The 57,931-nt window shown below is 41.2% G+C and overlaps 1 protein-coding gene and 1 pseudogene across 4 annotated transcripts; one reads left to right on the top strand and one right to left on the bottom strand.

Moving 5' to 3' along the window:
• Positions 1-15,553: 15,553 nt before the first annotated feature.
• On the bottom strand, positions 15,554-16,029 carry LOC100600783 (annotated as a pseudogene).
• Positions 16,030-18,713: 2,684 nt separating this feature from the next.
• Positions 18,714-55,292, top strand: MDM2 (MDM2 proto-oncogene). 4 transcript variants are annotated; one of them, XM_030820014.1, is made up of 12 exons: positions 18,728-19,030; positions 19,559-19,629; positions 19,755-19,839; positions 23,950-24,024; positions 27,213-27,346; positions 30,732-30,781; positions 34,593-34,660; positions 34,785-34,881; positions 38,973-39,133; positions 46,943-47,098; positions 47,784-47,861; positions 50,389-55,292. In XM_030820014.1, exons 3-12 carry the CDS (start codon positions 19,759-19,761, stop codon positions 50,962-50,964), a joined length of 1,476 nt encoding a protein of 491 aa, XP_030675874.1. In that variant the 5' UTR covers positions 18,728-19,030; positions 19,559-19,629; positions 19,755-19,758; the 3' UTR covers positions 50,965-55,292. The 4 variants fall into 4 exon arrangements, with proteins under 4 accessions (XP_003259844.1, XP_030675874.1, XP_030675873.1 ...); XM_030820013.1 differs by having other exon boundaries at positions 18,728-19,041; XM_003259796.4 differs by lacking the exon at positions 19,559-19,629 and having other exon boundaries at positions 18,714-19,041.
• The last annotated feature ends 2,639 nt before the right edge of the window (positions 55,293-57,931 follow it).

Here is a 57,931-nt window from a genome sequence, read left to right as displayed (position 1 = left end):
CCTATAATCCTAGCACTTTGGGAGGCCAACGCGAGTGGATCATGAGGTCAGGAGATCGAGACCATCCTGGCTAACACGGTGAAAACCCGTCTCTACTAAAAATACAAAAAATTAGCCGGGCATGGTGGTGGGTGCCTGTGGTCCCAGCTACTCGGGAGGCTGAGGCAGGAGAATGGCGTGAACTCAGGAGGTGGAGCTTGCAGTCAGCCAAGTCACCACTGCACTCCAGCCTGGGCGACAGAGCAAGACTCTGTCTCAAAAAAATAATAATTAAAAAAAAATTTAAAAATTATGATTATTGTATTCCCCAGGGCAGAGCATCTAAGTTAATAGGCACTTAGCAAGTTTTTATTGAATGAGTGAATAAATGAATGAGATGTTTACAATCTGCCTTGAATATAATTAGCTCTACTTCAAACTGTCGGCATATATCCCTCAGCAGAAACAAATCATTTACATAGTAATACTATGGGGAAGAAAATGACTGTGATTCATAACATTTAAAATTTTAAACAAAACAACAGTAATGGTTTGGTCATCTATTCATTCAACAAATGTACTAAGTACCTTCTATGGACCAGATGCGAAAGCCCTGGAGATGGAATCATAGAATTAGAAATTAAGAAAACTGTATGGATTATGCCTATAATCCCAGCACTTTGGGAGGCTGAGGCAGGCGGATCACCTGAGGTCGGGAGTTCGAGACCAGCCTGACCAAAGTGGAGAAACCCCGTCTCTACTAAAAATACAGAACTAGCCAGGGGGGTGGGGGCGCGGTGGTGCATGCCTGTAATCCTAGCTACTCAGGAGGCTGAGGCACGAGAATTGCTTGAACCCAGGAGGCAGAGGTTGCAGTGAGCCGAGATCACACCATTGCACTCCAGCCTGGGCAACAAGAGCGAAACTTCGTCTCAAAAAGAAAAAAATAAAAAAAAACCTGTATGAATCAAGATGTTTAAACAATTAAAGAGGCCAGGCATGCACGCCTGTAATCTCAGCACTTTACGGGGCTAAGGCAGGACTGCTTGAGCCCAAAAGTTTGAGACCAGGCTGGGCAACATAGGGAGATCCTGTCTCTACCAAAAATTTAAATATTAGCCAGGTGTGGTGGCACTTACCTACAGTCCTAGCTACTTGGGAGACTGATGAAGGAGGATTGCTTGAGCCCAGTAGGTCGAGGCTGCAGTGAGCTGTGATCATGTCACTGCACTCCAGCCTGGGCAACACAGCAAGACTCTGTCTCAAAAAATTTTCTTAACAAGGCTGGGCGCAGTGGCTCACATCTGTAATCCCAGCATTTTGGGAAGCCAAGGTGGGCGGATCACCTGAGGAGTTCGAGACCACCCTGGTCAACATGGTGAAATTCACTAAAAACACAAAAATTAGCCAAGTGAAGTGGCAGGTGCCTGTAATCCCAGCTACTTGGGAGGCTGAGGCAGGAGACTCACTTGAACCCAGGAGATGGAGGTTGCAGTGAAACGAGATTGCGCCACTGCACTCCAGCCTGGGTGACAGACCGAGACTCCGTCTTAATAATAATAATAATAATGTTTAAAAAAAATTAAAGAGACTGATTTATACACCGGAATACCAGTTCCTTAATTTGGAAAGGTGGATCTACCTGAACAATGCATTTCCCCTCCATGAGCATCTCCTCCTTTGCATCAAGGTACCTGTGAAATTAGATAGGTTAGCAGGAAGTTTATTTATTTATTTATTTATTTATTTATTTTTTTGAGACAGAGTTTCACTCTTGTTGCCCAGGCTGGAGTGCAATGGTGCGATCTCGGCTCACTACAACCTCCACCTTCTGGTTTCAAGCGATTCTCCTGACTCAGCCTCCCAAGTAGCTGAGATTATAGGCACCCACGTAGCTGGGATTACAGGCACCCGCCACCACGCCCAGCTAATTTTTGTACTTTTAGTAGAGATGGGGTTTCACCATGTTGGCCAGGCTGGTCTCAAACTCCTGACCTCGTAGATCACACTGCCCACCTCAGCCTCCCAAAGTGCTGGGATTACAGGCATGAGCCACTGCGCCCGGCCTGGTTAGCAGGAAGTTTTTAAGGGCCATATAATGAGAGGTAAGGGAGAAGATTAATTTAGGAAGCTATTTCTTTCCAACTATGGAAAGGCCTAGAAATTTTTATGTATTTTTCCAGTGAATTGATTATTCCTATGCTAGACAATCATGATCAAATTCTTACTATTTAATTGCCCTACTCCCTGTTTTTTTGAGACAGGATCTGGCTCTCTCACCCAGGCTGGAATACAGTGATGAGGTCATAGCTCATTGCAGCCTCAGCCTCCCAGGCTCAAGTGATCCTCCCATCTCAGCCTCCTGAGTAGCTGGGACCACACACATGCACCGCCACACCTGGCTAATTTTTTTTATTTTTGTAGGGATGGCGTCTCCCTATGTTGCCCAGGCTGATCTTGAACTCCTGGGCTCCAGCAATCCTTCCACCTCAGCCTACCAAAGTGCTGGGATGACAGATGCAAGCCACTGCACCTGGCCTAATTCTCATTTTTATATATTAATACTTCCTGTATATAAATGTGCTATGGAGTGGGCTACAGTGGCTCCTGCCTGGCCTCAGTTACTTGGGAGGTTGAGGTGGGAGGATCGCTTGAGCCCAGGAGTTTAAGACCTGCCTGGGCAACATAGTGAGACCCCATCTCTACATCCAAATAAAATAAAATAAAATAAAATAAAAAGGTAAAAAAAAAAGAGAGAGAGAAAGAGAGAGCAATAATTTTTGTACCAGGAATGAAAAGGGAGCCCAAAAATCTAAGTAGTGAGCAGGTGCTGAAACCAAGGGACTCACGGAGCAAGCCAAACAGGATTAGACTTTATTACTGGGGAGTGGGCTTGAACCTCCGGGCTGCAGCATCAGAGGCTAACAGAATGGAGAGTAAAAAGGTGGACAAAAGACTTGGGGCTGGAAAGCAGCAGATGTGAGCAGAATTGACAGAACAGCACATGGCCAGGATATCCCTCCCCGCTAAAATACTAGGATACTGACTTAGAAAAGCAGAGGGTCAGGGAAATCTAAAAAAAAAAAAGACCGACATTTCTATTTAAGAGACATTGCCTAAATTGCTGATTAAATAAACAGATCCAACCAGATTTAAATAATATTGGACATTTAGTTAGTTTTCCTATTACACTGCAGGTACAGCCTTAGGAATACTTATAGGCAAAATTAAAGTGCCACTTTTCTATCTGCCTCTCTGAGTTGGAGTGAGTTAAATGTGCAACTCCCACATTGTATATAATAATCTCTTACAATCTTGTTCATAGTGCCACCTATGGTCACGACCAATTAGAGCTGGTAAGGCAGCTGCACTGTTTGCTGCAGCCAATGAGGGTAAATGTACTATGTTGCTAAGACTCTCAGCCAATGAGTACTCTCCTGAGCTATCCTCAGCCAGGCATGCACTGCAAGATGGGTCATTTGTGCTTCTTTGGCTTAACTTTCTGCCATTGACTTTGGGTTCTAGGGAACAGATTGACCCCAAACATCTGACATAACCTATGTAAGTGACAGTGTTGGCTTAGAATAAAGAAACAAAGACTATCATGGCATTTTTTTTATAAAGCAAGTGTTACAGTGACCTGTTTTGGGGACTGCCAGAGGTTAGTTGGCAGTTGCCTTCTAGATCTAGCCACAGGAGAAAAAATTAAAGAGCCATATGACTGTGAGGCAGATCCTCATCAGGGAGGAGGTGCAGTGTCTTTTTAACCACTTTGAAGACCAACAGCCAAGACATCTTGAGCTAGTTGTAGTGGACAGAGAGTTCCAAACACCTCAGCCACCAGGAAAAGGGAGTGGCCAGGAAGAGGCTGCAGGCTCAAGGGCAGGGATTCTCCCACCCATTCAAGGAACCTACTGAGCATCGAACCACTGCAACTTGCCTTGGGAGGAGGACTTGAATGCTACCGAAGAACTGCTCGACAGGCCTGCAAGGCAGGACTACTTTTGTGAGAATTTGAAGACCATGCCGACCTGTCATTTAAAGACACCCATCTCTGCCTAAGCTGTCAGATTTGCCAAGTTCTGGGTTGTCTCATAATTATTTACTCAGTACAAAATAATACCAGCCATGATCCTCAGTGGTAAGTAGCAGAAATCAACTGTATTTGTTTGCTAAGGCTGCGCTAACAAAGTGCTGTAAACCATGTGGCTCAGAACAACAGAGTTTATTATGTCCAGTTCTGGAGGCCAGGTCTGAAATTAAAATGTCGGCAGATCCATGGTTGCTCTGAAGCCTCTAGGGATGGATCTATTTCAGGTCGCTCTCCTTGCTTTTGGTATTTCCTTGGATTTGTGCAACATAACTCCAATCCCCACATACTGTTCTCCCACTGTGTGTGTCTCTGGATCCAAATTTCCCCCTTTTATATGGACAGCAGTCACATTGGATTAGGGGCCTACCCTGCTCCAGTATGACTTCATCTTAATTGCATCTGTAACAACCTAAATATGGTCACATTCTGAGATACGAGGGGTTAGGACTTCGACATAAGAATTTTGGGGTTCATGGTTCAACCCATAACACCGACCTTGTATGCTTTAGGGAGAAAATGTATTTAAATGATATTGGCTTAAAGAACCATTGGAAAGGCTGAAGTAGCAGCTCGGAAAATGAGCAGGTACAGGGGAGGCTGGATGCAGCTGTTTCCTCAAATCATGCCCCAAAGCAGCCCAGTGAGGACATCCTGACCTCTGCAGGACCCTGGGCACCACAGCTTGGACTATTCCAGTATCTCTGACCTGCTATGCTGCGACTCTCAACTACCTTCGGGCACCCCACCCAAGAATGGAGCTACTAGATCTTGGCTTTTATACCACTAGTTCCCAATTTTAAGTCTAGGTAACAGCCTCTGTCCTAACCACAAGGGAGGATAGGAAAGCAAGTACAGTCACGTGTCACTTAAAACAGGAATATGTTCTGAGAAATGTGTGCTTAGGTGATTTCATTGTTGTGTGAACATGACAGAGGTGTACTTACACAAACTGAGATGGTAGAGCCTACACATTTGGAATATGTGGTGTAGCCTATTGTTCTAGGCTACTATCTGTACAGCATGTTACTGTACTGAATACTGTAGGCAACTGTAACACAACAGTAAGTATCTGTGTGTGTAAACATATCTAAACATAGAAAAGGTACAGCAAAAATGCAGTATAAGAGATCAAACTGGCACACCTATATAAAGCACTTACCAGGAATGGAGCCTGCAGACTGGAAATTGCTCTCGGTGAGTCAGTGAGTGAGTGGTGAATCAATATGAAGGCCTAGAACATGACTGTACACTACTGTAGACTTTAGAAACACTGTACACTTAGGCTACACTAAATTTATTTAAAACATTTTTCATTCTTCAATAATAAATTAGCCTTAGCTTACTGTAACTTCTTTTTTTTTTTTTTTTGAGACAGGGTCTGGCTCTGTTGCCCAGGCTGGATGGAGTGCAGTGGTGCTATCTTGGCTCACTGCAAACCTCTGCCTCCTGGGCTCAAGCCAACCTCTCACCTCAGCCTCCTGAGTAGCTGGGATTACAGGCACATGCCACCACACCCAGCTAATTTTTGTATTTTTTGTAGAGGTGGGGTTTTGCCATATTGCCTAGGCTGGGCTTGATCTCCTAAACTCAAGCAATCTGCCTGCCTCCGCCTCCCAAAGTGCTAGGAATACAGGCGTGAGCCACCATGCCCGGCCAACTTTTTTACTTTATAAGCTTTAAAAATTTTTAAAAACTTTTTGTAATAACACTTAGCTTAAAACACGAACACACTGTACAGCTGTACAAAAATATTTTCTTTCTTTATATCCTTATTCTATAAGCTTTTTCTATTTATTTATTTATTTTTAAGACACAGTCTCGCTCTGTCGCCCAGGGTGGAGTGTATTGGCGTGATCTCCGTTCACTGCAACCTCTGCCTCCCGGGTTCAAGCAATTCTCCTGCCTCAGCCTCCCAAGTAGCTGGGATTACAGGTGTGTGCCACTACGCCCAGCTAATTTTTTTTAGTAGAGACGGGGTTTCGCCATGTTGGCCAGGCTGGTCTCAAACTCCTGACCTCAGGTGATTCACCCACCTTGGACTCCCAACATGCTCGGATTACAGGCGTGAGCCACCACACCTGGCCTATTTTTTTTTTTTTCTTTTTAAACATTTTTGTTAAAAACAAAAACACAAATGCACACCTAGGCCTATACAAGGTCAGGATCACCAGTATCACTGTCTTCCATCTCCACGTCTGGTCCCACTGGAACGTCCTCATGGGCAATTCCACTCATGGAGTTGCCATCTCCTATGATATCAAGGTCATCTTCTGGAATACCTTTTTTTTTTTTTGAAATAAGTAGAAAGAGTACACTCTAAAACAACAACAAATAGTATAGTAAATACATAAGCCGGTAAAGTGGCTTATTATCATTATCAAGTATGTGTACTGCACATAATTATATATTTTTTTAGATGGAGTCTCGCTCTGTCACCCAGGCTGGAGTGCAGTGGCGCGATTTCAGCTCACTGCAAGCTCCGCCTCCTGGGTTTACGCTATTCTCCTGCCTCAGCCTCCCAAGTAGCTGGGACTACAGGTGCCCGCCACCACGCCCAGCTAATTTTTTGTATTTTTAGTAAAGACGGGGTTTCACTGTGTTTACTAGACCAGGATGGTCTTGATCTCCTGACCATCGTGATCTGCCTGCCTGGGTCTCCCAAAGTGCTGGGATTACAGGTGTGAGCCACCGTGTCCAGCTGAATGTGCTATTTTTTTTATACAGCTGGCAGCACAATAGTTTTGTTTACAGCAGCATCACCACAAATGTATGAGTAATGCCTTTCGTTACAGTATCAAGACAGCTACAATGGCAACAGGTGATAGGAATTTTCAACTGCATTATAATCTTATGGGACCGCTGTCGTATATGTGGTCTACATTGACTGAACCGTTGTTATGTGGTGCATGACTGTATTTGGGCCATAAATATCTCTTCATATTGCTGGGAATAGGCCTCCATTAGGACTATGATCACCCACTCTAGCTTATTAGAATACATCCCTATTATTATTATTATTTTGAAACAGAGTCTCACTCTGTCACCCAGGCTGGAGTTCAGTGGTGTGATTTCGGCTCACTGCCACCTCTGCCTCCTGGGTTCAAGCAATTCTCGTGCCTCAGTCACCCACGTAGCTAGGATTACAGGCATAAGCCACCATGCCTGGCTGACATCCCTAATATTAAATAACATATAATAAGATTGAAAAGGACAACATAGGCTGGGCGCGGTGGCTCACACCTGTAATCCCAGCACTTTGGGAGGCTGAGGCGGGCGGATCACGAGGTCAGGAGATCGAGACCATCCTGGCTAACAAGGTGAAACCCCGCCTCTACTAAAAATACAGAAAATTAGCCGGGCGTGGTAGCGGGCGCCTGTGGTCCCGGCTACTCGGGAGGCTGAGGCAGGAGAATGGCATGAACCTGGGAGGCGGAGCTTGCAGTGAGCCAAGATCGGGCCACTGCACTCCAGCCTGGGCGACAGAGCGAGACTCTGTCTCAAAAAAAAAAAAAAAAAAAAAAAAAAAAAGGAAAGGACAACATAATTACAGATATAGTAGAGACATACATCAAAAGATCATATCTAAAAAATAGAAAGTTGTGATAAATAGTTTTCTAGAAAAATAGAAACAAAATTGACTTCAGGAGAAATAAATCTAAATAATAATAATTATTATTATAGTTATTATTGTTATTATTTTGAGACAGTCTCACTCTGTTGCCCAAGCTGGAGTGCAGTGGTGCAATCTCTGCTTACTGCAACCTCCGCCTCCTGGGTTCAAGAGATTCTCATGCTTGTAATCCCGAGTAGCTGGGATTACGGGCGCCCGCCACCATGCCTGGCTAATTTTTGTATTTTTAGTAGAGATGGGGTTTCACCATGTTGGCCAGGCTGGTCTTGAACTCCTGACCTCAGGTGATCCACCCACCTTGGCCTCCCAAAGTGCTGGGACAGGTGTGAGGCACTGCACCCGGCCCAGCGGCTAATTTTTTAAAAAATTGGTCATAGAGACAGGGTTTCACCATGTTGGCCAGGCTGGTCTCAAACTCCTGACCTCAAGTGATCTGCTTGCCTCGGCCTCCCCAAAGTGCTGGGATATAGGCGTGAACCATCGTGCCCGGCCCTAAACAATAATTATTTAAAAAATAAAAAATGGTAGTCAAAAATCTCTAATACCAAGACATCTTCAAGCCTAGTTTCATCAAACCTGCAATGAACAGATAATTCTAGTTTTATACAAACTGTTTTGGAGAATAGAAAAAGCTACTCAGCTCATTTTATAACACCATTAAAACCATGATCTCAAAACTGAACAAGAGTATATAAGAAAAGAACAATATAGACCAATCTCTAAAACCCACACAAAAAAGCCCTAATTTAAAAAGATCAGTATAAAGGGTTCCTTATTGGAGTTTTACTGCAACCAGATGTGTTTTGGTGACCATACCATGTAATACCCTTTTTCTTTGGGAAGCAGTCTCCCTCAATGACATCTAATCCGAATCCATAATCTTTCAGTTCTTTTAGTGAGTTAGTCAGTTTGTTTGTTTTTTTGAGACGGAGTTTCGCTCTTTTGCCCAGGCTGGAGTGCAGTGGCACGATCTTGGCTCATTGCAACCTCTGCCTCCCGGGTTCATGCCATTCTCCTGCCTCAGCCTCCTGAGTAGCTGGGATTACAGGCACCTGCCACCACGCCTGGCTAATTTTTGTATTTTTAGTAGAAACGGGGTTTCACCATGTTGGCCAGGCTGGTCTCGAACTCCTGACCTCAGATGATCCGCCCGCCTTGGCCTCTCAAAGTGCTGGGATTACCGGCATCAGCCACCGCACTTGGCAGTTCTTTTTTTTTTTTTTTCTTTGAGATGGAGTCTCGCTGTGTCGCCCAGGCTGGAGTGCAGTGGCACGATCTGGGCTTACTGCAAGCTCTGCCTCCCGGGTTTATGCCATTCTCCTGCCTCAGCCTCCGGAGTAGCTGGGACTACAGGCACCCACTACCACGCCTGGCTAATTTTTTTGTATTTTTTTAGTAGAGACGGGGTTTCACCGTGTTAGCCAGGATGGTCTCGATCTCCTGACCTCGTGATCCACGCGCCTCAGCCTCCCAAAGTGCTGGGATGACAGGTGTGAGCCACCACGCCCAGCCAGTTCTTTTAGTTTTTAAAGCAGTCTCATTTCAGTTATTAATACTGACTTCTTCATTTTGAAACTTCAAATAATATTTGGTTCAAAGCTTTCCTCCTCTTACCAGAGCAGGCTGGACCTGTGGCCCTGGTGACCTGGAATTGGAAATGGGGGTGTGGGACGTAGGGCATAGGTCTTCTTGTCACATCCCATTCTGTCTTCCTGATTATTACTTGTGGTACTCAGAATTCCAATGACTCCCAGTAACCTTGCCTATGGATGATCCTCTCCCCTTTAAGTTTGGGAGGAACCTGTGAATATGAGGAGATATTACTCCCATCATTCTGTTCCATTACATGGCAAAAGGGAGATGATCTGGGTTGGTCTCATCAAATCACATGAGCCTTTAAAGTCAGAGTTTTTTTCTGGCTGATAGCAGGAGAGTAAGTCAGGTTAGAAGCACAAGGGCGACTCAACACCCTGTTGCTGGCTTGAAGATGGAGGGGAGTGTGTGGCAAGGAGTGCAGGAAGCCTTCAGGAGCTGAGAGTGGTCCTCACTGCTAGCAAGAAAAAGGGGACTACCGTCCTACAACCACAAGGAACTGAATTTGGCTGACAATTTGAATAAGCTAGAAAGCAGGTTCTTCCCTAGATCCTCTAGCTAAGAGCCCAAGCTGGCCCACACCTTGATTTGTGCTTTATGACACCTGGAGCAGAGGAACCAGGTGAGCCTACCTGGATTTCTGATATATGGACTGTGAGCTAATAATTTGTGTTGCTTTAAGCTACTACATTTATGGTAATTTGTTACACAGCCATAGAAAACCACACATGACTCCTGCCATCCCAATATCAGTTGGGGTGGCAAGGAGGAAGGAGAGGAAAATTACATTTCTTTACATAATTGCCCTTCAAAATTAGTTGCCCTTTTATTAGCAGGACATAACTGTGGTTCATTGTATGAACAACCTCAACTAGATGATGGGAAACATTTCTGTCCCTTTCTGTTGGTTGTCCCAGTTTCTCTGATTATTACCAATTGACCATCAGTTCCCTCCATCTGGCAGGTGTCCAAATGATATTTCTCCAGAAAGACTCGTGGCATGTCCTGGTAGGAAGTTGAGTAGGGGTATATGAATGAAGCTCAACTTCTTTCTCCCTAGTCCAGCACATTCTACCAATAGATATTCTGTCTTTTGCTTCCAGGGTTCTATTACCCAGGTAGTGGCCATTTTAGGAGTTACCAGCAGAACCGCTTATACTCCTTCCATCTTCTCCAGGAACCACTTAATCTGGGGGAAACTCCAGCAACCTTTCCACCTCAAAGAGTGGGGATGCTGTTCAACTTCACTACCTTTCTTCTGCCAGCTGAGTGGCTCTGTAACTTTCAGACAAGATATGATCACAGATCTCAGATTTAGGTCAGCTGGGAGATTATAAACTCTTCGTTCCACCAAAAGATGACTTCTATTATTCCTGGTCCTTTCTTAAAACTCTCAAACGTGGCCGGGTGCAGTGGCCCATGCTTATAATCCCAGCACTTTGGGAGGCTGAGGCGGGTGGATCACCTGAGGTCAGGAGTTCACGACCAGCCTAGTCTAACATGGTGAAACATGTCTCTACTAAATACAAAAAATTAGCTGGGTCTGGTGGCACATGCCTGTAATCTGAGCTACTTGGGAGGCTAAGACTGGAGAATCACTTGTACCTGGGAGGCAGAGGTTGCAGTGAGCCGAGATCAAGCCATTGCACTCCAGCCTGGGCAATAAAAGCAAAACTCCGTCTCAAAAAACAAAACAAAACAAAACAAACAAAAAAAAACTCTCAATGGTAAAAGTTATCAAACCAGTTCAGCCTGTGTTGCCTCTGTGGGAACCAGAGTCTCAGGCCAAGAATTGGGCCTTATCTGAACTTAGCTTTAGAGAATTGAGCGTTCTTAACAGGGCAATATTCCTACTAAAATCTCTGAAATATTTGTTATCTTCTAAGAGCAGGAACTCAATTATGCTCCCGTATCATTGTGTAATATTTTTCCTCTTAAAAATTCCGTTCATAAATGTCCAAAAAAAGAGATCTATTGTAACTAAGTAGAATTTTATCTGAGTAAAACAAGGAAGGTTAATATTAGAAATTATCAATATAATCTCACCACATAGACAGAATAAAGGAGAAAAGCCACAGGGTCATTTCTAGATGCATAAAAAAGTAATATATAAAACTGAACACTCATTCATACTTTTTTATAACCTCAAAAAACCAGGAATAGAAGGAAACTTTTATGTAATAAAGAGCATCTACCTAAAATTTACAGCAAACATCACATTTTAAAAGCATTTTTACTAATGTCATGAATAAGATGAGGCTGCCCACTATCATTGCTACTATTCCATTCTAATGGTTGTAAGAAAATGAAAAAGAGGTTTAAGGAAGAGACAAGTTAGTGACTTTTGCAAACGATATTATTAACATAGAAAATCCAAGAGCATCTACTGAAAAACTAATAGTACTGTATAATAAAACAAAATGCAGCCTGTAATCCCAGCACTTTGGGAGGCCGAGGTAGGTGGATCATGAGGTCAGGAGTTCGAGACAAGCCTGGCCAACATGGTGAAACCCCATCTCTAGTAAAAATATAAAAATTAGCCAGGTATGGTGGCATGCACCTGTAGTGCCAGCTACTTAGGAGGCTAAGGCAGAAGAATCCTTTGAACCAGGGAGGCAGACACTGCAGTGAGCCGAGATTGTGCCACTGTACTCCCGTCTGGGTGACAGAGTGAGACTCCGTCTCAAAAAACAAAACAAAACAAAACAAAAAAAACCAGAAAGAACAAAAAGGCAGTATTGCTGGCTGGCTATAAGATCAAAACACAAAAATGAGTAATTGTTTCATATGTCAGCAATAACCAAATAGAAAATAAAATTTTAGGGCGGGGCATGGTGGCTCATGCCTGTAATCCCAGCACTTTGGGAGGCAAGGTGGGCGGATCATGAGGTCAGGAGATCGAGACCATCCTGGCTAACACAGTGAAACCCTGTCTCTACTAAAAATACAAAAAAATTAGCCGGGCGTGGTGGCAGGCGCCTGTAGTCCCAGCTACTGGGGAGGCTGAGGCAGGAGAATGGCAGGAACCCGGGAGGCGGAGCTTACAGTGAGCCGAGATCGCACCACTGCACTCCAGCCTGGGTGACAGAGCGAAACTCCATCTCAAAAAAAAAGAAAAGAAAATTTTAAAAGGTGTAATTTAAAAGCAGCAATAAAACTTATAAAGCACTTCAGAAAAAAGCCAGCCAAACATGCAACAGCTTTAAGGAGGAAACGATAAAGCATTATTAAAGGATGTTAAGAGAGACCTAAAAAATGGAGTGATATATCATGTTCTTATCTGGGAAGAATTCATACTGAAAAGAAGTCAAATTAGTCTAACAATCCAATGCAACGAAAAGCAAAATCCCAGGAGGATTCTTTTTGTGAATTACACAAACTGGTTCTAAAAGTTAACATCCAGGAAGAGCCAAAACAATACTGAAAAAGATAAGGAGAGCTTTTCCTGTTATATTGAAACTTACTCTAAGGTTTACTATTCTATTGCCCAGTAAGTCCTCTTATAGGTATGCAGCCTACTGTCCGTGTTGTTTATGGATTCATAAATTTAAAGTGAATGTATAAAACACAGACTTAGTGGACAGGCATCAAATTGATCATTATCAAGAGAAGGGAGGGGAATGGGATAAAGAATAACAGTGAAATTTTAATTTTTTAAGCAATGTTTCATTAAAAAAATATGTTTAGGCCAGGCTCAGTGGCTCACACCTGTAATCCTAGCATTTTGGGAGGCCAAGGCAGGTGGATTGCTTGAGGTCAGGAGTTTGAGACCAGCCTGGGCAACATGGTAAAACCCCATCTCTACTAAAAATACTAAAAATTAGCCAGGCATGGTGGTACAATCTTGGCTCACTGCACTCCAGTGTGGGCAACAGAGCAAGACTCTGTTTCAAAAATAAATAAATAAATAATGCAAAAAATATGTTTGATGCAGGAATGACATGTGAATTCTGGGTAGTGGTTTCTTTTTTTCTTTTTTTTTTCTTCAGAGCAGAAGAACTTGAGGTGGTGGTTTCTTTTGTTGAATATTAATTGTTCTGTGAATGTTTCTGCATGTTTCAGTCAAACAAAAAGTTGATTAATTTTCAAAGTAAAAACAAAAAGTCTTTGTATTCACTATTTGCTGGGATTTTGCTTTTTATTTTTTACTTTATTTATTTATTTATTTATTTATTTATTTATTTATTGAGATAGAGTCTCGCTCTCACTCTGTCTCCCAGGCTGGAGCGCAGTGGCATGATCTCTGCCTCCCAGGTTTAAGCAATTCTCCTGCCTCAGCTTCTGGAGTAGCTGGGATTACAGGTGTGCACCACCATACCCGGCTAATTTTTTGTATTTTTAGTAGAGACAGGGTTTCACAATGCTAGCCAGGCTGGTCTCGAACTCCTGGCCTCAGGTGATCCACCCGCCTCACCCTCCCAAAGTGCTGGGATTACAGGCGTGAGCCACCATGCTCGGCCTATTTTTTACTTTTTTATTTTCCAGGACAGAGTCTTGCTCTGCCGCCCAGGCTCGAGTGCAGTGGCGCGATCTCGGCTCACTGCAACATCTGCCTCCCAGGTTCAAGCGATTCTGCTACCGCAGCCTCCCAAGCAGCTGAGATTACAGGCTTGCACCACCATGCCTGCCCAATTTTTGTATTTTTAGCAGGGACGGGATTTCACATGCTGGTCTCCTGACCTTCAGTGATCTGCCTGTCTTGGCCTCCCAAAGTACTGGGATTACAGGCGTGAGCCACTGCGTCCGGCCCGGATTTTGCTTTTTAAATAACACTACTCAGTTCCAGATGTTTGGAAAGACATATGGAATTTGAACTACTTCTGTAATTTTAGATAGTCTCATAAATATTGTGAAACTCAGCATTCTAAACACGGTTTCTGAGCTAAATCTTGTTTAATTTTCACCATGCTTTAAAGATTAGTTGTGGCCAGGCACAGTGGCTCACGCCTGTAATCCCAGCACTTTGGGAGGGTGAGAAGGGTGGATCACCTGAGGCCAGGAGTTCGAGACCAGCCTGGCCAACATGGTGAAATCCTGTCTCTACTAAAAATACAAAAATTAGCCGGGTATGGTGGCACAAGCTTGTAATCCCAGCTACTCGGGAGGCTGAGGCAGGAGAATCACTTGAACCCGGGAGGTGGAGGCTGCAGTGAGCTGAGATCGTGCCACTGCACTCCAACCTGGGTGACAGAGTGAGACTCCGTCTCAAAAAAAAAAAAAAAAAAGAAAGACAAAAGATTAGTTATGACTAATAAATACAAGTACGAAGTGGCCCTTGGGTCAAGATAAGTCTATTGTAGACTTTTTTTTTTTCCTTGGGACATGGTCTCACTCTATCACATAGGCTGGAGTGCAGTGGCAGGATCACACCACAACCTATCCGGGCTCAAGCCATCCTCCCAGCTCTGGCTCCCAAGTAGCTAGGACTATAGGTGAGTGCCACCATGCCTGGCTAATTTTTTTGCAATTTGTAGAGACAGGGTTTCGCCATGTTGCTCAGGCTGGTCTCAAACTCTTGGCCTCAATAGATCCTCCAGCCTTGGCCTCCCACAGTGCTGGGATTACAGGTGTGAGCCTTGTTTGCAGAGTTTGTGTCCCAAAGAATATAAAGTCACTCAAAGTATCTCAGCCTCTTGGAACACCTCTTGGGTATCAAGAACAACGCTACTAAAAATAAGCAGTTTGCCTCTAGAGAAACTTCAAGTAAGCACAACAAAGGGCAAAGTGACACAAGATAACTGTGGAATGCAAGCAAACAGCAGCAGCTGGTCTGTATTTTTTTAAATGGCAAAGTCACAAACAATAGCAACTGCTTTTAGAGCAGACAGTTTGCTTTCTTTTTTTTCAAATGGAACTCACTTTTTAAGTGATGACATGCACTTGGGGGTGGGTAGGTGTGAGTTCATTTGTGTTTTGAAATTCCAAATTAATGAGCATGATAAACCGCTATTGCTGGCCCTGTCTGACTCTCTGAGTAATTGGTGGGTTCCCCCCAACCTTCTCCTAACCCCCACCCTTTCCCTTTTCATTGACTTGGGACAGTCCTTGTCGAAGTGCCAATCACAGTGGGAAGGAGAAGGAGGGAGGTCACAGTGCATGGGGTTCAAGGTCACAGTGGGCGGAGCAACGGGGATCACCAGGCAAGTAAGTCAGGTTCCCGCTGCTCAAGTCCAGCTGTCTGCCACGGCAGTGCAACCCTTGGCGGACGACCCAGGACGCGTTGACGCGGCAGCCGCGCCATCTCTTCTTGCCTGCATTTATCTGCGCTGTTTGAAGCCGTGTGACCCATCAGGACCCAGAGGCTGTCTGATCACATTATTGGGCTGTCTGCTGTCTTCAGGTTAGGAAATCCTGGTTGGCCTGAAGGGAAGATCAGAGGAACGCCTATGGAGGATGGGTTTCTCCTGCTTCTCCTCGGGGCCGGCGCTGCCCAGGATCCACTTCCCGGCCTCGGTGTACTCGGCCTCCCACTGTGCCAGGGACTTGACTGGAAGGGCGGGCCTGCTAGCGGACTTGGGGCTGCTGACCACACCGTTGCTGGTGGGCCTCTTGAGGATGCGGACCTGTGGAGGGGGTCCCGGGGGAAAATTATCGTCCTGAATCACAATGGGCGCTTTGGGAGATTTGGATTTCCTGCTCTTTTTCTGTGTGATCTTCAGTTTTTTTTCCAGACGTCTATTTCCCCACTGTCTGCCGCCTCCTCCCAGCTCTCAGCGACCCCCTCATATTCCATCTTATTCACCACTTTCCAGATCGCTTGCTTTCATATTTCCACATTTTCTCTGACTTTTGCAGTATTCAATATTATTACTTGATTCTGATTTTTCAGACATCACTATATGGTCCTTGGCTTTTTGGTCGTTCCTCTCATTCTTTTGCTGTTTCAAGCTCTGTTCCCAGCCTAAGCTTTTTACCACTGAATTCTGTTCTGTGACGCATCACTTAAAACTAACCCAACTTTTCATTCCCTCCAGACTTTTTTTGGTAAGCAGTATCATCATGCTTTAGGTGGACACTGAGTCATACTGCTGTGGTAATGCTGGTACACGTAGTTTTGAATACCAGGTTCTTGAGTGAATCCTTTTTGCTTCTCTCTCTCTCCCACCCCCGCTTCTCCCTTCTGCATTCATTTCTGACCCTTCTTTTCCGGTTCCATCAGAAAAGGACTAATCAGTTCTGATGATCAGTTCTGACTTTTTTGCTGCTCTAATAATTTTGTCAAGAGAATTTTTTCAAAGCACAAGGCCAATGAGAAACGGGAAAGTCGGTCCAGAAGGCAGCTGGCCCGACTATTCTGAGTTTGAATCTACTCTTGGTGGTCCTGTTAAAATAGAGTTTGAAGCAAATCACCTGTTTTTACGCTCCTAATGTCTACTCTGTCGAAAGCCCAAATTTCCTTGCTTGGCATTTAAGGAGACTCCAAGTTCTTAAAACTTCTTCTTGACTTTCATGCAAGTCAAACGGATTTATTTATTGTATCTCAAACAGTCCTCTTATATTTTCGTTTCTGTATTTTTTGATAGTTTTCTCGTGCCTGGAATACTCTGCTTTTATTTAAGTCTCACCATCTTTCAAGACACAAAATATGTGTGATCTCTGAGGCCTTTGTGAATTGCCCCCAGCATTTACTAAGCAATTCTGTCTCTGAACTTTTATAGCACAAACCCATTCGTTCACTTGATATTTAACAAATATCAACCTCTATCACTTATCTTTTTTTTTTCTTTCTTCTGAGATGGAGTCTTGCTCTGTCACCCAGGCTGGACTGCAGTGGCGCGATCTCCGCCCACTGCAACCTCTGCCTTCCGGGATCAAGCGATTCTTCTGCCTCAGCCTCCCAAGTGGCTAGGATTACAGGCGCCCGCCACGGCCCCCGGCTAATTTTTGTATTTTTAGTAGAGACAAGGTTTCACCATCTTGGCCAGGCTGGTCTCGAACTGCTAACCTCGTGATCCGCCCACCTCAGCCTCCCAAAGTGCTGGGATTACAAGCGTGAGCCACCGTGTGCAGCCTATCACTTATCTTTTTTCATGCTTACATTTTCTCACTGCTTGAGATTTTCTTTCATCCAGGGTCAAGCACTAAGTCTATTAGAAACCCCACTGTATTTGATCTGATGAAGATGAGATTATCTTTTTAAAAGCCACATATTAAATCTCTTAAGTTAATAATATTGGCAATCAACTTAAATCAACTGAGTGACCACTATGTTTAAGGAATTTTCCTTTCTGGTAGGCTGGGAAGCGGGAGAAGGGAAGGATATAACTTTATATAAAAAAAAAAGCTGCAGAAGGGAAGGATATAACTTTATAAAAAAAGGTCCTTGTTCACAAGGCGCTAATTACTTACTGGCCAGAGAAGAAAGGTGTTCCTTCTTTGCAATGGCTGTGTTTTTGGGTTTAGCTAACTCAATTCTTTATGTCCTCAATTTATGAGACCGCATCAAAAACGTTTTTGCCACATCTCTGTGGGCAAGTAGGTGAGTCAGAATGACTGCATAATATATAAATAAATATTTTAATGATAATGAATGTGTAGATTAACAAACCCAAACTTTTTTTTTTTTTTTTTTTGAGAGTCTTGCCCTGTCGCCCAGGCTGGAGTGCAGTGGCATGATCTCGGCTCACTGCAGCCTCCGCCTCCTGGGTTCACGGGATTGTCCTGCCTCAGCCTCCCGAGTAGCTGGGATTACAGGTGACCACGCCCGGCTAATTTTTGTAGTTTTTAGTAGAGACAGCGTTTCCCATGTTGGCCAGGTTGGTCTTGAACTCCTGACCTCAAGTGATCCACCCGCCTCGGCCTACCCAAAGTGATGGGATTACAAGCGTGAGCCACTGCGTCCAGCCAAACCCAAACATTCTAAAAGCGCGGAGTAACCGCTCCCCTCCCCACCAACGGTAACCAGCGTCTTCGTTCTCCAACCAGAACAGCTGTATGCACCGGTGTATAAGCCTGCCTTAAGTGCTATTTTTAATCTTTTTTAAAAACAGGCCTTAAAATAACTCATTTGTGTACAACTCCAGCGGCTGGTGGAGTGGGCTTAATATATTAAACAGCTGTTAATTTTTGGTTTCTTTTTGGTAACAGCGACACGGAGATCCGCATTTGTCGCAGTTTCCACCGCGGGCGGGAAGTGTAAACACAAGAAATACAAACATAGCGCAACGGCTAAAGGAGTGTCACAGCGCCAAACCTGGCTGGCTCCGCGCCGGGCCGAGCCCCACCCGCTCAGCTCGCGGCCAAGACCCCCACCCCGCCTCAGAGCCCGCCGCGCCCGCGGGGGCGACACCCCCCACTCCATTATCCCGGAGGCGGTGCGGCCGAGCCCCGGACCCAATTGGCGGAAGCGGGGCCAGTTGTGTGCGCGCGCACAAATGCCCGGATGCGCCGCGACGACCCGCGCGCTCCCCTCGGGCGGTAGGGGGCGCGCACCGAGGCACCGCGGCACCGCGGCAAGCTTGGCTGCTTGTGGGGCCTGTGCGGCCCTGTGTGTCGGGAAGATGGAGCAAGAAGCCGAGCCCGAGGGGTGGCCCCGACCCCTCTGACCGAGATCCTGCTGCTTTCGCAGCCAGGAGCACCGTCCCTCCCCGGATTAGTGCGTTCGAGCGCCCAGTGCCCTGGCCCTGAGAGTGGAATGGTCCCCGAGGCCCAGGGCGTCGTGCTTCCGCGCGCCCCGTGAAGGAAACTGGGGAGTCTCGAGGGACCCCCGACTGCAAGCGCGAAAACCCCGGATGGTGAGGAGCAGGTACCGGCCCGGCAGCGAGCGGTCACTTTTGGGTCTGGGCTCTGACGGTGTCCCCTCTATCGCTGGTTCCCAGCCACTGCCCGCTCGCAGCCTTTGTGCGGTTCGTGGCGGGGGGCTCGGGGCGCGGGGCACGGGGCACGGTGCTTTGCAGAGGTTTCGTTGGCCTGGGGCTAGGCAGTCGCCGCCAGGGAGGAGGGCGGGATTTCGGACGGCTCTCGCGGCGGTGGGGGTGGGGGTGGTTCGTAGGTCTCCGCGGGAGTCCAGGGTAAAGGTCACGTGGGCTGGGGGCTGCGGGGCCGCTTCGACGCGGGGGGTCCAGATGATCGCAGGTGCCTGTCGGGTCACTAGTATGAACGCTGCGCGTAGTCTGGGCGGGATTGGGCCGGTTCAGTGGGCAGGTTGACTCAGCTTTTCCTCTTGAGCTGGTCAAGTTCAGACACGTTCCGAAACTGCAGTAAAAGGAGTTAAGTCCTGACTTGTCTCCAGCTGGGGCTATTTAAACCATGCATTTTCCCAGCTGTGTTCAGTGGCGATTGGCGGGTAGACCTGTGGGCACGGACGCACACCACTTTTTCTCTACTGATCCAGGTAAGCACCGACTTGCTTGTAGCTTTAGTTTTAACTGTTGTTTATGTTCTTTATATATGATGTATTTTCCACAGATGTGTCATGATTTCCAGTTTTCATCGTGTCTTTTTTTTTCCTTCTTGTAGGCAAATGTGCAATACCAACATGTCTGTACCTACTGATGGTGCTGTAACCACCTCACAGATTCCAGCTTCGGAACAAGAGACCCTGGTTAGTATTTTTGTCTCGTGTAACTTTTAAGAATAATTTATTTTATGAAGTGATAAACTAAATTTCATATACCTCAATTGTAGCATGGCTCTGTAAATGAAATTGTATGTGCATAGCTTAAAGTGTGCTACCTCTGGTGTAACTGCGTGGAGTTAAAAACTGTTAAGAACTGGTCAGTATTTTCTTAGCCATTTGCCACATTTGCTTTAACAACTAGTTCCATTACATTGTTAAGCGTGGTTGAAGTTATGTTTGTTACGTGACTGATTTTTTTTTCCTTTTTGACCTCCCAGTATTTAATTTTTAAAAATGGTTTCTAAAAGTCACAAAAATTATTCGTGCTTGTTTTAAAGATTTTTGTCATTAGAGAAATTTTAAAGTAAAACCTGAAAATTCCAGTCTTTTTGCTCCATGTTTCCTTTTAGATTTTTTGTGTGCATACCCACATATATTTGCATTTGAATTTAAATCTATGTTATTGTCTTATTTGTTGTACTAACAAGATGAAACTATAGTTCTGTGACTTGCATCCTTGTCAATAAAGTCTACAGAATTCTTTTTAATGGCTGCATAGTATTCCACAGCATGAGTATACCATTTTAAAAATTATTTATGCCTTTACTGGTAGCTTTTTAAAAATTGCCTCCTGTTTTTGAGTATTACAGATAGTGCTGCTTTGTACATGCATCCCGTGTGACTATTTCTGTAAGAAAGATTTTATAGAATTATAGGCTGGGCGCAGTGGCTCACCCCTGTAATCCGATCACTTTGGGAGGCCAAGGCAGGCCGATCACCTGAGATGAGGAGTTCGAGACTAGCCTGGCCAACATGGTGAAACCCTGTCTCTACTAAAAATACAAAAATTAGTTGGGCGTGGTGGCGCGCGCCTATAATCCCAGCTGCTGAGGAGGCTGAGGCAGGAGAATCGCTTGAACCCGGGAGGCAGAGGTTGTGGTGAGCCAAGATTGTGCCATTTCACTCCAGCCTGGGCAATAAAGCGAAACTCCGTCAAAAAAAAAAAAGAAAAAGATTTTATAGAATTAGAACTCCTGAGTTCTCAATTTTACTCATATTTGATTGCTACTGGTAACTTGCTCACCAAAAGGCTCTAACAGTTTCACTCCTGCCAATACTGAATATTGCCAATCTTTAATTATTATTATTTTTTGAGGCGGAGTCTTGTTCTGACTCCCAGGCTGGAGTGCAGTGGTGCAATCTTGGCTCACTGCAAGCTCTGTCCCCTGGGTTCACGCCATTCCCCTGCCTCAGCCTCCCGAGTAGCTGGGACTACAGGTGCCCGCCACCACGCCTGGCTAATTTTTTGTATTTTTAGTAGCGATGGGGTTTCACCATGTTAGCCAGGATGGTCTAGATCCCCTGACCTCGTGATCCGCCTGCCTCGGCCTCCCAAAGTGCTGGGATGACAGGCGTGAATCACTGCACCAGGCCTCCATTTTGTTAAGTCATTTATTTCTTCTGGGATTTGCCTGGTCTTATCTGTCCATTTTCCTTTTAGTTTTTTAAAATTTTTCTTAGTAATTGGAGTAGCTCTATGTGTTTCAAGTATATTTAACTTTTGTTGTTTACTAATGTAGCATTTAATTTTATGTTGTCTTTTCCCCATTGAGAACAATTCTATGAAGTAAAATTTGTTGGCTTTTGAATTTCATATCATGCTTTGGAAGAACTCTCCTGTGCCAAGATCTTGCAAATATATTCCTATATTTTCTTCCAGATTTAAATTTTTTAAATATTTAGATCTTCACCTGTAATTTATCTTCTTGTTCTTCAATGTAAGATTACAAATGCTATTATCTTTTATAGCTGTTTTCTCATTAATACATGTCTTTTAAGTCACTAATATACTGATGGCTTTCCATTACAGATTTTTTTTTTTTTTTTGAGACTGAGTCTTGGTCTGTTGCCCAGGCTGGAGTGCAGTGGCGTGATCTCGGCTCACTGCAACCTCCGCCTCCTGGATTCAAGCAATTCTGCCGCAGCCTCCCGAGTAGCTGGGATTACAGGCACCCACCTCCACACCCAGATAATTTTTGTATTTTTAGTAGAGATAGGGTTTCGCCATGTTGTCCAGGCTGGTCTTGAACTTCTGACCTCGTGATCTGCCTGTCTTGGCCTCCCAAAGTGCTGGGATTAAAGGCGTGAGCCACTGCGCCCGGCCCACACCTGGGTAATTTGTGTGTATTTAATAGAGACAGAGTTTCGCTGTGTTGGCCAGGCTGGTCTCAAACTCCTGACCTCAGGTGATCTGCCTGCCTCGGCCTCCCAAAGTGCTGGGATTACAGACCTGAGCCACTGCACCTGGCTTCCATTACAGATTTTTACTTCGAATTATTTTATCTAATTTGAAGCTAATATAGCGTATAATAAAAATTCAGGAGAAAAAAGGTTATTTTTAAATCTTTTTTGAGAGAGTTCATTCTTGAGCCTGAAAGTAAAGTACATATGTAAGCACAGTTAAAAAAAAAAAAGTGATCAGAAAAATTAATAATTCAATTTTATATTTAAAATTTTTCAATTGTTAAATAATATTCGTTTTATTGATTAGCTGGAAATAGGCAATTTTTAAAAATCTGTTTTTAGGGCATCCCCAGTGGGGGTGCTGTCAGATTTTAAAGTTAGACACAGGACCAGGGCATATCGAAGAGAGGTGCAGAGGTACCAGTTTGTGTGGTAGTGGCAAGCTGTAAAGATACTTGAGTTTTGCAGATTTTGATAAACCAAAAGGAAGGGAGTACATAAGTATATTACATTCCCCTCCCCCATGGCAATTATTTTCTCAATACCATTTGTAAAACCTCTAGATAAGGGGCAGGCAAATGTTAGCCTGTCAGCCAACTTTGGCCTGTTACCTGTTTTTGTTTTAGTTTTTAAATTTTTTTGTAGAGGTGGAGTCTCTCAGTGTGGCCCAGGCTGGTCTTGAACACCTAGCCTCAAGCAAACCTCTAGCACTGTCTCCCAAAGTGCTGGGGTTATAGGCATGAGCCACCTCGCCCAGCCAGCTTCCTTTCTTTCTGTAAAGAAAATTTTACTGGAATGCAACCATGCCCGTTGGTTTACATAGTAGCAATGCTTTTTACTTGGATAGAACCATTTGTATGAAAAGCTTAAAATACTTAGTCTGGCTCTTTACAGAAAAAAATTGACCCCTAATCTAGTTGGCAGGCTCCTTGAATACAGGTCATATGTCTTTTTTTTTTTTTTTTTTTTGAGACGGAGTCTTGCTCTCTCGCCCAGGCTGGAGTGCAGTGGCGCAATCTCGGCTCACTGCTAGCTCCGCCTCCCGGGTTCACACCATTCTCCTGCCTCCGCCTCTCTGAGTAGCTGGGACTACAGGCGCCCGCCACCACGCCCGGCTAATTTTTTGTATTTTTAGTAGAGACGGGATTTCACCGTGGTCTCGATCTCCTGACCTTGTGATCCGCCCGCCTCAGCCTCCCAAAGTGCTGGGATTACAAGCGTGAGCCACCGCGCCTGGCCCAGGTCATATGTCTTATTTGTAATTTTTTTTGCAGTACCTACCACTGTCCAGTGCATAGTAGAAGCTCAGTAAATGTTTGTCAAGTAGATATTTGAAATGTAGACTAACTAAGAGGCAGCATGATCTAGTAGGAAGAAAATGCTGAGTTGTAGTTGAGGGACCTGGGTTGTTCTTAATTACCCTTGTCAGCTTGGGTTAGTTAGTTAGGGTCTCTAGCTTTCAGAAACCTAATCTTTAGAAAGAGAAGATTGATAACAGGACCCACTCTAAAGATTTATTCACTTCTCTTTGATTCTCTAAGTTAGCTTGCAATAAGCTCATTGGATCAGTACAGTAAGCTCATTGGATCTCAGTAATTTATGGTTGTTTGTAAGGCAGTAAGCAGATAATATAAATAGCTGAAGGAAAAGGTAATCTTTGCTGTTTTGGATTGGATACTATCTGTGATCACAACTGATACTTGATGATTCCATGATACTTGTGTAATAATTAGATCCTTCCCAGCATTTTTTCCAAATCCCCTTTATTGAACTTGATGGATATGTTTGCTGCAGGGCCTATAGTTCTGGGATAATTTTGGAAGTATAATAGCAGTTCTTTTCTCTTCATAGGTTAGACCAAAGCCATTGCTTTTGAAGTTACTAAAGTCTGTTGGTGCACAAAAAGACACTTATACTATGAAAGAGGTAAGCTGAATCAAGAGACAAGTAGTATCTTACTAGTTACATATAGCCATACTTAAAGTTTTCAAGACCATGGGGAGAAATTGGCCATATAGAAGGATTTTTCATTAAGCAGCAACATTTAATTTTGTGGTCATTTGGACTATATTTTAAAGCTGAAAATTCTAATTATACTTGAGTTTCATTTCTCAGCTAGGAACTCAGATAAATGGAAGCCCTGTAGGGGTGCTTGACCATTTTATGCTGTGAACCCTTTGGTAGACTGCTTCTCAGAATCATGTTTTTAAATGTATGAAATAAAATGTATAGAATTACAGAGGAAACATGCTAAAATACGGTTACCAAAATAGTAAACTAGTTTGTGATATGTGTGCTTTTATTATTAACACAATAAATACTAAGATTTAGAAGCAGATATAATAAATATAGTGTTTTTTTGTTTTTCGAGACAGAGTCTCGCTCTGTCACCCAAGCTGGAGTGCAGTGGCACGATCTCGGCTCACTGCAACCTCTGCCTCCTAGATTCAAGCCCTTCTTCTGCCTCACCCTCCCGAGTAGCTGGGATTATAGGCGCCTGCCACCACACCTGGCTAATTTTTTGTCTTTTTAGTAGAGACGGGGTTTCTCCATGTTGGCCAGGCTGGTCTTGAACTCCTAGTCTCAGGTGATCCACTTGCCTTGGCCTCCCAAAATGCTGGGATTATAGGCATGAGCCACCATGCCTGGCCAATAAATATAATTTTGATATAGTGAGGAATATAAGTCATGTTTTGAAATGTTTGCCATAAGCACAGTGTGATAGGAAAACACCTCTGATTTTTATTGGTGATGAAATCACAGGTATTAATACTGTTGTGATTTGTTGCCTACATTTATAATCGAAGGAAAAGCTAAATTCTAGTTGGAAGTTTGTGAAAATAAAGATAGAATTTTTTTTTCCCCATCTAAATTAATGGACCCCCTGAATTCTATCCAAGGACTTCTTGGGCATCCCTGGATCCCAGGTTAAGAACTTCTGCACTAGAGATACATGAGTACAGTATACTGATCTTTCTGGGATAGAGGTGAGCTGATTCATGACCATATATTCTATGTAATGGATCTAGCATTTTAGTGCATTCCCCACCTTTAAATTTGTGCACAAAAGCATGATTTTCAGTGAGAGATTGAGCCACCTTAGGCAAAATTTCAGTGTGATTGAAATATGCCTGTTCTCTGTGTCTTCCACTTCGTTTATGGGACTCAGATTACTTAAAACATTTAAGTTTCTTTCTTCTAACAGTATAGTGGGGCAGGAAGAGCTTCCATTTTTCTTTTTCCTCTCCAGCTATACTTTTAGAAACTTCCTTAAAGGATGTTTGGTAGAATAAATCTAAGTTCTCTTCCTTTTTCCTTTCCCACTGCTGGACAGCAATCTGTCCAATGCACAGTCACATAAGAATATTCCTTTAAGGCCGATGCCTGCTTAGCTAGTTAAATCCAAAGACAGTGTTTGTAGGAAAGGGCCAGGTTAAATGGTATTTTTAGGGCTAATTTGGGATTGACCTTATTATCATTGTATGATCAGTTAAGGAAACAAAAAAGTATGGATTTAGCAGTAAATAGAAATGTGAAAATTGGCCAGGGCCATCATAAAGACTTAGAATGCTTATGCTAAACTATGTAACAGTAGTGTATGTATTGTCTGATGTAGTTCTCAGTTATAGGATCTTTGTTCTGGGGCACACAGGAAGGTAGTGAAAGCTAGTATGGGTAGTAAAAAGAGCATTGGATTAAGAGTCAGAAGAGCTGGGGCCAGTTTCTTCTTTTTTTTTTTTTTTTTTTTTTTTTTTTTTGGTGACAGTTTCTCACTCTCTTGCCCAGGCTAGAGTGCAGTGGCATGATCACTGCTCACTACAGCCTGGACCTCGTGGGCTCAGGTGATCCTCTCACCTCAGTGTCTGCAGTAGCTAGGACTACAGGCTTGTACCACCATGCCTGGCTAATTTTTGTATTTTTTTGTAGAGATGGAGTTTCACTATGTTGCCCAGGCTGGTCTGGAACTCCTGGGCTCAAGGGATCTGCTTACCTTGGCCTCCTAAAGTGCTAGATTTACAGGTGTGAGCCACTGTGCCCAGCGCAGTTTCTTCATTTCTAATACAGTGATAATCCTATGAAATATCAGAATGAGATAATACTTATAAAAGTACATTGTAAACTGTAAAATGCCATATGTATTTAGGTAGTTGTTAATAGGTTTATATCTAGATATCTTAAAAATGTATTGCCAACTTCTTGTCTTAATGCAGCACAGGGAATATAATTTAACTTTTATTAATGGTTCAAAGTCATTATTTTGATTATTTATCATAATATGGAGTAAATTGATGCCTTAGAGGGTTTATTTCATTCTCAGAATTCTCTCAAACTGTTTTGTAGCTGTCATTGATTGATTGTTTTTCTGTCTTCCTCCTCTGGTGACCTCAGAGGCTATTGAGGTTTATAGTGTTTGTGACTACTTACTAAGTGGCTCCAGACCACTGCCATATTTTAGTTGATTTTTGTTTCTGCAACTTTTTATGGCTATCAGTTTTTTATTTTGCTGCCTTTTCCCTTCCTAATATGTTAGTATCTAGGTATCTGGGCAGAGTTAAAGTCTACAAGGAAAAAAACCTCACATTTTAAGGTTTACTTAAGTAAATAGAGCAGCAGTTATTTCTGCTTCCGTCAAATTAAATGGAAAAGGCTTAAAAGTAGCTTTTTTTTTTTTTTTTTTTTTTTTTTTTTTGAGATGAAGTCTCACTCTGTTGCTTAGGCTGGAGTGCAGTGGCGCAATCTCGGCTCACTGCAGCCTCCACCTCCCGGGTTCAAGCAATTCTCCTGCCTCAGCCTCCCTAATAGCTGGGATTACAGGTGTCTGCCACCATGCCCGGCTAATTTTTGTATTTTTAGTAGAGATGGGACCAGGATGGTCTTTATCTCCTGACCTTGTGATCCATCCGCTTCGGCCTCCTGAAGTGCTGGGATTACAGGTGTGAGCCCCTGCGCCCAGCCAAAAGTAGCTTCTAAGTACAAAATGGTGGTTGTTCTACATAGTTGTGGATATGGTTCCTGGTTGTTTACCCCTATTCAGATAAATAGGATATTATGAAATGTATTTAAAACTAACATTTAGTTTTCTTTAATGCTCAGAAATCATATTTCTATTTCAGGTTCTTTTTTATCTTGGCCAGTATATTATGACTAAACGATTATATGATGAGAAGCAACAACATATTGTATATTGTTCAAATGATCTTCTGGGAGATTTGTTTGGCGTGCCAAGCTTCTCTGTGAAAGAGCACAGGTAATTCTTCAGTTTCGTCCATTGTAAAAAGCCATTTGGGCTAACATTTCAGTTCACCTCTACTCTCATTCACTTTTGTCAGAGAAAAACTGTTAAAACGTATTAAAGACATGCTGAAACTTAATTTTTTAGCTCTGTGGCATATTATTTGAGAACCTGAGCTCTGGCATCTTATAAACCAGTGTTTGAAACCTAGCCCAGTCATTTACTAGTTTTGTGACTAGGTAAATTAACCTTTTTAAACCTGTTTCCCCATTTATAAAATAGGGATAATTAAATACTTCATGTGGAGGTTAAAGCTTTTGAAGAGAGACGTTGTATAAAAAAAGCATAGTTTTTGGCACATACAAAGCATTCAAGTATTAGCTGTAGCTATTATATTATAACTTTTTATTCCAGTCACTTCCAGAAACAGTATACCACCAAGTAGTAAAGGCTTAAATTTGAGCCTTAGTTATTTTGGAGATCATTTTCATTGTCACCTATCATTATGGCACTTAACCAGCAGAATTTAACCCAGGTAGTATTTCTAGAAATAGGCCTGGCGCGGTGGCTCACACCTGCAATCCCAGCACTTTGAGAGGCCGAGGCTGGTGGATCACCTGAGGTTGGGAGTTGGAGACCAGCCTGACCAACATGGAGAAACCCCGTCTCTACTAAAAATACAAAATTAGCTGGGTATGGTGGCACATGCCTGTAATTCCAGCTACTCGGGAGGCTGAGGCAGGAGAATCATTTGAACCAGGTAGGTGGAGGTTGTGGTTGTGGGGAGCCGAGATCGTGCCATTGCACTCTAGCCTGGGCAATGAGCAAAACTGCATCTGAAAAAAAAATTTTTTTCTATATATTTTTCTAAAATTATTCTTTTGTTTGTTTGTTTGTTTTGAGAGGGAGTCTTGCTCTATGGCCCAGGCTGGAGTGCAGTGGCATGATCTTGGCTCACTGCAACCTCCGTCTCCTGGGTTCAAGTGATTCTCCTGCCTCGGCTTCCCGAGTAGCTGGGATTACAGGTGCCCGCTGCCACGCCTGTCTAATTTTTGTATTTTTGGTAGAGACAGGGTTTCGCGATGTTGACCAGGCTGGTCTTGAGCTCCTAACCTTGGGTAATCCACCCGCCGTGGCCTCCCAAAGTGCTGGGATTACAGGTGTGAGCCACCACACCTGGCCTACATTTGGAATTCTTTGTCACATTTGGTTTAGCACAGGCAATCCGTGTTGAGCCTTAGCATTCATTACATTAATAAATGGAATGAATACGTTCACCTGAAACAATTAACTAGCTTCTGCTAGTATTTAATGCTCAGTAGTATAGCTGAAAAGATGATAATTAAATGGGATTTTATTTTATTAAAAAAGATAACTTCCTCAGCTGAGCAAGGGATTTTATAACTTTAAAACAACCTCATTATTGTAAACATAGTATATATTATTATTGAACATTAGGAGATGACAGAAAACTAAGAAAAGTAGAGAAAAAAAGGACTATAATTTGTTAACAAAAGGTATTTTTACCAGTCATTTGTGTATTATGTGCAACTGTGTGTTTTAACCTAGTTATGAATATAGTACTATATTTAATTTCATCTAGCTTCTTAATTTATAATTTGTATATTATATATTATAATATACATGATATAATTATATATAATATATATTATAAATATATAATTATCATTTTTTATTGATGAATCACTTCTGTTTAATATCCATATATGTTGTCATTTTATACGTGGCCTTGGTATATATGGTTTAATTTTATAAATTTAAAAAATAACTATATTGGTATATTGGTGATTTCTTTACTTAGTAAATATTGAATCTTCTATTTTTTTTTTTTTTCGAGATGAAGTGTTGCTCTGTTGCCCAGGCTGCAACCTCTGCCTCCTGGGTTCAAGCGATTCTCTTGCCTCAGCCTCCTGAGTAGCTGGGATTACAGGAGCACACTACTATGACCAGCTAATTTTTTGTATTTTTAGTAGAGATGGGGTTTTGCCATGTTGGCCAGGCTGGTCTTGAACTCCTGACTTCAAGTGATCTGCCTGCCTCGGCCTCCCAAAGTGCTGGGATTACAGACGTGAGCCACTGTGCCTGGTCTGAATATTGAATCTTCGGATAATGTTTGCAAGTATGATTTCCTTGGACTTGAATTCTAAATGTTGAGAGATAAGAAATAGGAGAACTTACTGACTTGAAAAGGATATGAATTAAAAATATTGTGGATTTAGGTTGCTGTATCCTTATTCCCAAGGGTGAAAAAAGATAGTTGGGATTCATATTTCCTCTTAATATTGAGTGAGGAACAATATTCTGTGACAAACATTCTCTTAAATCCTTAGTTTAAAAACAAAAGGAAAAATCCATTGTGACATCAACGAATACTGGGGTAAATGAGTTATCCTCCTGTTAGGATATAAACCTCATCAGGGCATATACGTTTCTGTTTCATTCTTTGTTTTCTCCCGTGTCTGGTACATAGTACCAGTGACTGGTACATGGTAGGTTTTCAGTCTGTATTTATTGAATGAATGAGTACTGCTTTATCTGTTAATAAGTTTTGTTTTTTTTTCTTCCCTGAGTCAGAGTTTTGCTCTTGTTGTCCAGGCTGGAGTGCAATGGCACGATCTTGGCTCACCGCAACCTCCGCCTCCCGGGTTTAAGTGATTCTCCCGCCTCAGTCTCCTGAGTAGCTGGGATTACAGGCATGCGCCACCATGCCCAGCTAATTTTGTATTTTTAGTAGAGATGGGGTTTCTCCATGTTGGTCAGGCTGGTCTTGAACTCCAGGCCTTGGGTGATCTGCCCGACTTGGCCTTCCGAAGTACTGGGATTACAGGTGTCTGTGAGCCACCGCACCCAGCCTCTGTTAATAAGTTTTAAGATCAAGAAAGGAAGCTGAAGCTTGATGAAAGTCAAAATTATAATCAAATTCCTATTTAATGGATTTTGCGTAACTCAATACTTTTTTTGGCAGTTTGTATTTAATGGATTTTGCATAACTCAATGCTTTTTTTTGGCAGTTTGCTGCTAAGCACAGAGCTAAAAACATTCCTGTTTGAAAATAAGTATGTTCAACCTCTTCCTGCTTGCATACTCGTTTTTTTGGGGTCTTCTGGTAAAGTCCAAACAAAGCACATTTCAGGAATTGGCAGTGTGAAATCTTTCAGCTAGAGAAACTTTAGTAATTATTAAAAGTAGCTGTACGTAATCATTGTGCTACTAATTATTGTGCTTTTAAGTGCCTATAAGCTTGCCAATGATAAATTTGGTTTTGAATGTGTGCAGTAGTTCATACTAAGTATGTATGTAAAAGTCTGGTTAAATCCAGCTTAATACAAATTTTTATTTTAAAATGTACGTCTCGTTTTTTTTTTTTTCTGTCTACAAGGAAAATATATACGATGATCTACAGAAACTTGGTAGTAGTCAATCAGCAGGGTAAGTTAATTTTGTGCATCATGGAAAAATACCATAAAAACATTTTAAAGACATTTTTGTTTATGTGCATATGTTTTATAATTGTGATTCTCTTTAAAAGTTGCTTTAATTAAATATTGTAATAAAAGTATGATAAATTTATTAGTACATATGAACTAAAACTACATTATACTGAGGTTCTAATGTAAAGTTAAATATCCTGTTACATCAATTTAAGACTTGGGATATCAGAGTTAGGATTTGTTTTGAAAGGTCTATAATTTCAAAAGCTCCTGTTTAGGAGTGATCTACCTTGAAAATGTATTGAAAGGCTTTGGGAAATAATATTGTTACCTAGGTAGGACCATGTGTAAGGATGAAGGATGGGTCTTTTTCTTTGGTTATAGACAAAATTTTGTTTACCAATTTGTGGAAGTGGAATTTTATGTTCCTACTTCCGTTTCTTAACTGGTTATTTTTGGGTCACATCTCTTTAATAAGCTGATAAAAGCATTGGGTTCTTGTTCCAGAAAGATGCACATGTATATATACATGGATAAGTCAATAAGTGTTTTACAACCTACTTTCCATGAGAAAAGCCCTGATTTATGTGCTTGCTGACTTCCATAGTATAATACTCTCATTTGAAGTCTAAAAACATGGAGTTGGGAAGAGATGTACACAGTTTGCTTTTTTTTTTTTTTTAGCAGGAATCTTGCTCTGTCACCCAGGCTGGATGGAGTGCAGTGGCACGATCTCGGCTCACTGCAACCTCTGCCTCCCAGGTTCAAGCAATTCTTCTGTCTCAGCCTCCCGAGTAGCTGGAACTACAGGCGTATGCCACCACGCCCAGCTAATTTTTGTACTTTTAGTAGAGACGGGGTTTCAGCGTATTGGCCAGGCTGGTCTCGAACTCCTGACCTCGTGATCCGCCTGCCTCAGCCTTCCAAAGTGCTGGGATTACAGGTGTGAGCCACTGCACCCGGTCCCACAGTTTGCTTTTGAGTGCTGGTTAGAGCTGTCTCTAATACACTACACCCCTCCTAAAGCCCATCCTCGAACTACAGTTAAGAAATGCTGTTAGGCCAGGTGTGATGGCTCATGCCTATAATTCCAGTGCTTTAGGAGGCTAAGGCAGGAGGATCACTTGAGCCTAGGAGTTCAAGACCAGCCTGGGCGTATGGCAAAATCCTACCTCTGCAAAAACTACAAAAATCAGCTTGGTATAGTGGTGCATGCCTGTAGTCCTAGCTACTCAGGAGGCTGAGGCAGGAGGATTTTTTGAGCCTGGGAGGTCAGGAATGTAGTGAACTGTGATCATGCCATCCAGTCCAGGTGACAGAGCAAGACCTTGTCTTTTAAAAAAGACAAAAAAAAAAAAAACAAAAAACACCTCTCAGGAGCTTGTTTAGTTCCTAGAATGAATTGACAACTCCCTTGTACTTCCTCTATTCCATATTCAGATTTATTGTAAAATTGCTTTGTTATACTGGTGGGTTTTTTGTTTGTTTTTGAGATGGGCTCTCACTCTGTCACCCTGCTTGAAGTGCAGTGGTGATCTTGGCTCACTGCATCCTCCACCTCCAGGGCTCAAATGATCCTCCCCCTCAGCCTCCCAAGTTGCTGGGACTACAGATGTGCTCCACCACGCCTGGCTAATTTTTCTGTATGTTTGGTAGAGACGGTGTCGCTATGTTGCCCAGGCTAGTCTTGACCTGAGCTCAAGAGATATTCTCACCTTGGCCTCAAAGTGTAGGGGTTACAGGCGTGAGCCACTGCGTCTGGCTGTTATACTTGTTTATATTTTTGTTACCTATGTCCTATTCAGGTTTGCATTCTGCATCACACAGTATAGTGTTTTATTAATATGGTATTTAATAAATGTGTTGAATTGAATACTTATTCTTCGAAAGTTAGGATTTAAAGCCCAGAAAAGTATCTCCATTTTATCCCAAAATAAAAGTAGTTATTAGGCTGATGATTTGGCATTTTATTGTTTTAAAGCTCTTTAAGAAATTGTGTGATAGCTAAATATACAATTGTAGTATTTGTAGTAGTATTTTGAGTTTTCTGAAGTATATCCCTGATATATTCATTCCTTCATTTGTTTAAATAAACTTTGGCACATTACTAGAAAAATTGTATTATTGAGATGGAAACTTACAAATTATTTGCAGTCTGAGTTTGGTTTAGATATCAGTAGAATTAACTTCAGAACTCCTATTCCATGTTCTCAACTTTGTCACTTTTTTTTTTTTTTGAGATGGAGTCTCACTCTGTCACCCAGGCTAGAGTGCAGTGGCACGATCTCAGATCACTGCAACCTCCGCTTCCCAGGTTTAAGTGATTCTCCTTCCTCAGCCTCCCGAGTAGGTGGGATTACAGGCGCCTGCCACCACGTTCAGTTAATTTTTTGTATTTTTAGTAGAGAAAGGGTTTCACCATGTTGACCAGGCTGGTCTCAAACTTCTGACCTCTGGTGATCCTCCCACCTTGGCCTCCCAAAGTGCTGGGATTACAGGTGTGAGCCACTGCACCCACCCGGCCTAAGGCTTCCTTTTTATTACATCTTTTCTGTAGCATCTGTTTATATTAATCCAAAATTCCTGGACAATATAACCTGTTATGTACAACTTAAGAAAATTAGTGTAATGCCTAAGAGAAAATTAATCTATGGTAATGCATAATTTCAAAATGTTAATGTCCAGGCATGAGTTCACTGTTAAGATGAAAATGTTTCCAAGAGGGTAGTAAAAGGTATTTGATGATGATTGTCTATATATCCCAAATCTGAAACTTTGACTTTTGAGCTCAAAGTCTGTATATCCAACTACAAATGAAACCTATATGCCTGAATAACTCAGTTTGTTATCTTCCCTTCAAATTTGTTTATCTTTCTGAAGTTTCTCTTTTAGTGAATGGCACCACTCATTTATTCACCCAAGGTAGAATCTTGGAATCATCATAACTCGTTACTTTCTTCCTTGCCTTCTATATCAAATACCAGGTCTTGTTGGTTTTTACCTATTTACTTTCTCTGGAATTTGTCTTCCATGCCTTAGTTTAGGCTTTAATAGTTTTTAGTTTGTATTATTGCCATTGTCTGATACTGGTTTTCCTGCCTCTGCCCTCTTTATGTTTTGCCAGAGTGATTTGTCACTCTTCGGCTTAAAATTACCATTTAGGGGTTCATTATTGCTCTCTGGATGTAATATTTTTTGTGAGCTAGAAATCAGTTTTATTTCTTGGACTAAAATCCTTTTTAATGGTGAGTGGCTGCAACATCGCATTAGGGAAGATTCTGAAGTATCTGCTGGGAAGAATGCAGTGATAAGGGAATGACAGCATGAGTCCTGCTTTGGCCAGACACACAGGATCCTTTACAATCTGAACCTGCCTACATTCCAGTAATAACTGCTTGTGGTGTCCTGCAACAGAAACTGTTAGTTTGCTTTTGGATACTTTTTCACGTGGCGTTTTCTTGGTCTGGAATGGCCTTTCCTAGCCCTATTTTCACATTGTCCTACAAAATATTTCCTGATTCTTTGTTTCTCAGACATTCCCTGTCCCTACCAAAATAATGACTGTCCTGTCTCGCTGCTAATTTATCTGTCTTTTAATGTCTTGATTATACTTTACTCTTCTACATTAAAGTTGAATTATTTTATTTACATCTGCAACATTTAGTATGAGGGTGCCACCTGGAAAATACATGTTTAATGTTTATTGAAAGGTTAAATTGCATAAGGGCTTGTGTTAGACTGATAGCATATCTACTAAATAGCGCCCCCCACCCCCAACCAAGTTTCTGATTCTTTTTCTTTTCTCTCAGAATCATCAGACTCAGGTACATCTGTGAGTGAGAACAGGTGTCACCTTGAAGGTGGGAGTGATCAAAAGGTAATCTAAGTAAATTTCTCATTCTAATGTGATATTATTTGCAAATTGGAAAGGTTATTTACAACAAGTTAGCTTACTGGTTGTGTTAAGTTTGTTGTATTTTATTTTTTTCCTAAATGCTTAGGACCTTGTGCAAGAGCTTCAGGAGGAGAAACCTTCGTCTTCACATTTGGTTTCTAGACCATCTACCTCATCTAGAAGGAGAGCAATTAGTGAGACAGGTATATATGAATATTTATTTGACGCATTCACACAGCTTTTTGATATTCTTTCTCTAATGAAGTTAGTGCTTTTAGACTTAATTAAATTGTTCCCTTTTTTTGGTTGAGATGAATTAACCTCTGAGTTTTTTTCATTCTTGATTTTATTTGATTTACAAATTGCTTATTTAGCAATATTTTTCTGGCTGACTACAGCAGGCACAGTTTACTGTGCCCCACTGGAGTTTACAGTTAGCCAACTCTGTTAAGATAGTAGGAGGTGGCTGGAGTGTGGTGACTCACGCCTGTAATCCCAGCACTTTGGGAGGCCAAGGCTGGCAGATCACGAGGTCAGGAGTTTGAGACCAGCCTGACCAACGTGGTGAAACCCCATCTCTACTAAAAAAAATACAAAAAGTATCTGGGCCTGGTGGCGTGCACTTGTAATCCAGCTACTCAGGAGGTTGAGGAAGGAGAATCACTTCAACTCGGGATGTGGAAGTTACAGTGAGCCGAAATCATGCCACTGCACTCCAGCCTGGGTAACCGTGTGAGACTTCATCTAAAAAAAAAAGATAATAGGAGGCAGGCATATAAACTCTATTTTCACCATTATTCTTAGTCACCTTAACAGTTAAATTTTTAAATTGTTGTTTTTAATAAATGGTAGTACATACCTATGAGTTTTAAAACAAAGTAGATAGCGTTTTAGAAATGAAGAGATAAGGGCTGGGCGCAGTGGCTCACGCCTGTAATCCCAGCACTTCGGGAGGCCAAGGCGGGTGGGTGGATCACGAGGTCAGGAGATTGAGACCATCCTGTCTAACACCGTGAAACCCCATCTCTACTAAAAATACAAAAAATTAGCTGGACGTGGTGGCGGGTGCCTGTAGTCCCAGCTACTCGGGAGGCTGAGGCAGGAGAATGGCATGAACCGGGGAGGCAGAGCTTACAGTGAGCCGAGATCACGCCACTGCACTCTGCCTGGCGACACAGTGAGACTGTCTAAAAAAAAAAAAGAGAGAGAAAATAGTTGAGAACAGTTAGTAGAGGAGAAGATTGTTGCCTGAGGAAGTCACAGTAACTAAGACCATATGATTCAGATGAAAGAGAATGTCAGATCAGTGAAACAGAATAAATGAACCCCAGTGAAACAGAGTAAATGAACCCAGACCAGTATCTTGTACATGCGGGCAGAAGACAGGAAGGGCAGAGGTGTCTAGGGCAGAGGTGGAACTAGAACAAATGGTAGTTACTTGGGGAAAAGGTGAAGTTACATCTGTACCTTATGCCAAAATGAATTTCAAATGAGTTTAAAAGTTAAATGAAAAATAGAATACAACATATTTGAAAGATAGTCACTTTAAATTTGACTGTTATTATCTGTATTACATAAAAAGTCTTCCCAAATCAATAAGGGAAACATTAAAACTTCAAATAGCAAAAAGAGCAGACAGTTCACAGGAATTTCTCACAATAAATACAAATGACTAATAAATATGGGGAGAGGGTGAATTTTGGTGATTTTTAGCTTTACAGATAGTAAAAAATGCCAAAAAGGTGTCCTTTTGGTCTATCAAATTAGTAAAAATAAAATTTTTACTCATCTTTACTCATCAGTGCTAATAACTTGTGTATTAGCACTGATAAACTGTTGGTCTGTAAATTGGTAAAAGTTGGTAAAAATTGATTAAAATTTTTGGATTATAAAAAAGCTTAGATGACCTGGTGCGGTGGCTCACACCTGTAATCCCAGCACTTTGGAAGGCCGAAGCGGGTGGATCTCTTGAGATTAGGAGTTCAAGACCAACCTGGCCAACATGGTGAAACCCCATCTCTATTAAAAATACAAAAATTAGCCGGGTGTGGTGGCAGGCGCCTGTAATCCCAGCTACTTGGGAGGGTGAGGCAGGAGAATGGCTTGAACCTGGGAGGTGGAGGTTGCAGTGAACCGAGATCGCACCACTGCACTCCAGCCTGGGGTACAGAGTGAGACTCCATCTCAAAAAAAAAAAAAAAAAAAAAAAGTCTTAGAGTTCTTAACATTATCCTAGTAACTCCATTTCTAGGAATCTATCCTAAGGATGTAATAAAAAATTCAAAGATTTATATGTAGAGGTATTAATTACAGCATTATTTATAATTGCAGCCTGGCCAAGATCACCTTTTTAAAAATAGGAAATACAAACATGATTAAGAACTCATGTGTGGAACTCGTGATCTAGATAAAACATAAAAATCCTGGCCGGGTGCAGTGGCTCACGCCTGTAATCCCAGCATCTTGGGAGGCCGAGGAGGGAGGATCACGAGGTCACGAGATCGAGACCATCCTGGCTAACACGGTGAAACCCCGTCTCTACTAAAAATACAAAAAATTAACCGGGCGTGGTGGCGGACACCTGTAGTCCCAGCTATTCAGGAGGCTGAGGCAGGAGAATTGCTTGAACCCGGGAGGTGGAGGTTGCAGTGAGCCGAGATTGTGCCATTACACTCCAGCCTGGGGGACAAGAGTGAGACTTTGTCTCAAAAAAATAATAAAAAAAGTCCTTTCTCAAATCTTTGATGCTATCTCATTTTAATTTTTGTCATTCTCATGGATGAAAAATGATATTATTTCACTTTGCATTTCTTTGATCCCTAGGAGATAAGAGTTTTTCTATTACTCAAGTACATGACTCAAGATTTTTCATATGTTTATTAGTCATTTGTATTTCTTCTGTGACTTGCTTTTTCCTGTTTCCTTAAAAAAAAATACAGTCTATCTTGATTTGGTAGGACTTTGTATAATATGTATACTATGGGTAATTTTTATTATATATGTTGCAGATATGATCTTCGAATTTACCTTTGCCTTTTAACTTTTGTTTGGTATTTTGTCATGTAAACCTTGACATGGTCTAATCTTGATAGTCTTTTTATTGAGGGCTTTGCAGTATTATGAAATACTTCTCCACCCCAGCTTTATAAGAATATTTTGTTATAGGTACTTGAATGGTTTTGTTCTTTATATTTAGACCTTTAATCCACCTGGAATTCATTTTTCTGTCTAGTATAAGGTAGGATTCTCATTTATGTCTAACGGATTTGTCTAACATTCTGACCCATTCAGAGATAATTTATTATTTAAAATAAAATGGAAAATTTTTACTGGTTTTGATTTCTGTTTAAAATACAGGGTACTGAAGAGCCGGGCTTAGTGGCTTACGCCTGTAATCCCAGCACTTTGGGAGGCTGAGGCAGGGGGATCACTTAAGGCCAGGAGTTTGAGACCAGTGTGGCCAACATGGTGAAACCCTGTCTCTACCAAAAATACAAAAATTATCCAGGCATGGTGGTGTGCGCCTTTAATCCCAGCTACTTGGAAGCTGAAGTCACAAGAATCACTTGAACCTGGGAGGCAGAGGTTGCAGTGAGCTGAGAATGTACCACTGCACTCCAGCCTGGGTGGTCGAGTGTGACTCTGTCTCAAAAGAAAAAATGTAGGGTACTGAAGAAATTGAAACATTAAGAATACCATATATGTAAATTAAACACTTTGGCTCTTTTCGGAAAAAAACAGATGAGCTGTTATATTTTAAAGTTTGGTTTTGACAGAAAAAAATTCCTAGATTTTTTGGTTAATAAAAACTTCATTAGATGGATTAAATTGTGATGTATGGAGATAAAGTTCTGAAAGAAGAATAGAAAGCTTTTAAAAAATAGTATTCTCAGCCTAGGCAACATGGTGAAACCCTGTCTATACAAAAAATACAAAAATTAGTGAGGTGTAATGGTGCATTCCTATGGTACTGGCTACTCAGGAGGCTGAGGTTGAGGTAGGAGGATCGCTTTAGCCCATGAGGCAGAGGTTGCAGTGAGCCGAGATTGCACCTCTGTACTCCGGCCTGGGCGACAGAGCAAGACCCTTTCTTAGAAAATAAACAAACAAACAAATAAATAAATACACACAGATAGTGTTCTGCTGTAACTCTTAGTTGGACAGATTCAATAAAACAGTGTTAACTTTTGAACTAATTTTATTGAAACTAAGTTTCTGTACAAATAGATACTCAAAACAGCTCAATTTTCTGAATCACAGTACAGCAATTTATTTTTTTTCCTTACATATCCAGAAGAAAATTCAGATGAATTATCTGGTGAACGACAAAGAAAACGCCACAAATCTGATAGTATTTCCCTTTCCTTTGATGAAAGCCTGGCTCTCTGTGTAATAAGGGAGATATGTTGTGAAAGAAGCAGTAGCAGTGAATCTACAGGGACGCCATCGAATCCGGTAATGTTCTCATTTTAAGTAAGGCAAGACTCTTACTGTTCAAAGTCTAGTCCTGGCAGTCCTAATAAGCATACCGATAGAATGTACGTGTGTCTTATGAGATTGATGGAAAACACAGTGCTAAATTTTACTTTAAAACTACTATATCGATCTCCACCTTCAACCCAAGGTATTGTGAGAAATGTGGAAAATAGTGGAGTAACACTGGTATTGGTAAAATTAGTAGTAGTATTAGTAATTATCAGTGTCACTGTATGTATTAGAGAATATTTGTGGACCACTGCACCAATAGTACAGTCAAATAAATTGGAGTATAGAGTTGTTTGAGAATTTCAAAGTTACACTTTTTAAAAAAGGAACAAAACCAAAAATTTGGTTCAGTTAAATATTTTAGCATTTTAAGGCAAATTTGACTATTTAGAGTAAAAATATATTTTATTACAGCCATCAGCAAAAAAGTCAGCATAGTCTGAACTTAACATTTGCCAAATAGGGCTAGACATCAGGTAAGTTCTATTTACTTACGCTGTAAAATACAGGTTTATACTGGGCTGGGTGCGGTGGCTCATGCCTGTAATCAGTACTTTCGGAGGCTGAGGCGGGTGGATCACCTGAGGTCAGGAGTTCAAGACCAGCCTGGCCAACAAGATGAAACCCTGTCTTTACTGACAATATAAAAATTAGCCAGGCATGGTGGCGCATGCTTGCAGTCCCAGCTACTTGGGAGGCTGAGGCAGGAGAATCACTCGAACCCGGCAGGTGGAGGTTGCAGTGAGCTGAGATCGTGCCACTGCACTCTAGCCTGGGTGACAGAGCGAGACTATCTCCAAAAAAAAAAAAAATTCAAGTTTATCATTGCATGGATGACGGGAGAGTATCAGTACTTTCTCATTACTAATATAGACTTCCAAAATATTAGTGAGCAGCATTTCTTAAGAGATGTCACTGAAAGAAGTTTGGTAAAAAATTTTTTTGTTAACAAGAATGCTTGACAAATGGAATATTTTGTTTTGTATGTCTTTAATCAAGCTTGTCCAACCCATGCCCTGTGGGCCATATGCCAGGATGGCTTTGAATGTGGCCCAACACAAATTCATAAACTTTCTTAAAATATTATATATTTTTTTTTACAATTTTTTTTCTGCTTATCAGCTATTGTTAGTGTATTTTATGTGTGGCCCAAGACTGTTCTTCCAATGTGGCCCACGGAAACCAAAGGATTGGATACATTTTTGGCAATATGGCAGTGTCTCATGGCCATTATTCTGGATATTAGTAATCATTGTATAGTTCTCTAGAAGATGTAGGAAATGGAACCAATTGTGACAGTAATCCTAGTCTTTTACCTATTCTTGTTTCTTCCTGTATTATCTTTTTATTTTTCTCTTCCAAAGCAGTGATTGTATGAACGCATACCTGCCCTCTAGAGTTACTGTACCTAACGGAGCTGTTACTCATGTAGACCGCTAGATGGCATGATGAGCTCCTGCTCAGTCTGAGAGCAGGTTCTTCATTTGTAGATATTTAAGTTTATACCAGATTCCATACAGTTGAGATGGCACTGCAGATACAGTGGTAGTCAAGGTAGATACGATTCTTGCCTTCATGGGGAGATAGATCATTAATGACAAAAATGAAAAAATTTAATAAATCCAGTGAAAAAATAGGCTCTTGAGAGGAAATATGTGTGATAAAATTAAATCCAATTAAAACTTGATGAGTATCCAACCTACAAGTTTGGTTAAAAAGAGAATTATTATACCCTATTTATTTATGTATTGAGATTGAATCTCTATCGCCCAGGCTGGAGTGCAGTGGTGCAATCTTGGCTTACTGCAACCTCCGCCTCCCAGGTTCAAGCAATTCTCATGTCTCAGCCTCCCGAGTAGCTGGGATTACGGGCTCCCACCACCACACCCGGCTAACTTTTGTATTTTTAGTAGAGATGGGGTTTCACTATGTTGGCCAGGCTGGTCTTGAACTCCTGACCTCAAGTGATCTGCCTGCCTTGGCCTCCCAAAGTGTTGGGATTACAGACGTGAGCCACCTGCCCGGACCCCCATTTAATGTATAGTTTTTGTTAAAGTTATATCAGAATTCTAGCTGAATGATATTTAGAGTCCTTGTTCTTGCTTTGTACCTGGGACACTGCTTTGTTACTGATACGGCTTTGAGGAGTAGAGGAACACCAGGTTTTTTGTTTTGAGTTGAATGAGATAAAATGACATGGACACACGTGGAGTGGTTTTAAGGAGCAGAGCATTTAATAGGCAAGAAGGGAGAAGGCAGAAGGAAGAAGCTCCCCCTTACACAGACAGAGGGAGGGGGGCTCTAAAGCTGAAAGAGGACACCTCACATTCCGACAATACTAGCCAATTTTATGTGATGGCTGGAGGGGGTGTTGTCTTATTTGCATAGGGCTCAGAGGATTGGTTTGACCAGGCATGTCATTTAGCCCTCAAGAAAACTGGCCCTCCCACCCCAGTCCTTTAATACACAAATGCACGGTGCCATGACATTTTACACACGTGGAGTTATGTGGGGGCGGCCATGCTCTTAGGTACCTGTTGGGGCAAGGGCAAGAGGACAACGGTGGGAATCGCCATGTTGGGTGGACCGTCTTGCATTTGCATCTTAAAGGTTGCCAGCCTTTAAGAGCCAGGGCTTTTGGCCGGGCGCGGTGGCTCACGCTTGTAATCCCAGCACTTTGGGAGGCCGAGGCAGGCGGATCACGAGGTCAGGAGATCGAGACCACGGTGAAACCCCATCTCTGCTAAAAATACAAAAAAAAAATTAGCTGGGCGTGGTGGCGGGCGCCTGTAGTCCCAGCTACTCGGAGAGGCTGAGGCAGGAGAATGGCGTGAACCCGGGATGCGGAGCTTGCAGTGAGCCGAGATTGTGCCACTGCACTCCAGCCTGGGCGACAGAGCGAGACTCTGTCTCAAAAAAAAAAAAATAAAAAAAAGAGCCAGGGCTTTTATGCTAGACAAGAAATGTTTCTGGAGCTATGAAAAACCTTCCAAGGACCACTTTTCCTTTCCATTTGCTTAAAATAATTTCTTAATAACTCGTGTGGAGTAGAGGGGTATTTCTTTTTTTCTTTTTGTTAGCCCTGTCCTGCATTCTCTCTCTTTTTTTTTTTTTTTTTTTTTTTTTTTTTATTGAGATGGAGTCTTGCTCTGTCGCCCAGGCTGGAGTGCAGTGGCGCAATCTCGGCTCACTGCAAGCTCCGCCTCCCGGGTTCACGCCATTCTCCTGCCTCAGCCTCTCCGAGTAGCTGGGACTACAGGCGCCCGCCACCACGCCCGGCTAATTTTTTTGTATTTTTAGTAGAGACGGGGTTTCACCGTGGTCTCGATCTCCTGACCTCGTGATCCGCCCGCCTCGGCCTCCCAAAGTGCTGGGATTACAAGCGTGAGCCACCGCGCCCGGCCCCTGCATTCTCTTAAAAAATCCTATCTATTAAAAAATCTCAGCCGGGCGTGGTGGCTCATGCCTGTAATCCCAGCACTTTGGGAGGCCCAGGCGGGTGGATCACCTGAGGTCAGGAGTTCAGGACCAGCCTGGCCAACATGGTGAAACCCCATCTCTACTAAAAATACCAAAAATTAGCTGGGCGTAGTGGTGGGCACCTGTAATCCTAGCTACTCAGGAGGCTGAGACAGGAGAATCGCTTGAACCCGGGAGGCAGAGGTTGCAGTGAGCTGAGATCACGCCATTGCACTCCAACCTGGGCAACGAGAACGAAACTCCATCTCAGACAACAACAACAAAATCTCGTTTTTCAGGTCTAAGTCCCTAGTTGTGAAAGCTTTTGGTAGGGCCAGTTTTTTTTTTTTTTTCTTCATTTTAATTTCCCTCATTTGAGAATGTTGTAGTCATCATTCGGTGTCATCATTCACCAGTTTGTGAAGGGAGTTAAAGGAAAGTGCATTCCTCTCCCATCTTTTCTTTCTTTGGGGTTTAATAAATTGTGGGAAACTAAGACTGTGTTCTAGACTGTACACCACACAGTTTATATTATGATCTTCTGTCATCTTTGCAGCCTCAGATTCCACTTTTAGCTAAGACTGGGATTTTAAATAACTTGTTTAAGGTTCCTACAACTAATTGTCACAGTTGGAATTCAAACAATTCTAGGTATTTTTGACTACAAAGATCTAAGATCTTTGCAGAGCAAGCCTATCTGGTGCTTAAAAAACATTTTTTTTAAAAATTTTTGAGACAGTCTGTCACTCTGTTGCCCAGGCGGGAGTGCAGTGCATGATCATGGCTTACTGCAACTTCAACCTCCTGGGTTCAAGCAATCCTTCCACCTCAGCCTTGAGAGTTAGCTGGGACTACAGGTGTGCACCACCACACCTGGCTAATTTTTTTTACTTTTTTTTTCAGAGATGAGGTCTCGGCCTGTTGCCCAGGCTGGTCTCAAACCGCTGGGCTTATGTGATTCTCCTGCTTTGGCTCCCGGAGTATTGGGATTACAGGCATGAGCCACCACCTGCAGCCTGATGCTTTTTAAATATATAGTATTTAGGCCTGATGCAGTGGCTCATGCCTGTAATCCCAGCACTTTGGGAGGCTGAGGCGGGCGGATCACAAGTTCAGGAGATCGAGACCATCTTGGCTAACACAGTGAAACCCCGTCTCTACCAAAAATACAAAAAATTAGCCAGGTGTGGTGGCGGGCACCTGTAGTCCCAGCTACTGGGGAGGCTGAGGCAGGAGAATGGCGTGAACCCAGGAGGCGGAGCTTGCAGTGAGCCGAGATCATGCCACTGCACTCCAGCCTGGGTGACAGAGCGAGACTCTGTCTCCAAAAAAAAAAAAAAAAAAATACATATATATATATATATAAATCTATAATATGTAATATATATAGTTATAAATCTATTATATATTAATGTATATTATATATTACATTGTAATATATAGTATATATAATTATATATTTATATATTTACATAAATATAAAAATATATATTTATGTAAATATAAATGGGTGGGCACCTGTATAATATATAATATGAATATATATTTATGTTTATATATTTTAAATATATAAGATATATTAAAAACAGAAACAAAGTATATTATTTTACAGCCTCTGACATCAAAAGGCTTTTTTAGAGTAATGTTAGGAAGGAGAGTAAAAGCAACATTCATCAAGTTGCAGCTCAAATTTTAAATACATATTATAAGATATATATTTAAAATATATAGTTTATATATTTTAAAAACATATATAGAGAGAGATAATTTAATAGTTTCTGGGGCATTCTTTTGCGAACATTAGCCAAAACTTTAAAAACCACTCCCAATATTGCATTTTTTCATGGTATTTTTTATAGTATTTTTATAGTATCCTAGGACAGGAGTTGGCAAACTTTCCGTAAAGAGCCACATAGTTAATTATTTTAAAAACATATATAGAGAGAGATAATTTAATAGTTTCTGGGGCATTCTTTTGCGAACATTAGCCAAAACTTTAAAAACCACTCCCAATATTGCATTTTTTCATGGTATTTTTTATAGTATTTTTATAGTATCCTAGGACAGGAGTTGGCAAACTTTCCGTAAAGAGCCACATAGTTAATTATTTGGGCTCTGCAGGGCCATGGTTTCTGTCACAGCTACCCAGCTCCACTCTTGTAATGCAAGAGCAACCGTAGACAACAAGTCAACAAATAGGCATGGCTGTGTTCAATAAAATTTTATTTATAAAAGTAGATGGGTGATGGGCCACAGTTTGCAGACCCCTACCATAGAGTATGTTTTCTGAGATTTAATGTTTCTTGTGATTTACCCCCTTATTCTAAAATTAGTGCACTAAAGACTTTAGTTAGTTGAAGTATTTGGTTTGTTGGGTTACTTTGTTAGTGTTAATTGTATCCTAACTTGACTTGTGATTCTAATCTGATTGGTAGTGGAGCCCTTGTTAGGAATTTGAGCTGCAACTTGATGAATGTTGCTTTTACTCTCCTTCCTAACATTACTCTAAAAAAGCCTTTTGATGTCAGAGGCTGTAAAATAATATACTTTGTTTCTGTTTTTAAAACTGATATAGATATGGAAATCATTTAAGCTCCTTTTCTAGATGAAGTAGCTACAGCCTTTAGAAGTTAAATGATATGGGCTGGGCGCGGTGGCTCACAGGTGTAATCCCAGCATTTTGGGAGGCCGAGGTGGCGGATCACTAGAGGTCAGGAGTTCGAGACCAGCCCAGCCAACATGGTGAAACCCTGTCTCTACTAAAAACATAAAAATTAGCCGGGTGTGGTAGTGGACGCCTGTAATCTCAGCTACTTGGGAGGCTGAAGCAGGAGAATAGCTTGAACCCTGGAGGCGGAGGTTGCAGTGAGCTGAGATCATGCCACTGCATTTCATCTTGGGTGACAGAGCAAGACTCTTGTCTCAAAAAAAAAAAAAAAGGGCCGGGCACGGTGGCTCACGCCTGTAATCCTAACACTTTGGGAGGCCAAGGTGGTTGAATTGCTTGAGGTCAGGAGTTCAAGACCAGCCTGACCAACATGGTGAAGCCCTGCCTCTACTAAAAATACAAAAGTTAGCCAGGCATGTTGGCATGCGCCTGTAGTCCCAGCTACTTGGGAGGCTGAGGCAGGAGAATCACTTGAACTTCGGAGGTGTAGGTTGCAGTGAGCCAAGATCAGGCCACTGCACTCCAGCCTGGGCGACGGAGCAAGATTCCGTCTCAAAATAAATAAAATAAGTTAAATGATGTGTTTAAGGTTAAATTAGCTACTTAGAGGCAAGTGTAGAATAAGTCATATCCTGACTTCTAGACTTTTTCCAATTGTAGCCTTCTGCTTAATATATGCTCCTACCCTTAGCCACTGACAGCAAATACTATTGCCCTGAAGGTCTTACTAGGTTCTTATACAATTTATTGAAGTCCTAAAACGAAGAATCAGATGAGCAGCTACAGAATTTTTTTTAAATTGTCTAAAGACTGTTTAAAAGAAAATCTCAAAGTTTATTAAAAAACGTAAGTATGTATGACTCAAGAAACATTTTTCTAAGAAAAAAAACCCATAAGTATTACAAGTGTTGTGTCTTGTTACTTGTATTCTACCAATTTGGACATAGAAAGATGAGTGACAGGTTTTAGCTCAAAGTATATATAATTCAGATGAGAAACATGCCTGCAAAATTATGTTTTGCATAATTTATGTGTGAGACTATATAATTCATTATTATACAAGTAGTAAGGATAATTAAAGGTGGAAGAGCCTTTTCAGTTATGGTATTGACAAAGGCTTAGTCAAAGAAGGATGAATAGGATTTTGAAACTGAAATTATTCTAGTTAGAGGGGGAAAGTGTGGAAGTTGAAATGCCAAGATTAGTTGAGGAAGCATTCTAGATCTGGCAGAATTACCCATAGTTAGTAAGGGAGGAGGGGTGTCTAGTTGAAGACAGACGAAGATGTTAATACAGTCACACTGTATGTACTTTCGATGCCAAGAGGCTTTGGCATTTTTCCTTTATGCAGTGGGGTTTTGAACAGGGAAAATAATGTAGTAATAACCTTGAAACCTTAATTTAGTTTCAGTGTGCAGGATGGATCTGAGGAGGAAATGTGTGTGGCAACCAGCTCCGGGATGGCTGGCGGTGGGGGGGCCCAGTCCTCTCCCCGCCGATCTCCCTTGGGAAGTCCCGGAGCAGAGCAGCAGGCCCATCCCCCAAGTGTTACACCCTGCTGGCAGCAGCAGAGGCACAGGGATGAGTTAGGAAACTGTTACAGAGGTCAAGAGGTGATGTTTATTAAGTTATATATTTTTTTCTTGTTTTAGGATCTTGATGCTGGTGTAAGTGAACATTCAGGTGATTGGTTGGATCAGGATTCAGTTTCAGATCAGTTTAGTGTAGAATTTGAAGTTGAATCTCTCGACTCAGAAGATTATAGCCTTAGTGAAGAAGGACAAGAACTCTCAGATGAAGATGATGAGGTATTTTTTTCCCCTCTAATTATATTGGAAAATTATTAAATATTTTCCATGTTCATTGACTTTGAGATTGAAATAATAATATATTCAGATTTCACTTGAAATCTTTACCTCTTGATTTGTTTAAACTAACACATTGGTTTGTGGACTTGAAGATTTCATAGTTCTTTATCATCTGATTTATATTATTATGTTACTACTAATTGCCAAGAAGTCAATAGACCTCAATGAACATGCTTATTATAATGGTCTGTTCACTTTTAAAAACATATATTTCAATTACTGTTTTAATATTAACTTACTTTTTATAAAAGTAAGACATGCATACAGTTAAAGTCAAGTAGTACCCTTAGAGATCTGTTTCCCAGAAGTGACTGCCTTTAACATTTCTAGCTATTTCCCTATTATTTAATATCTCCATATTATTTATTTATAAAGTAAAACCACTTAGCTGAATGTTTTGTTTTATTCATCTTAAACATCCTTTGTATTGACTATTACCATTGTGGGTAAGGATTTCTCTCTCCTCCATTTTTTCCCTCTTTACACTCACTTACTCTATTTGATATTGTCTAAGACTTTCTCATATATTGTAGTACATGATATTTGTTTAGAACTTACTACTAGGAAGCCTTCTGATTGAAGGAAAAAGGGTGATGAATTGATGCTAATGAATGTGTTTTATTAGGTATATCGAGTTACTGTGTATCAGGCAGGGGAGAGTGATACAGATTCATTTGAAGAAGATCCTGAAATTTCCTTAGCTGTAAGTATATATCTACTTTTTAAAGAAATAAAATTTCATTAAGGTCAAGATTAGGAAAATATGTCTAGCCTCCTTTCTGAAATGAGCTGATTTTTATAAAGTTAAAATGTTTTTGTAAAGTCTGAATAATTTAAAGCATTTTTCTTTTATTTGTTGTGATGAGACCTGTAGCTATAATTTTTATATTTAGGTGCTGGAATTTGAACTTTTTTTTTTTTTTTTTTTAAACAGGGTCTTACCCTTCTCCCAGGCTGGAGTGCAGTGGTACAATCTCAGTGCACTGCAGCCTCCACCTCCCAGGTTCAAGTGATTCTCGTGCCTCAGTCTCCCGAGTAGCTGGGATTACAGTCATGCACCACTATACCCCACTAATTTTTTTATTTTTAGTAGAGATGGGGTTTCACCATGTTGGCCAGGCTGGTCATGAACTCCTGACCTCAAGTGATCTGCCCACCTTGGCCTCCCAAAGTGCTAGGATTACAGGCATAAGTCACTGCCCAGCTGAATTTGTACTTTTTGATGTTATTTTGGAAAATTTCAATGTATTTCCAGTATACTCATCACCCAGCTTTAACTATTGCCAACATTTTGCCAACCTTGTCAAACGTAAACTTCTTTTTTTTTTTTTCAATTGAGATAGGGTCCTGTCCTGTCATCCAGGCTGGAGTGCAGTGACGTGATCATGGCTCACTGCAGCCCCCACCTCCCAGGCTCAAGTGATCCTCCCACCTTAGCCTCCTGAGTAGCTGGAACAACAGGTGCATGCCATCACACCCAGCTAATTTTTGTATTTTTTATAGAAATGTCACCATGTTGCCCAGGATGGTCTCGAACTCCTGGGCTTAAGTGATCCACCTGCCTCAGTCTCCCAAAGTGCAAGGATTACAGGTGTGAGCCATCACGCCCAGCCAAATATAAACATTTTTATTATTGATTTGTATTGTAGAATGTGGTAGGATTTGCCATTAAAGAAATTAAGACTTAAATGTTTACATCTCATGCATATTTCACTGAGTTCCTGAGGTATTATAGGTTTTTTTTAAAACTATTGTGCTTTAGTTTTAGTTCTTAATATTGCCTTTATTATATTTGAATAGGAAATAAGTTCCATTTTTTTCTGAGTTATAAACAGTTACTAATTATTCAAATGCAAAAAAGGATGAAAATTCAAGAGTTTCCAAAATTTTTAGTGTACTAGAAAATAAATAACTAGTTGAATCATTTGATGTCAAGTTGAGTAAAATATTTTAGATACTTTTAATTTTTTAAATCTATTTTAAGACTCACAAATTATTTTAGATATTGATCTTGGAATTTATTGGACTTTTTGATGCACTTTTACTCCCATATTGCAAGACCTTTTTCTTTGGTTTTATGAGCTGTGAAAAACCCCCTTCTATAACTTGAAAAAAGAAGAATGAATAGTCTATCTTTATTGCTCCTGTCTTACGTCATTTGTGAGGCAATCTCAAAATGGATACGGAAAGACCTCTTACTTACGAGTTTTCACTTGTTAAATGTCCTCAGGCAAGAACCATGCTTCAGCTAAGGCAAGAAGATAGGTTATGTAAAAAGGCTGGGGATGTGGGAGAGTTTGTTATCCAAATTGCATGGTGGAAAGGTTTGTGGGATAAAACATTGGGAAAAGGAAGAAGCATTGAGCAGTTAGAGAGATGAGAACACAGGAAAGGATAAACAAGTAAAGGGCATATATTATGGTTAGTGACCAAGGATGATAGGTTTTAGCAGCAATGCTTGCTGTGAAAAATGTTTTAGCATTTCTCTTGTGGATGGAGTTAGGGAATATTCAGTTAAGCCATGGTTTTAAAGCACTTCTAAGGTAGTTCTAGTCACTGGTGGATTAGGAAGTCTTTCTCGAGGAGGCAGGTTTCATCTAGATTGATTGGATGGACTCTTGGAATAGCATCTAGGGCGACCCTTTAAGGGAGTTGATACAGGCTGCGTGACAGAGTAAAAGATCCCATAGACTTGCTTCAACTAAAGGAAGCAGCTGCATTTGTATCCTGAAACAGATGCCTTGATAGGTACATGATTCATATCACATCACAGTTAATATATTTTTAGTTTAGAATTTTTCAGGATGGTATGGGTGAAAAAAATGGGTGTACTTACTCTACTTTAGGAGAGACTGTTACATATTGACCTTTTAAAAATCTGTTTTGTGTATAATTGAGACATATAACATGATGTTTTGACACACATGTAAATAGTGAAATCACTACAGTCAAGCAAATTAATGTAATCCATTATCTTGAATAGTTAACCTTTCTTGTGTGTATGGTTAAAATACCTAAAATCTACTCTTTTAGTAAATTTCCAGTATACCAATATATAACTAACTATAGTCCTCATGCTGTTCACGGTGACTATTTTATATAAAACATGAGACACTGAATATTGAGCTCTATGATATATTTTACCTTAGACATAGCAAAGTTGCTAGCATTCCTGTGACTGAGCAGTTAAAGGGTTACAGAAACTGACTCTGTGTCTTATTTCATTGAAGGACTATTGGAAATGCACTTCATGCAATGAAGTGAATCCCCCCCTTCCATCACATTGCAACAGATGTTGGGCCCTTCGTGAGAATTGGCTTCCTGAAGATAAAGGGAAAGATAAAGGGGAAATCTCTGAGAAAGCCAAACTGGAAAACTCAACACAAGCTGAAGAGGGCTTTGATGTTCCTGATTGTAAAAAAACTATAGTGAATGATTCCAAAGAATCATGTGTTGAGGAAAATGATGATAAAATTACACAAGCTTCACAGTCACAAGAAAGTGAGGACTATTCTCAGCCATCAACTTCTAGTAGCATTATTTATAGCAGCCAAGAAGATGTGAAAGAGTTTGAAAGGGAAGAAACCCAAGACAAAGAAGAGAGTATGGAATCCAGTTTGCCCCTTAATGCCATTGAACCTTGTGTGATTTGTCAAGGTCGACCTAAAAATGGTTGCATTGTCCATGGCAAAACAGGACATCTTATGGCCTGCTTTACATGTGCAAAGAAGCTAAAGAAAAGGAATAAGCCCTGCCCAGTATGTAGACAACCAATTCAAATGATTGTGCTAACTTATTTCCCCTAGCTGACCTGTCTATAAGAGAATTATATATTTCTAACTTTATCACCCTAAGAATTTAGACAACCTGAAATGTATTCACATATATCAAAGTGAGAAAATGCCTCAAGTCACATAGATTTCTTCTCTTTAGTATAATTGACCTACTTTGGTAGCGGAATAGTGAATACTTACTATAATTTGAGTTGAATATATAGCTCATCCTTTACCCCAACCCCTAATTTTAAATAATTTCTACTGTCTTAAATGAGAATTACCTGTTTTTTGTTTTTAAATATGTATATGACATTTAAATGTAACTTATTTTTTTTGAGACGTCTTGCTCTGTCACCCAGGCTGGAGTGCAGTGGCGTCATCTGGGCTCACTGCAAGCTCCGCCTCCCGGGTTCACACCATTCTCCTGCCTCAGCCTCCCAAGTAGCTTGGACTACAGTCGCCTGCTACCACACCTGGCTAATTTTTTGTACTTTCAGTAGAGACAAGGTTTCACCGTGTTAGCCAGGATGGTCTCGATCTCCTGACCTCGTGATCCGCCCACCTCGGCCTCCCAAAGTGCTGGGATTACAGATATGAGCCACTGCATCCGGCCTAAATGTCACTTAGTACCTTTCATGTAAGGAGAAAATGTGTGAAAGATTTAGTTTTTGTTGTTGTTGTTTGTTTGTTTGTTTGTTTGGAGATGAGTCACTCTGTCGCCCAGGATGGAGTGCAGTATCATGATCTAGCAGTCTCCGTTTCCTGGGTTCAGGCCATTCTCCTGGCTCAGCCTCTGGAGCAGCTGGGATTACAGGCATGCACCACCATGCCCAGCTAATTTTTGTATTTTTAGTAGAGATAGGGTTTCACCATGTTGGCCAGGCTGGTCACAAACTCCTGACCTCAAGTGAGGTCACCCGCCTCGGCCTCCCAAAGTGCCGGGATTACAGATGTGAGCCACCATGTCCAGCCAAGAATTAGTATTTAAATTTTAGATACTCTTTTGTTTTTTTGTTTTTTTTTTCTGAGACAGAGTCTTGCTCTGTCACCCATGCTAGAGTGCAGTGGAGTGATCTCGGCTCACTGCAACTTCCGCCTTCTGGGTTCAAGCTATTCTCCTGCCTCAGCCTTCTAAGTAACTGGGATTACAGGCATGTGCTACCATACCAGCTGATTTTTTTGTATTTTTAGTAAAGACAGGGTTTCACCATGTTAGCCGGGCTGATCTTGAACTCCTAAACTCAAGTGATCTACTCACCTCAGCCTCCCAAAATGCTGGGATTACAGATGTGAGGCACCGCACCTGGCCCCAGATTTTTGATACTCTTAAACCTTCTGATCCTTAGTTTCTCTCTCCAAAATACTCTTTCTAGGTTTAAAAAAAAAAAAAAAAAAAGGCTCTTATATTTGGTGCTATGTAAGTGAAAATGTTTTTTAGGTTTTCTTGATTTATAGAGACAGGGTCTCCCTATGTTGTCCAGGCTGGTCTTGAACTCCTGGGCTCAAGAGATCCTTCTGTCTCAGCCTCGCAAAGTGCTAAGTAGGATTACAGGCGTGAGCCACCACATCTGGCTGTAAAAATGTACTTATTCTCCAGCCTCTTTTGTATAAACCATAGTAAGGGATGGGAGTAATGATGTTATCTGTGAAAATAGCCACCATTTACCCATAAGACAAAACTTGTTAAAGCCTGCTGAGTCTAACCTAGTACATCAGGCCCTTTTTCACACACAAAAAAATCCTTTTTGGGATTTAATGGAATCTTTTGTTTCCCCCTAAGTTGAAAAACAACTCTAAGACACTTTAAAGTACCTTCTTGGCCTGGGTTACATGGTTCCCAGCCTAGGTTTCAGACTTTTGCTTAAGGCCAGTTTTAGAATTCAGAAAAGTTAATTCAGAAATTTGATAAACAGAATTGTTATTTAAAAATAACTGGAAAGATTGTAAGTTGTTTCTGAATTATTCAGAAATTATTCATCATTTTCCTTCAAGAATGACAGGGTCAGAATGTGGAATTCCAAGATACCTCTTGATTTCCTCTCAAGCTCCTTGTTTGGTCAGTGGGCCCATCCGAGCTCAGCACTGAGAAATGTTAGTTTCTTTGGGGCCCATCTACCCTGACCACATCATGATATTCATCTGCCGCTATTGCAAGGTGTTCAGATTGTGTAAACATAAATGTCATAAGAACTTTAAAGAAGTGCAATTCTCAAAAGGTTAGGTGGACTAAAGCATTCTGTAAAGCAACTGCTAATGATGAGCTTACAGTGGATTTGAATTTGAAAAATATAGAAACAAGCCTGTCAAATATCTGCAAGAACTATGGAATAAAACTACTGATGCAGTGAAGACAGTTGAAAAGATCAGACAAATGCCAAGCTAAATTTACAATGAACAAATTGAAGAAAAAGGACTACAGAAAGTTCAGGACATCAAAGAAGTCAGGCAAAACTCATCTTGACCCCTCTTGCAGGCAAAGAAAAGCAGCTGGAAGAAAAGATGATGTAACAGTTACAACAGGATGCGGACATGGCAGAGGTTTCCTAAAAATCTCATTATCTATAACCATTTCTATATTTACATTTGAAAATCTCCTTTGGAGACTTAGAACCTCTAAATTATTGACTTATTTTTTATATAAGGTCACTCCGATGAAAGGTGATTACAAAATCATCTACATTGCTGTCTACAAAACATCAGATTATATGGATGTTTGATCGCATCTCATTGTTAACTCTTTACTGATAGATATATTTGTAAATACAGAAGTGAAATGTGGACATAAAATAGTTACGCTATTTGGTTAATGGTACTAGACAACATGTAATTAATGACATTCAAAAATTTATGGCTAGTGATATATATAAAGTAAAATTTTCTTTGCAGTAAAATATGCCCTTCATTATAGAAGGGAGGATATAAGGAACCAACAGTTTGTATGAAAATAGCTCAAATAATATCTTTTATTTTGATTTTAATATTTCTTATTTTGGTTTATTAACATCTTAGAACAAAATGGCCTTATATAATGAAGCCTAGTTATGCTGGACTGTTTTGATCTCTTTTAATTGTTCTGACAGATAGTTGGGGATGGTAGCCAAATAACGTTTGCCTGAAATGACTGACACTATATAATTTCTGCTTTGGCAAATACTAAGTTTTAACTTGTCATTCCTGGTAGAACAAGCTTTATTTTTCGAGCCTAGCAATGATCTAGAAGCAGATGTTATCTCAGTGCCTTTTACAATTTGTTGTGTGGTTTTTTTTTTTTTTTTTAAAGCCACACAATAATTTTGGAAAACAATGTATGGGTAGAACATCTGTCTGTTAATTGCACACAAAACCACTTTTAATGGGTACAAAGTTAAATTCGGAGGAATAAGTTGTAGCTGAAGTATTATGAACTCCAAATAATGCTTTGAGGACCTCCAAAGGTAAAAGTACTAATCCCTTTGGCCATTTATTGAGAGAGAGAGAAAGAGTAGGGTGACTATAGTTAATGTATTGAATGTTCTTGCTACAAATAAATGATAAATGTTTGAGCTGATGGGTGTGCTAATTACACTGATTTGATCGATACCCATTGTATGTGAAACAGTACATCATATTTACAATTATGTATCAGTTTAACATTTAAAATTTCTAATATAAGTATCTCTCAAACTGTGGATTAACTTCTTGATTTATATTTAAATATGAATCTTAAGCAAAATAGTGAAAATAACCATCTTGATTTAGTGTTTTTCTCCCATATGTGAATTGGATATACTTAGGTGAGGACAATAAAATCAACTGAACTGTAAGCTTAGAATAGGACTGAGGGGTAATTTTGCACAGCAACTTTACTAATGGTACATTGTTGCTTCAAAACTCACTCACTCTCTCTCTGTCTGTCTCAATAAATGGCCAAAGGGATTAGTAGTTTACCTGTGGAGGTCCTCAAAGCGTTATTTGGAGCTGATAATACTTCAGCTACAACCAAGCAGAATCTTTTTTGGAGGTCCTCGAAGCATTAGTTGGAGTTGATAATACTTCAACTTCAATTTGGAGTTGATAATACTTCAGCTAGAACCTAGTAGAATCTGGTTTTTTCCTTTGGAGGTCCTCAAAGCATTATTTGGAGTTCATAATACTGAAGCTAGAACCAAGCAGAATCTGTTTTTTTCTGAGGAGTATCAGTAGCATAAATGTGATTATAAACAAAGTACACTTGATATATGTAGGCAATGACAGCTATTTATACAAAATTTAATCTGCAAATGGATTCAACATGTTTATGGGTTATTAAAATTGTCTAATTTCTTAGGTTCTTTATAGTACACGTGTTGAAAATAAATGATTAAGAATTGTTTCAAGAATGCAATTATTTGATCTTAAATTTTTATGAGTTGTTAAAATCGAAATTATTTGAATATCATATATTTGGGTAACAAAAGGCACAAGTCTGAATATGTTTCTTTTTCTGGAATGGCTATGCCTGCCCACTTTAGAAATACAAATATCACTGGGCAGCTTGAAGCAGTTGGGAGCCTCCAATGAGAGCAACTTGAGAAAATGATGTTGCTAGTTAGTAGGAGTAAGAAGTGCTGTGTTCTCCCTGTCTTCACTTAGGTCACATGGCAGCCTGGCCTAAGTGATCGTGAATGGTCTATAAGGGAGGTAGCTGGGACGGGGAGGGGAGTTTGGGCTGGCCACCGTGCCACTTGTCAGCATGAAAAGTAAGATTGTAATTGCCTGTTTAGTTTTCTGCCTCATCTTTGAAAGTTCCACCAAGCTGGGAACCTCTTGATTGTGATGCACAAATGTAAGTACATCAGAAAAAAACAAAAAAACTGGCTTTAAAGCAGGAACCTGTGGGCCCCTAAGCCAGACGGGGACTAGCTTTTGGCATTATATAATTAAGATTTTTAAAGTCCTTAATAAGGGTTTTATTTTATTTTTATTTTTTGAGACGGAATCTTGCTCTGTGGCTCAGGCTGGAGTACAGTGGTGCAGTCTTGGCTCACTGCAACCTCTGCCTCCTGGCTGGGTTCAAGTGGTTCTGCTTCAGCCTCCTGAGTAGCTGGGGTTACAGGACCCCATCACCACGCCCCTCTAATTTTTATAGCAGAGATGAAGTTTCACTATGTTGGCCAGGCTGGTCTCAAACTCCTGACCTCAAGTGATCTGCCCGCCTTGGCCCCCCAAAGTGCTGGGATTACAGGCGTGAGCCACCATGCGCAGCCTAATAAGGGTTTGAAAGATAATTAGTGTGTAGGTCTGTAGGCTTATGATGGTAACCACAAGTTGTTAATGGCATTGTGAAAAGTTTGTAGTTGCGCTTTATGGTTGGATGCTGAATTACATTTTGATTTGATACTTATAAAAAAGTATTCAGCTTAAAAAATTGTTTAAAAGTTTGTGATCATATTGTCTACCAAAAAAGCTCTCCTTTAAAGACTTTTTAAAAAAAATTCAATAGGCATTTTCATCTGTTTCTGTCCTACAATCCCACATCTACTGCCTTCAGAATGCTACAACTTAGATGTCCAGCCAACAGCTTAAAGCCAATTTATAAAAATAGCATCTTTCCTAATTCCAAAATTTCACCTTTTGTTTGTTTTGTTTTTGAGATGTGGTCTTGCTCTGTCGCCCAGGCTGGAATGCAGTGTTGCAAACATGACTCACTACAGCCTCAACCTCCTGGGCTCAAGCAATCCTCCCACCTCAGCCTCCCAAGTAGCTGGGGACCACAGGTGCAAGCCACCAGGTCCAGCTAACCTTCCCCCGCTCCCCGCTGCCACCCGCCGTGAGACAGAGTCTTGCTCTTTCACCCAGACTGGAGTGCAGTGGTGCAATCTCGGCTCATTGCAACCTCCACCTCCTGGGTTCAAGCAATTCTGCCTCAGCCTCCTGAGTAGCTGGAATTATAGGTGCTTGCCACCACACCTGGCTAATTTTTTTTTTTTTGTATTTTTAGTAGAGATGGGGTTTCAGCATGTTGGCCAGGCTGGCCTCGAACTCCTGACCTCATGATCCGCCCGCCTCGGCCTCCCAAAGTACTGGGATTACAGGCGTGAGCCACTGCGCCCGGCCTAATTTTTGTATTTTTTGTAGAGACAGTTTTACCATGTTGCCCAGGCTGGTCTCAAACTCCTGGGGTCAAGTGGTCTGCCCGTCTTGGCTTCCCAAAGTGCTGAGATTACAGGTGTAAGCCACCACGCCAAGCCCAAAATTTCACCTTTTAAATTTATTCCATTTATGTTCTAGGTGAATTTCATTTATTTCTCAGGGTTAAATTTTAGCGCTTTTGCGTGTGTCTATTTTTGGTTCACACCTCCCCAGCCCACTGTCCTGTATTAAGTAGGCCTTCAAGATCACAGTAATATCTCCCTAAATGGATTTCAGTATGTTTGGTCCTATTTTTGGTTCAGCTATAGTTTACAGATATCATGTTGCTTCCCTGATTTAAATATTGGGGAAAAAACTTGCTTTTTGGATTTTATCTCTGATGTTCTACTGGATTATTTTAGACTTTTAGAACACTGTGAAATGGGTGCTTGCTTTTCACTTTTCAAACCATTTTTGCTTCAACAAAGTTCATAAGCTTATTGTAGTGGGAAGTTCAAAGTCACAGATCTGATACTTGCCTAGTGACCTTAGAGACAATAAATATATAGAGCCTAGTATGGGGTCTGGCAGATAGTAAGCACTTTTAATGAATGGAAGTTTAATATTCTGTTTGCATCCACTCGACCATAATCACCCCAAATCCAGCTTAGGTAGCCTTGAATTAACCCCTACTCCCACCTTGAAGTTTGTTTGTTTTTGTTAAGACAAGGTCTCATTCTGTCACCCAGGCTGGAGTACAGTGGCACAAACATGACTCACTGCAGCCTCCTGAGTAGCTGGGAACACAGGCCTGTTGCCACCATGCCTGGCTAATACATCTATATATATAATATACATATATTACACATATATATGTGTTATATGTGTATATATATATATACACTTT

Source organism: Nomascus leucogenys, chromosome 10 (genome assembly GCF_006542625.1).
Source record: "Nomascus leucogenys isolate Asia chromosome 10, Asia_NLE_v1, whole genome shotgun sequence".
Taxonomy (NCBI): Eukaryota; Metazoa; Chordata; class Mammalia; order Primates; family Hylobatidae; genus Nomascus; species Nomascus leucogenys.
Note: the sequence above shows the minus strand (reverse complement) of the source record. Positions and strands in the feature narration are given on the sequence as shown.

Bases quoted from the DNA above. Each gene is read 5' to 3' on its own strand.
- MDM2 (XM_030820011.1), top strand. From the start codon at position 19,711: ATGATTTCCAGTTTTCATCGTGTCTTTTTTTTTCCTTCTTGTAGGCAA. The intron at 27,347-30,731 runs GTAATTCTTCAG...TCTGTCTACAAG, and splicing joins TTCTCTGTGAAAGAGCACAG to GAAAATATATACGATGATCT. The intron at 47,862-50,388 runs GTAAGTATATAT...ATTTCATTGAAG, and splicing joins ATCCTGAAATTTCCTTAGCT to GACTATTGGAAATGCACTTC.